The sequence below is a fragment of the Echiichthys vipera genome, assembly GCF_963691815.1.
Source record: "Echiichthys vipera genome assembly, chromosome: 21".
In the NCBI taxonomy this organism is placed as follows: Eukaryota; Metazoa; Chordata; class Actinopteri; order Perciformes; family Trachinidae; genus Echiichthys; species Echiichthys vipera.
In genome coordinates this window covers 12,748,814-12,819,504 of record NC_139846.1, presented here as the reverse complement: position 1 = coordinate 12,819,504, position 70,691 = coordinate 12,748,814, and the positions used below count along the sequence as shown (strand labels likewise).

The following is a 70,691-nucleotide window of genomic DNA, read 5'->3' as shown; positions in this document are numbered from 1 at the left end:
GCCTTTGAATCTTAAAGTCCAATTATCTTATGACAGTTGGTTTGGTAAGTTCAACCTGCCATGTTACTTTGTCAACCTAATACGCTTGTTAAGAATTATCACTTGAAAAGGAATTCAATGAAGTGTCTGTGTGTGTGTGTGTGTGTGTGTGTGTGTGTGTATGTGTGTGTGTGTCTGTTCTTTGCATATCTTGAGAATCTTTTTTGTAGTTTTGTTACCTGACCCTAACTAAGTAGTTTTGTTCAATTGACAGCAACTGTTCCACAACGTGCACCCCATGCATCAAAAAAGGGCTTTCTGGCAGAAACTGCTGCATTCTAACGTCTTGAAATATAATTGGGAATGCAGTTTTGTGTATGTGAACATATTTCTTTAGGACAAAGGGTCCCACATTACATTACCGATGAGTGCATAGATAAGATAAATATAATACAATTGAGAATAATTTAACTATTAATACATTTAAAAAGATGATTAATAAAATACAAAATCAGTAATAAAAAAGTTAAAAATATGAAATACTGAATCCAAATTCGTCAAACACTCAAAAATATACCAAAAAATACAACATACAACACGTATTTATTATATTTGATAAAAGGTAGAAACAGCTAAAAGTGATGAAAAACATGTTGAAATAGATGGGTGAAATATCTCAAAGTAGTGGTTAAACAGTTGAACTGAAAAAAGTAATGGATAAACACAATGGATAAATGGTTGAGACGATGAGCTAAAAGTGATGGATGAAAGGTAAAAACATCAAGCTCCGGTTAGTGTGAAAATGTAAACCTGACCAAGCAGACCTAAACACTCACAGTTGGATTGTATGGAAACCTTGATTAATCCGATTAAATAAAATTAGGATTGCGCCGCAAGGTAGCTCACCTGGTAGAGCGTGTATCCCGTATACTGAAGGATGAGTCTCTATTGGAGCAGCCAGGTTTCAATACCAACCCGCAGCCCTTTGCTGCATGCGGCCCTCTCTATCTTCCCCTTCCTGTCTCTTTACACCTGTCCTATTGAATAAAGGTAAAAATCCCCAAAAATAAATCTAAAAAATGAATGTTTTCCCCGCTGTTTCATTTTCATGAAAATTGGTTGTTGATTTCCAATAACTCTACATCAACAGTTGCAGCAGCTTACGTTTTTTCCTTTTTTCGCTCCACTGCCCCACAACCTTGCAATTGGATTGAATGTGTTGAATTTCCAGAGGTGTCATTGTGTCTGACCTCGAGAAAAAAACTTCTGTCCGTGATTTAGAGCTTAAGTCAGAGAGAGATGGAAGAAAAGAGAAAGAGAAACAGATTAAGTGGTGTTTTTCTGCTACAGCAGTTCTCAGCCATGCAATATTAACATCCATGGGGTTTCAGTCCAGCCAAATAACAGCTGATTGGGTGTCTAATGGTTTAGAAGAAGCAGCCATGACATCCCAGGTTCACTTTAGCCCCAGACCATTAATGCGTGTCATCTTACTCACTTGAAATGTACTGTATCTGTTCCTCTTTGCCATCACAGTCCAGTGAAGAAGAAATATAAGTCACCTTGTAAAAAGTAAACCGTTTCTCCTTGAATTTTTAAAAGTTTAAAGCACTTTGCAATCCATTAACAGCTACATATCCCCCCATTCATTAAACCTCTTAAAAGGGTAATTATGACGACAGAAGCACTGAAGATTAATAAGCTGTTGTCAGTGTTCCCAAGTGTTGCCAGAATTTTTTTTGGCATTATACGTTTCTGCAATCCACTAAAACTGTTATTGCACTTGTGTTAATGTGTTTTTTTTGCAGCGTTTAAGTATGCAACGTACCTGGCTTTCAAGTGACCTCAATGTAAAACAATACACACATTAAGATTACATGTTCAGAGCTTCTGATGTCAGGTGATGTAGTATAACAAGCCTCAAAATCCACTTAGGGAGGAGGGCGGGTGGTTACATCAAACACACATCCAACTTTAACCTGGGATACTGCAGTTTGTTAACCTGACTCTCACCAGTTGAATTTCGTTCCTCGACTGGGAAGTGATTTCAGGAGGCTGGGCCTTATCAAAAATCCTTGCATATGATTGGATAAACCACTTGTCTGTCATCTTTATTGACGTGCTACTTCGACCACTCGCATCAGAACTAACCTGTGACGCAGATGAGAGCGACGCAGAGAAGAGCCAAACAGAACAGGCGACATGGTTTTCACCAACAAAAGCCTTCAGAGCCGTTCTCTGGTGTTTTTTTATAGAAGAAATATTCTCCAGATTGGACAACACGGATGAAACAGCAGCATCCATGTTGACGTCTGCTTCCTTGATGCAAGCCGCCACAGTTGTTTCTCTGCTACGTCACATCTATAAAACCCCGCCCGGTGGTCCTGATTGGCCTGATCATTTTTGCGGACCCTGAAATCACTGTACTATGGAGCGAATGCAGATGGTTGAGTGGAGCTAGGTGGAGTCAAGATGGAAGGGAGGCGGAGCGAAAGTCATCTAGCGAGAGTCAGGTTAGCAGGTCGTGTCCCCTCCCATACCAGCCTTATTTATTTTAGTTGAATCAAACATGAGGGTGTTTCCTCATTTGCTCATTTGCGGTTTGTTTGTGCAGGTGGAAATGCAGCCTTCGTACTTAGATACACATCAGAAGTGGACCAAACAAACTCTGGTGCGGTTCGTTTGTGGTGAGAATGTGATCGGACCTGGGTCCGCACTAACTGCAGAAAGCACTGCACATTTTTGGACCAACCCAGCTCCTGTAGGCAGCTACATGTTTATATAATGAGTAAAAAGTACTTCTCCTCCTGTCACCAACACAACAGCATGAGTCACCAAGGACAAACCTGGAGTAGGAATGTAATAACCAAGGACCAATGCCAAAATCAACCCCCGCAGTTGTCTCTACATTGTGACATCACTTGGTGGTTGGTGCGTTGTCTGTGAGTGAGTGAGTGAAGTGCTTTTTCCCCCCTTTTTTTGTCCCAAACCTTTATTGAGCCGAAGTGCAGGTACATTTTGGTTCACTTCAGCACGTCATCAACTGATTCAGTCCAGATTAAATGAATGGGTGTGAAAGCGAACCATACCAGCTGGGGGGAATCATTTTCGCATCAGGGAAGTGGACTAGAAACAGATCAAAAAATGTTTTTATCGCAGCCAACACCACAAGCGTTCTTGAATTTAATGTGTGTGTTTAGCCCACTGCCACAGCAGCTACAACCCAAACAGCCTGTAGTGTGGTGAAGTTGAGCACAAATAAAGTAGAAAAACGGCATCAAATGAAGTACTCTAATAGTATCGGTATCACAGGGAAGTGGTATAGTATTTTAAACGATACCCAGTCCTAATACATACGTATTATTAAAGCAATGTAATAGAGATGTATTGATGTATTGATTCAAGTCTAATGAATTTTTAGAGGCTGCAGCTTCTGGTTTTAGATAGTATTGGGTTGTATTATCTATCTGTCTGTCTGTTCTTTCAGACTCTGTTTTAACATTCCTTTAGTTTATTTGCAACTCCACTGGTTCACATCATCCTGTTCCTTATTTTCATGCGTGTTGACTTGAGAACCATCAAAGTTGTTGCACAGCGATTTAGAGAATAATTATGTTGGCAGTGTGCATGATCCACCATGTGAAGCAGAGTCCCCCCTCCTGCATCCGACTGAGACTGGCCTGAAAAATGTCCCCATAAGTCCACAGAGGGGAGTGGGGAATCACAAAGTAGATCCGAGCAGGGTGAGGTGGCTCAGACACGTTCAGCTATAAATCCAGAAAAACAATCTGTCAAGCTACGTTATAGCTGCCAGTGGCTAATTTCTGTGAGAAATACTTCTGTGGAATATCACACTTAAAAATGAAGGTCAAATGGGATTGGACAGAGATGTGCTGATTCTGAGCTCAGTTCATCCACAGAAATATATGATTGAAAAGCCAGTGCATTCCAGTTCCTGTTAAAGTTCCCATGGACAAATCAGCCCTTTCCAATCTCATTCAAAGCCACAGCCGAGGTTAAACACAATTCCATTGAATTCCATTTTAATGAAAGTTAACAAACTCTGAAGGCCACCACTCACCGTTCAGTTAGTACCTTCTGTTATATAAACACAGTTTTTTAATTTGAAGGACGAGGTTGGTCAACATTCAGAACATTAATATCCACAACTTTATTGAACTAATATTTGCTACATAAGATTATGTAATATAGTGGAGTAATTACGTTCTGAGCAGAGAATGAATGTGTGTTGTAATTCCAAGTTTCTCTGGATCCTTCTCTGTGAAAAAACGTTGGTATTTCACATCTTGGGGAATGGTCTGTGAGAGCTGTGTGAAGACAATCCCAGGCCACTTTTACCCCAGTATTTTGATGACAACTTCTTTAAAGCCTGATACAGCTTTTTTTTTAAATTCAGATTTGTCTGTGCCATGTTTGCCCAAAAGCTATCATGCTGTATAGAAGACTTGAAATTAGCAAGTGAGACCATAAACTCATTAGTAACATGATCACTGAGGTATAAATCAAGTGAGAATAGGGACATTTTCTCATTGACTTCTACACAATCTTAGGTTTGAGACGGTTTCCTGTTGGCTTCACTTTTCAGGGAAGGTTGGTTGCCACTCCCGGAGGCTGCCACTTGAGAACACCAAATGCGTATTTATCCGTGGTTGAAAATCGACCCCTACAAATGCTCTAATTACTGTTTTTTGAGCAACTTTAGCGAAAACCAGTTATTGAGTTTAAAAAGTTAATGTATCTATGTCAAGTTCTGTGTGATGTATGCCTTTTCCTAGTTTATTGTCAGTTTCTAGGTTATTCTCTCTCTTGTGCTCTGTCTTCCTGTCTGTGATTGTCTCCCTTCTCCTGATTTGTGCCGCCTGGCCAGCTGTGTCTTGTCTGTAATTAGTCTGTCTTTATGTACCCTGGTACCCTGGTACCCTGGTCCCCTGTCGTTCTGTGCGGGATCATTGTGGTTTTGCTGTCAGTTTTTGTGTAAGTTTTGCCTGTTTCAACATACCTGTTTTGTTTTGAGACTAAACCTTTCCTTATTTCATCAGTCGCTTTTGTGGTTGCTTTTTGCCGTGACAATCTATTTGGGATTTTTGACGTCACAAGGGACCAATGGGTTTGGGGCTAAGAGCCCCAGCCAAGGGAGGGGAAGTCAGAAAGTTCTGTTGTCATCTCATGAAATTTGTTGACTGTAAGAAAAAAAAAAATATATACTGTATATTACCACACACACATCACATAATCAAATATTCACCCATGTTTTTTGAATACTTTTCCCCCCAGCCCCCCAGCTCTCACCTTCCTGGACAGGATGTTCACTGTAGGAAACCGAGGACAAGACAGTCACGGTCGAGTTTTATTTCTGGCTACAATCAAAGTCGGGCAGCTGGTGCCCTGCGGAGTGATGTCGTGTCAGGAGGACTGCCCATTCTCTATGTCTCACTCTTAAAGCCAACAATTAATGTAAAAGCTCTGTGCATCTTCTCTCTGTCAACTTGTGAATGTGACATTTGGTCCTGGATATAATGGTGTTGAAAAGCAGCCAGAAATCCATCTGACAGGGTAAATTCATCAACGGCAGATGCTGAGTCAGCGCTCTCAGGTACCTCCTGCGTACTGATTCGACAGCTTGAGATAATACGTTTTATAAAGATTTGTGTTGGTAGTATCCCCTCAACTGCTTTTAATGCTCTATGAAGGATACGGTTTGAGAGAAACAATAAATATACATTAAAAGGAAAAACAAGTTTGCTCACACTGTAACTGATCATCAGAGCGTTCAATTATTCTATGATGTAGTGTTTCAATTTACTCCCACTCTCTCTCAGCAGCCTTCATTGTAGGAATCTGCTTTATCGACAACCTCCAATGAAGAATGTCGACTTGTTACCGGTTTTACCTCAAAGAAGAGTTTCAATAATTCAGAGTTACAGTTTGTTTTAGTCATAAATGCACCATGTCTTCTGGCTGTGTTACATTGTGGTCTGATACTGCCTTTCTGTGCCTTTTGAGTCTGAGGGACTGACAGCAGTAGTACCTGATTGTTGATATTTATGATAGCTTTTTTGGTTACATGTTACATACAAAAGCTCACTGCTACCACTAGTCACACTTCAAAAACGAGCCATAAGAACAATCAGTAAAGCTGGTTATTATGATCACAGCAACCTCCTGTTTTTACATTCCCCTACTTTAAAGTTCAGTGATCTGGTTAACTATCAAATGACACGAATGATGTTTAAAGCAAGAAACAGACGGTTACCAGATAATATTCAAACACTTTTTTTTGAGGGGGGGGGGGTTATAATGTGAGGGAAAAGTTCAATTTTAAGAAGCCAGCAGTTCGCATGACTTTAAAAAGTCAATGCATTTCATTGAATGGAGTGAAACTTCAGTGAAACTGTGGAGTGGAATCAGCACGGAGCTAAAGCAACATCCAAACATGGTCCAGTTTAAAAGAAGGTACAGAGGGATGATTTTCAGAAGGTATAAAGATGAAGAAGGGCTTTAAAAACCAAAAACAAACAAACTTTTGCACAAATTGCTTTGTGTAGGAATATGGGCTATAGATGTATATTTGCGGTTATAAATCCATATGTAGATGTGCTTCTATGGATGTTTATATGTAGGCCTATAAATTACATTATGTTACTTTATACATATTATGTTATTTATAAAATGTTATATTATTTATTATTGTATGGTGAGATTTACAAATTGTACATATAATGGATAAAAGATACAGATTACAGCAATCACTGAATTGTTTAAATAAGTGAAAACTTCTTCCCACTCCTTTTCAGATTATTGTATTGTATATACAGTATGTTGTTTCAGTTTTTTTGTTGTTTTTTTCTCTCTTATTTGTTAAACTAATTTAATTTTGTATACTATTGTATTCTTTTTTTCTGATACGTCTGAAATAAAATTCAAAATTCAATGATGAGAAAATATTGATAAACTAACCACACACAAAATTAGTATAAAAATGACTTTTACAGAACAATGTGGATTTCGCCTTCAAATCGATGTTTACATGAAATACTTGTGTCATTGGTTGTGTTGCCTGTGGAGTGGTCGGCTTTTCCAATAAGAAATGAGGGAGCAGTTCCAGGTAATTAGACAGGAAAGTGTATTGTTTGTGTGACATGATGTGACATTCCCAAAACGAGACTTCACTGATCAACAGAAGCTGGATTTCTAATAATCAGCATTCAAGTCCCAACATTTTAGCTTGGAGCAGGCAAAATCCACCTCAGACGTGTATTTCCTTGCTTTAGAAAGTTATCAAATTTTCATGTAATCTTAACTTGAACTGACCAAATGTGTGTATGCATTGTCTTTTTGGGAGGTTTCTCCCCTTGGTGCTTAGGGACGATTCTGTGGTCCTTTGGGTGAGTGTGTACAGAAAGCACAGCCCAAGGTAAATGAACAAAATGGTGTAGTTTGTTGTATTAAATGAAATCATTGTTGAAGCTGGCTGAAGCTGCCAGCTGATGTATGTACAGAACGAACCCAAGATGGAATACCAACCTCCATCAAAGTCAGACATTTTCTACTGTACAATCTCTGTCTGTACACCTTTACGCCTGTGCTTCTGACAGACATCACTCACTCAGTGCGTTTGCACGCACATCAGTAACCCAAAAATGGTCCCCGGTTAAGGGAATAATCGAATAAATAAAGTTCCCCACGTATACATGAAAGGGGGTTGAATGGGAAAGGTACAGTAGGTGGTGCTCCGCCAACACACAGCTGGTCAGAGTAAGGCTTTTTCTCCCGGTTCACCTTTGTCAAAATCACAAGCGGGGGGGGGGGGGGGGGGGGGGACTGCCCACCTTTGGACAGAAATGGATCTTCTTGGCAGTGGCTTTACCTGCCATGCCGAAGTCCTCCCTCTGTATTAAGGTAACGCTCTGTTGTTGCTGTTGTTTTCGGCGCCGTTGCTTGTTAATCTATTCGATTTCTGGGTCAAAAGCCACTACCACGGAGTGGAGAGGAGGAGTTATAACCAACGGAGCATGCGCAGACATAAAACCCGATAATACTCCGGTAATGCTGTTTACATGCATGAATACCCCGGTTACTAAAGGAGTTATAGGTCTATTCACTGGGGTATGAGAACTGGGGGCATCCCTATGTTCCCCGGGTCCTATGTCCCCCACTCAAAGGGGTTAGGGGGTAGTGTTAGGGTCCGATGTTCACCTGTCACATACAAAGCGGGGAACATAGGACCCAGGGAACATAGGTATGCTCCCTGAGAACTCCAATTTTACCCGGGTTACGGTGTTTACATGACGTTTGAAAAACCAGAGTAGGCCCTTACCCTGAATATAATCATGTAAACACAGTGACAGAGACAGGATTATGTTATAAGTATTCTATTTATATCAGATTATTTGATTAAATCACTCCTTCTGGGTAGCTTAAGTTAAGCGAGATAAATATTGAATCATATGGGTATTTTTAGAGCAGAAGCACCTTTTTTTTTTTTTTTTTAACCCTGTGAATTTTCATCAGATGTGATCACCATTTACACCTTGTAAAAACAAGAATCAATGATGAGTGCCAACATATACGGCAGCACAGAGGCCAGAGAGCTGTGAAGCCAGTAAGTGCACATCTTCTTGTCTGAGCACAATTGAAGTGACAGGCAGCTCAAGCAATCTTCAGAACCCTCTGGTTAACCTGAAGGGGCTTACTGATGGTGATGATGGGTGAAGAGCAGCCGGGTCCACGACTGTCTATGTGCACAATGAGAAATGTCTTTAATGCAAGTATCTCCATATTCTTTGCCGAACTGGATCCTACTGGACACCTGTTGGCAGGAGGTTGTGGAAGGAATTTATTCCAGTCTTCTCTGTGCAGAGCGAAGGTGTGCATGACTTTTCTATGAGTTGATAAATAGCAGTTTCATTTAAAGCGGGCATCAAAGGTTTGCAAGTTAATATTCTGCCCAGCTCTATATGCTCGCCCGTGTACTGTGAGGCATCAGCAGAAACTAAATCAAGGATGGAGAAGAAGAGATAGTTTCGTAAAATAATAATAAAAAAATGTCCACAAAATGTATTACATGGTAAATTTATTCACATGGCAGCATAAATATGCATCGATATTCTCTGAGGTCGGTCACGGCAAAGAGAAGTCTGTGACGCTTTTTATTCAGACTTCTATGGTGATGGTGCCTTTTGATGGTGCCTGACGGACGGACACTTCTGAAATTCAATTAAATGAATCCGGCTTGCAGAGGAGTTTTTGGGAAGTAAAAAGTTCTGTTGGATTGGAAGCAATAGGCTGCGCCTGAAAAGCATTTTAATGGAGTTTTATAATTGAAACTCTTAGTTTACTTTACAAACATGCTCTGAACTGTTCATAAAAGCATACAAATCTCCAAAACTAAACAGCTGGTGCCCTAATCAAGAAATGGATTTTCTCTTAAATATTGATTGTCTCTGTAGGAGTTAGACAGATGAGGCGAGGCGTGCTGCTCTCAGGCACTGTTGGAGTAATTTAGAGGTGAGTTTATTTACTGGATCAGATGAACCCTTTAATCCAGTCCCTCTAATTAAACTTGCTGTCGAGGTCTCAGTCAACAACCATGCGGACACTGATTCGATATGCCTGACCAACGTTAATATGGGGAAACCTTTGCATTATGTGAACATATTTGTTCATACAATTAGTTAACTCTACTTGTAAATGCAGACATCTAAATGAGCACACGACGCAATGTTGTTTTTTAAAAATCAACAAATGTAAAAAATGCTTTTCTATGTAATATATCATAGTTTACTGAATGCTTTGGGAATTTTTTTGTGGTGTTGGTCAGACACTGTGCTCTTTTCATGTCGCCAGGTCTCTGTTCTGACTACAAAGGCGCTGTGGTTGGTAATCCATAGCCTCATGTCGTCCGTTTTATTGATCGCTGGGGATAGAGATGCTGGGTACAGCAGGTTTATGCGGGGCTGTTACTACCCAAGCCTGGATCCTCTGGCTCCCAGCTTGCATCACCCTGCTTGTCCCTCCTCTCTGCCAGCTGTTGGTCTCTGTGCGCTCTGCTGATCAAGTATTTTCCTCCTCGATGAAGGGTTGCAGATTTATTTCACGTCTAACTGTACACGATATTGAAAAATCTCATTGTAGAATTCTCTATTAGAGGGTGAAATGCCGTCCCCCACTTTTTCAGAGCCTGGGGTCAGTAATTATTTTAAAACTAAAATATTTAAGAATTTTAATTAGCCTTAAAATAATACTGGAATATATTAAATTGAGTGGAAGAAACATTTTCATGAGACAGCTCGGAGTAAACTAATTACTTCTTGTTATGATGCAGAGAAGAAGCAATGAGTTTACTTCAGTGTGCTGCTAATGGCAAATAAAAAAAACAGTTGTTAATTTAGTAAGCTAATGTGATTTTCGAACACTGTCTTTAAACACACTGACATTGTAAGCCTCCCCTAAAGCAGAGAAACTAGACATGTTGCTAATGTATGACACTTTGATTGTATTCTGCAAAGGTATTGAGTGTAAATAGATAATTTTGTTAATTAACGAGCTGCCACGTGTGAATGGCATCGGTTCTCAGGATCAAAACATTGACTGACAGCACTGAAGCTAGAGGCAAACACGGCAGGGTTCATTTTCAGTTCAGATGGTAGAAAGTTGTTTCTGTAAATGTATTCACTGAGCCTTTAGCACGCAGCAGCTGTCTGTTGGTCCCAGATGCTTGCAATCGAAATTGTGACTAGTTTTTGTTTGTTTCCCCAGACAGTTGTGATGGCTCGCTGCTCCGAACAGTGATGTAATTACACCAGACAATCCCATCAGCATATAGATTGAGCCATCTCTGCGCAAAAAAAGAGAAGCACTTGATTGTAAAATGATGGAATGTCCTCTGATATGACAGAACATATCGTGTTACTCATGCTGCATGCTGAAGAGGTATGGTCGCAAACTGTGAAAAGTCCTGTGCTCAAATTTGAAGCTGCGCAGCAATGCATCCACAGCTCGAATGCTCCTTCATACTTTCTGTTTAGAGACTGGGCGCAATCGCTCAAAATCTGAGTCCACCACAGAGATCTGCTTCTGGAGGGTGTGCCTTATCTGTGAAGGACATTCACAGGACATTTAACTTAAGAAGAAAGATACAAAAACAAGAGTTAAGCCACGTTCAGACCGGGTGCAATAGATGCAAGAAAAGCCAGTGACGCGCTGCTTGATCATATTTGGACCACCCCATACACGCGAGGATAATGCTGACCCGCCTATATAAACATTTTTCACCCACTGTTTCCTTTCTCTCATCGACCGTGTCTGAGATAACAGCCACTGCTGCATTGGACCTGTTATGGAAGTAGTAGTAGTGCATCTGCCTGTGGGGGAATCAAAACACTCACACCCTCTCCTCACCCCCTACTCCCTTCTGATTGGCTGATGCACCACAGCATCACGCAATTCTGTTGAAAAGTTCAATATTTTCAACTCTCACATTATCAATTGATTTTCGCATGTATTGCGTTGCGAGTAAAGCGGCGGCAGTCTTGAAATCGCCAATGTAGATTGACTTTGTCGCGCTGCTTCTACCACTTCTGGTTTGACGGAGGCATGAGAGTCAAAATACTAGCAGCTCTGTGAAGCTTGGACAGAACAGTGTTTTCACCTAAATGCTAACCATAGTATTCTTACATACCCACAATGACTAACATCATGATGCTGAGGGTTGCGTTCCAGGACCCATATTGCCATACTATTTAGTTTGCCAGAAAACAAATGTAGTAGGTCAAATGCAGTATGTCAAAAGTACCAGGATGTCCCTCTGCACCCGGTCACATTTTGTAGTCTGCCAGCCAGCTTTTCTGGCTATCCTGATCCACAATCCTCTGCGCAACAGAAGATATGTCATATCGACTGAGCCGCCGAGAGAGCTCAAACAGATAACAGCGCTAGAAACTGCAACATATATATGATTAAGAGGGTCAAAGTTCAAGGCGCAGTGTTATAATGAAGTAGCTACGTAGTTTTTAAGGCCAGCTGCAGTATGTCGGCTACTGAAATTATGGGGGTAAAAGTGTGTCGTTTGGAACGCAACATTACTGTTTACTATGGTTACCATCTTTCTTCAGCTTGATGGCATTCTAGCATTTGCTAATTATTAGTAAACAAAAACTTGCCTGCAGCTGAGGCTGATGGGAATGCCATTAGTTTGGCTGGTATTTGGTCACAAAGGAAAACTTAATTTTGATGTGCTGGTGGTGCAGGATAACAGCTAAAGGATCAACAGTAGGCAAGTTGTTGTAGTAGTAGTAGTTGTTGAGATATTGGGCAATTAAGCTTACAAATAAATATGATTACTATAAGAAACAGTAATTTGTGATTTGTTACATTCTGAATGTGTCTTTTCACATATTTTTGCATTTCTGCATTGATTTCTTAACATCACTGTGAAACAAGTCAAAGGACCAATTTTAGGTGGACTTTACCAAAACTGACTGATTGAGATGTTCTCAAAATGCCAATACCTTTGTCTCAGCTCAACTACAGGGGTGAGGGCAGACATTCAGGCCGTATCCAGACTTACTGTTTAAATCCTTTAGCCCGTCGCAAGTTATTTTTTCTCTCATCTCAGCTCTCTGCTGGCCTGCTACTTCACGATGTCTCTGTTGACTTCCTGCAGTTTAAATGTTCCTCACCAGCGGAGCTGACCCACAGCAAACAGGAGTCACATTTCATATCAGTACTTGAGAGAATATCTGACTTTACTGTGAGGTATTCACTTTACCCTTAGCAACTTCCTGACTTTGAAACCCAGACACAGAAACATGCTGCACTGCCAGTTTTTCACTGTAAAGCATTATAAGGATATGTAATTTTGTGAAGTTTTTATATTTGGCAGGTCATTAATAAAATAAAATGTAGCTCGCACAGATGTGATATAACTGGTCATTGGACTATAATGTTACCATTATAACTGTCATCGCTCTGACAAATGAAAGCTGTTGGACAAAGACTTTCAGCCCAATGACTGTTATTGTGCAGCACCAAGGTTTAGAAATGGACCAATTTAGTTTTGATGGCCAAGGAAGATCTTCAGGTCTCCTTGCAGAGTTTGTTCTCTACAGATCCTGCTAACATGAGCACATATGAAACGGTTGCTAAATTATACCTAAAAGGGAAGGGCAACATGGAGCAGAAGAGAGGTCTTTATAGTGATGTGGATATTTCACATGTGACCAAACATTTAATATTTAGCTGACATTGTAAATTTTGCATCATCTTAATTTAACATGTTAGCATTACATTTGCCACGATTTGCACTAAATGCAAAGAAGGTCATAATTCAAAGTATTGGACAACCTGATAAAAGTTATAAACTCGTACAAAATAATCCTTCTCTATCATCACTTATGGCTCCTGAAGCATATCTATATCTGCAGAGACTCTGCCCTTATTCCGCTGTATTTCTGGGTGTCAACCTCTATGAAAACACAGTGACCAGGTGCCAGATCATAACAAGACACACACACACACAGACACACACACACACACACACAAACACACACGCAATCTGTAATCTTTAATTATATAATAAGAGGGATAAACGTTATGGTCCTGCATCATTAGCAATAACGGCCTGCATGCTTCACATTATCACCCCTTACATATCTGATCACATATGAAAATATTACCTCTACCTACCTACCTTGCTTAGCTGCAATAATTCATGAGCATCAGTAATATTTTCTTACGCGCCACATCACTTTTTTTTCTCCAGACGTTGTGAAACTAGATGTCCTCATTACGTTGGAAGGCCATAACCATTTTACACTGTGGCAACACAATGATTACGAACATTGGGGTGAAGGTGAGGTCTCAGTGTAACATAGCTTTCAGTCGGGCTAATTTCCCTTCTGGGAGGAGTGAGTGAGGAGCTCTGTCGAACACAGTTGTACCTGGAAGAGATGATGAGTTTTAGCTGGAGGAGGATACAGCCTGACTGTCACTTCGCTCCCACTTTTCAAATCATTCAGCCAAGTGACAGGTACTCTCCTGTTATCAGGAGAGTGGGGAGGCATGTAAAAGCACCTTTTACTGATTGCAGATCAATCTCATTCTGTCTAACCACTGGGTCACTTAGTACTGATGTCAGACGTACCTCAGTGATAAAAATCAAATCATAGCAAGCATTCCCTCTTGCATCTGAAGTCTGATGACTCCATGATTACCAAGAACACTCGGAGAGTGATTTAAACGATCCGAGTGTTGTCCTTGAGGAGGTGCTGCAGTCATTCCGCCATTCAGCCTCAGAATGCTTATCAAGTCACTGCAGATTGTGTTTGTGTGCGTTGTAACTTAAATCGTCATTCCCATCTATTCAGATCCTTTACGTGAGTAAAAAATAGCAGTTCCATTCTGTAAAATGCTTCATTGCAAATTAAAGTCTTGCACTATGTATGTAAAGGAATACTTCACCCCCAACATGATCATTTGTGTATTAACTCACCCTGCGTTTTTCTGAATTCTTGAACGTTTTTCTTGAATGCCTCCATGGCTTAGAGCATATGCAGATGTGACCCCCCAAATGGAACAACTCCGCCGAATTAAACTAAGTAACTATTAAAATAAGTTGTTTAAATTTCATAATTTACAGTCAAAATGACTTTGCTACTGGGGCGTTTGACATCGTGGTTACAAGAATAAACGCATGGGTTCATCTTTTAGGTTAGGTATGGATTGTGGTTAGGCATTGTAGGTTTATACAATACCATCAGGCAGATGTATGTAAAAACGTACAACATTTAATTCTTAAATGTTTCATAGCAGAGGTATAAGTAAGTAAGTAACATGAAATTGATTTAAATACATTTACCCAAGTACAATACATGATTGGACTAACTTTCCACTGCTGGTTTTGGTTTTTGTGTTTGGAGCCTGAAGAGACATACATAAATGAGAATGTATAGCTAGAATATAAAGAATGACAGCTGAGTGGCCGTACCACAGCTGGCAGGCTGCTTCTCCGCACAGAGAAAATCAAGTTGGCTGTCAATGTGATTGCTTTCACCACACTGTACCTCCATTATGCACCGTGCTTATCGTGTTTTCACCTTTCGCTTCTTCCAGCAACTTGTAGCAATGTTTCTTCACTGCAAACAGCAGAGACGCCAAGCCAAAGTGCAAACCACATGAGGAGCCTTTAAGCAAAGAGAGCTTATCCTAAGCCTCCAGACCCCGCTGAACGCCGGATATTGAGGTTTGGCACTCAGGCATAAACGCTTGCCTCCATTACTGACATGCAAAAACTCACCACAGAGCCAACTGCCTTGAGCCATGTGTATGGAAGTGTATCTCTTCTGTAAACCAATAAAAAGCTGAGCTATGAAGTCTATATAAAGCAGGGGAAAAATGTGTTGATATAACGTATTTGTATTCCAGAAATGTTAGCAAATGTGTTACTTTATGCATCACGAGGCCGTTCTTTTGGCTGTGAGCATCACGGACAGCCTGGCCACTGGAGCAATTGCTTTAATTGCGTGAGGGCACAGGAAGTGGCTCTGCAGTTTGCGCTGACTGCAGCGGCTCAGATAAAACCATATTGATTCAGCAATTTGCAAAAACTGTGTGTAGTGTTCCTTTGATCTTTGGATTGATGACATTTAAAAAAAAGCTTGAGGGCCGTGAGCCCCCCACATGATTCTTCTTTATCATTTTTCATCAATAAGCTTTTAGATTTCCAGCAAGCACAAGTGCCTGGGGTACAAATTCGACAAAGAGCCAGACATACGGGGGCGTGAATGACAGCAGTAGTCATCTTTACAATATTTCCAATCTGTCGTAACATGGAGAAGCATCAGGCTACAGACATCTTGGAAGGGAACTTGTTAAAAGCAGGATCTTGATGTCTTTCCATCTGTATTGGTTTGATTCTCAAGTTGTGTTGCTATTGCTTCCTTCTTTTGTGTCTCCGCTGCGTCGCTAAACAACTAATGAAAGACACCCCATTCAAACTCAATACCATGTATGTGATTATTTCCCATTGTTTACAGTTAACAAAGGGATGTTTCAAGGTTGAGCTTTAGTGTCATTAAACAATACAGGATTCCAGATTGAAAGGCTGTTGTAGCAGTTGTATATTTAAATGACAATGAAATTAAAAGTAGCACTAAAAGAAGAAATGACGACATTTGTAATGTAAAATCTGTTCATATTTTTCTAATGTAAAATTCATTCATGTTGGCCAAAAAAAAAAACGCAGGTGCGGAAACTCACATCCAATTTCCTCGTCCTCTATTCACTCTGACCTGGCTCAGTTGGCGGGCGTCCTGCCTGCATCGTTTGAATCACAAGCTGACAATGGCACTCACACACACAAAACACAGCAAAATAATACACACTACACACATTAATGCTCCCACCTTCACCTTGGGTCAAAGCTCTTTTTTTAATAATGGAGGCAGAAAAGGAAGTTGCCCGGTGCCTCAAATGATAAACAGCAACCACAGTGTTAGATGAGTGACAAAACATTGTGAAGACATAATAACGGGTTATGATGAGAGACATATGGCAACCCCAGTTTCACTATGTTGATTGTCCTGATATAAATGAAAGAAATGTGAATCCGCGGTGAGAGTAACACCCTAAACACATTTATTAGTGTTTTATAATACACTACACTACACAGCCCCCTTCACACATTAACATGGGCGACTTGCTCAGATAGTTACCGGCAGGAAAAGATGACATAAAAAAAGAAAAGGGCATTTAATATTTGATATGAAGTTCACTGATAATCACCAAAACAGAAAAAGATGGAATTGTGATTATCATGCAGAGTATTTACATAAATCCAGCTGCCTCTACTTTCTACACTCTTTAAAAAAATGGTTCTTTATTTAACCCCTTTGTTGGGTCTCATGTGGTCCAAATATAACACCCCAAAGGTTAAATATTAAACAAGATTACAACATTTGGGATCTTTATGAGCATTAAAAAGTTATTTAATGTCACACAAAGAGTTAATAATTATTATGACAATACTTTATACTTTATTTCATGCTTTATTTGTCTGACAAAAACATGTTATTGTTTGTTATACGAATCTTTGATGGAAAGTTGATAGCAGCAAACAAATCATTTCTATGCAAAGATATAATGGAATGATGAACTCTCCCTCTGTGTGTGTAATCAGTATTTCATTTAAAAGAAGAATTTACTTTTATTTATCCCGCAAGGGAAATTTAATTTTTTCACTCTGTTATTATTCATGTTACAAACACACAGGCCCAAAATACACACATGCACAAACAGGACCTACATACATGCATTTAATGGAGAGATGTTAGAACGAGGGGGCTGCCAATAGCTCAGTGCCCCGAGCAGTTGGGGGTTTGGTGCCTTGCACAACATAACCTCGGCAGTGCCCAGGAGATGAACTGGCACCTCTCCAGCCACCAGTTCACATAGACTCAAACTGGCGACCCTCTGTTTCCCAGCCGAATCACCTATGGACTGAGCTACTGCCTCCCATTTATTGGGGAACAGTCTGTGAGAGCTGTGCGGGGCCATCTGTATCTGTAATCCGTTTCACGATATCGAAGGGGATCTTTAATGTTGTGTCAAGCAGCTAGCAACTAGTAGCTTCTTCTGCGTTGAACCCGGTGAAGATGCATAGCTTATGCTGTGACTACATGTTGCAGTGCCACAGACTGCAACAACAACTGTGATCGATCCGCTCGGTAGCGTCTCATTTCCACGTCCATGCCTCTCAGTGACCAGATATTCACCCTCAGTCGCCTCAGTCGGTCCAATCGTCGTACACACCACCTCCTCCAACGTCTTCTCTCTTTTCTGCATTGCAGGGATTTCAGTAAAAGTAATTCATATTGAAAATGTATCAGCTCCAACTCCAACGTGATCCACTCAGTCTCATCGTTTGAAGTAATCAAAGAAACTCTACACAGTGGCATAGAGTTGCTACATACAGAGGATGTGAAGGGTTTTTGTGTTGTTTAAATCACCTTGGACAGAGTCTGCTTAAGACACGGAGATGTTTAAAGTTTAAGAGAAATGTTAATCATCCATTGCCTCTTCAGTGCGGACACATCCTGACACCCGTCACTACAGATTAATTCAGTAGCAAAACTCTTGACCTTATTAATAGAGAAATCCTTTGTGGAGATTTTTTCCCAATGCAATAGTCTAATACACCACCCTCCTGGAAGTAAATGTCAAATCTCTCTCAAATGCAGCCAAAATAAACTCTAGACTTCTTTCTTATTTAATGACTTAAGAAAATGTCTCTTTTAACATAAAAGGCTGCTGTTTGTTATCCACATGAAAGGAAAGAAAAATGTCAGTTCATGATGTCAAATACACAGGCTTCTTACAAGAACCCACAAATCAAGATATACCATGTTTACTGTATATAAGTTACCATTTCTAATTATATTTGATTCAAGCAGGAATGTGTCAAAACCATTGTTTCCACATGTGTACATTGTGCGACTTGTGCATTATTTAGCATGTCTGTTGTTATGTTTTTCATTCTGCACACTACAGCATGCTCTCCAACTGCAACAATCTTGTTTCTAGCAGCTAGAGTGCACATGGGAATAATATATAACATAGAGGCAGCATGATAGCATTCATATAAGGCTTGGATTATGAAGCCAGGCCACACAACAAAAGCAACCTGTCATATAATCATCACATAAAAAAATAAATAAAAAAATGAAACATATTCTGCTAGTACAAAGCATATTTTCCATCAATATTAATGGGCGGGCTTATGCCGAGAAACGCTCGCAGGGTGAACTCGGCTTGTCACAGAAGCTGAGGATGAAGCTGTCCTGCGAGGCCTGGTCAGCTGGCACTGGCAGTCGATCTGCGGTGACAGCGTGAGCATGGGACTGCGGTCGGAGACGATGGAGGTGATGGATGTCTGATGCTGCAGTCCGTTATCCAGGATGGATGCAGGGGTGTAGTTCAGGAGGAGATGGGGTGCCAAGGTTCTACAAGGGAATTCACATCATTTTGCATCCTTCCCTTTGACCCAATAAAGCCAACTTGATCTCTGTCACCGCCTTTCTCAACTTTTCTGTGCATATAAGTTGCGTAAATCAAAACACACAAGTGGTGTCTTTCTGTCTCTGTCATGATGTTTTGTTGATGACTGATTTGGATTTGCATGAGAGCTTTATTTGTGATTACACCTTTCTCATCTTTATGCATTAGCAATTACAAGAGGTGCAATTTTGGTAATAGACTTTTTAAAGCCAGCGGCTGTTTAGTAGATGCCTCCCTCTCTACATATTTCTTACTCCTTGCTTCACAAATCAGGCTGCTTTTTACCGCACATTATGGTAAAGAGCTTCTTTACACCCAGAAGTCCCAGCTCTCTGCCTCTGACTGTCATCGTTCTCCATATTTCTAACGTCATATCTCCAAACTGTTACTTAAACTGAAAGATTTTTCAAGAACAGCATGCATTCCAGTCTGGAGTTAAGGTTTTTTGCAGTATAGGCTACAAATATGTCACCATTGCACAAATTATTGTAAGAGAATATGAACATTCACAATGGCACTGAGGCTCATCAGCTTTAAGTAAGACTGTGGAACTTTGTTATAGTTTCATGCGTCAGAAGAGACATTAGTGTACTGATCATTGGAGACACCAAGGTCATGTTCTTATAGTATATTTACTTCAGCCTTGTCATACAATATCGGTAAAACTTTTTTATCCTTAGCTGAGATGGAAATGTTGGTGCATATATAAAAGCAAAATGCAAAGAAGTTCAACGGAAGATTAGCAGATTAATGAAGCATGTGACTTAAATGTCCACGAAAAAAAGGTGTGGAGACTGTAACCTTCCTTCAATTAATACATTAACTAAACATAAAAACTCTCTATTCCTATCATGTTCTCTACATTTTTCCTTCTTTTAGATATAGCTGCAGTATGTAACACCAGCATTGGAAGCAGAGTGAGACCTCTTGCAGCTCTCCCTCTCTCTCTCCCTCTCCCTGAGCCAATAGGAAGTTTTCACTCAGAGCACTTAAAGTTGTTATTTGTTAGAATTGAGATGCGTTATTTCTAACGTCTGCTTTGGCAGAACTACAGGCGCGCCTCTGGGACCTCCTCTCGCAGAGTTCCTTGGGAGGCTGAACAGTGTTGAATACAGTAGATCGGCAGCTCTCACCACCACAATGCGCCGTGATGCCTTCATGTGCTCCATATGTCTGTTGATCCGCCATTGTGAGTCATGTTCCTGCGCTGGTCAGACACATAAGAGCGAAACTTGAACGTACTGTTTTATTGCACTTTTACTTGTCAGAAGTTGGAAGTTCCCATTTTCCAAGTACGAGTGAATGCAGCATAATCAGCAGTGATGAGCTCCACCTGGGCAGACCAACTACTGACTGATGTAATTGAATAAAGCCAGTGTCGCCACAGACATGGATATTGTAATACTCAGCAAAAAGGCAAATAGAAGTGCTTTCACAAGTGGGTCAAATGATCAATCACCATTGTTTTAACTCACTCTTTGGAAAGTAACTTAACAGATAATTAAATAGATGAAAATCTTACAGAGTACATCTTTAAATAACAATTATGAAAGATTATTATGGATTTTTGCAACAAACCCCAGGTTTAAGCATCTATAGTAATCTTTCTGCTCGTAGTCGCCCTCCTCGTGGCCCAATTGTTGAAAAACGTGTGCTAAAGTGCCCTCTAGCAGCAAAAACGTGTGCTGCCCTCTAGGAGCCAAAACATGTACTAAAGTGCCCTCTAGAGACCAAAATGTGTGCTAAAGTGTCCTCTAGCAGCCAAAATGTGTGCTACAGTGCCCTCTAGGAGCCAAAACATGTGCTAAAATTTCCTGCAGCCAAAACATGCGCTAATGTGTCGTCTAGAACCAAAACATGTGCTAAAGTGCCCTCTAGAAGCCAAAACGTGTGCTAAAGTGCTCTCTAGAACCAAAACATGTGCTAAAGTGCTCTCTAGAAGCCAAAACGTGTGCTAAAGTGCTCTCTAGAAGCCAAAACGTGTGCTAAAGTGCCCTCTAGAACCAAAACGTGTGCTAAAGTGCTCTCTAGCAGCCAAAACGTGTGCTAACGTGCCCTCTAGGAGCCAAAACATGTGCTAAAATTTCCTGCAGCCAAAACATGCGCTAAAGTGTCGTCTAGAACCAAAACGTGTGCTAAAGTGCTCTCTAGAAGCCAAAACGTGTGCTAAAGTGCCCTCTAGAACCAAAATGTGTGCTAAAGTGCTCTCTAGAAGCCAAAACGTGTGCTAGAGTGCCCTCTAGAAGCCAAAACGTGTGCTAAAGTGCCCTCTAGAAGCCAAAACGTGTGCTAAAGTGCCCTCTAGAAGCCAAAACGTGTGCTAAAGTGCTCTCTTCAGTGGCTAGGACAGGCTATATGCCCCCCCCCCCCTTTTTTTTTGCACGTCTCTTTTCCTAGTCTTTTTCTACAATGGTATTAAGTCACTTGGGGGGAGAATTAGCGCCACCTACTGCTTATCTCAATAAACTAACTTAGCTCATACATTTTCTTTTGCAGATCTTTTTTCAATGCATTTCGTTTGAAACCTGACTTTCTGACATCACAGATGAGTCAGGAGTCACACAACAATTAGCCTAATAAGTGTCCTTTTTTACTGACTGCCTCCCCCTTTAACCACATTAGCCCGTCACCAGCCGCATGGCAGCCTTGTTAACAAACGGCCCCCTGGGACACGCGCTCTGACTGGAGGTAAATGGGCGGGGGGCGGCTGCAGCCCAACTCATCCAGCTCTCCTGACGGAGGAGCGCACAGAGAAAAGCGCAGTCCGATGGAGCGGCAGCCGCGATTTATTTCACCTCACACCTCTGAACACGCACACACACTGTCTCGCTTTCTTCACACACTTGTACATATCTGCGAAGGAGTTATTAAGGAGTATTTAATTAGAAAAGACAATTAAAGACAGGATGGATGCCTCACAGCTGTTCTTTCTGCTGCTTTTCTACGGATATCTGCCAAAAGTAAGTAGGCTTTCCTTTACTTTAGCACATATTTTTCTTTATTTGACTATACAACGAAAAGTGTCTTCTGTGGTTTGTGTTGGAGAGTGAGATCACTGAAGCCAAATCAATGTAGTTTTTATTGACATTAAAGCCATTTCTACTGAGAGCGCGCTAAACCTTACAGCAACATTAAGAGCTCGTTTAGCTCTATTTATTTATGAACGGCAATATTTGTGCTTTTGTAGACACTGATAGGCCTATGCTACAATGTAAAAAAAAGTGTTTAGCTTTATTATGTGGCATTTTAGTTTTTGTTTGAGGATGTTCTCATGGGGTACATAATTCAGAAACATACGACATTGTTCTATTACATGTTTGTTTTATTCACCTCGTCCTTAAATACTAGATCTGTATCTCAATTTGGCCATACCTTTAGTCAATATTGATATTAAAGAGTTTCCTGCAGGATTGTTTTGCTCTGTGAATGACAACCATGAATATCTCCATTTGGATGACAGTTTGATAATTAGTTGATCAGGAGCCTTACTGGAAGCATGCTGTAAATACACACTGTTAATTAACCTGTAGGTGAATACATCTAAGCTCAAATAAACTACTAAAATCTTATAAACATCAGGGTATTCTTCCGCCCCGCTCCCATCAGATACATGTAAAGGAATTTAACTGAGCTAAATGCACCTTTTTAAGTATATATTTGTACTCTTTCTGGGTTTAGATTATGGAAGGAGAAGCATTTGAGCGTTGCCATATGGTGATAAGTCACCTTCCAGTGCAGAAGTGCTTTGCTGCAGAGGATTTGGTGTGTTCCTGAGATCATTTTGGGACTTATAACCAATCTCTGAGGGAACGTTTCTCAGGGTGAAATCCATCTTGCATTATAAGGAATTCTGCTGATCTGCTTCTAAGTTGTCTTTGGATTTATGTCCTCTCATTAGGTTTGTTAAAACCAAGTGTCATCGGAAGTTACGTCTTACTCCCCAGAAATGTTTTATCCCCATTAAGAAATGTCAGAACTGCTCAGCTGCTGTTCCTCTCACTGCACACAACTCCTGACAGGGATTTAACATGTGCATCTTATACGCTGACATGTATCAGCGTGATCTCAGGGATGGCCATGATTTTTGTTATAAAAAATTGAAGCGAAGTGATTCGTTTGCTTAAAGTTTCTGATGATGGTACTAGTTGTGTCTTTGGGTGGATTTTAGTCATTTGATGCTCAGCATGCAGGCAGAAGAGACTATGAACATGATCCAAGTGACTGTGAAAACATCTTCCTTCTCAATCCTGAAAACTCACACGTCAGGCCTGCAATGAGGCTTTTAAAGATCAACCAGATGTCATATGTTGACGTATGCTAGTGGCTCACTTAGGCACCAGCGTGGAAACTGTTCCCGTGTGCTACTTTCCTGTGCTCTCCTGACATGTTTCATCAATATATTTAGTGAGGAAATGAGATGTCGAGGGTGGTGCAGAAAATCCCATAAGCGGTTAAAAAGTGAAGGTTAGTGGCTGAATGTCACCTTTATCTGTTTAACACAATGCAGATGGGAGAAGAGGAGTATGGAGGGTGGGTGAGAATTGATTCCCCTTCCTGCCTCTTTCCAAACATGAAACCACCAACATAGATTATGTTTAAAGGGATAGATTATAGATTAAATAAGGAATTTTAAGGAATGGACGGTTTTAGAAATATTATTATTGGCTTTTTTGGCCAAGCGCTGGATGAGAAGATCAATACCACTTTCATGTCTGTAGCCTACGTTACGCTACATATGAAGCTAGCTGGATGATTAGCTTAGTTATTAGCTTAGTATCAGCAAAGACGGGAAGCATACATCCAACCTGGCTCACTCTAAAATTCAATAAAAACTGAGGAGAACTGATCAGGCAAATAGCAGCACTGTTATTTTGTAAATCAGTTGTTGGAAAGCATTTGGCTACTAGCTACTGCAAAAGCACAACGCTGTACAGAACTGCCAAGAATGAATGGAGGTAGACAATATATTAATTGTCAATCCTTTGTAAATACAGGAAGGCCTGTTACTTTGTTTTATTTATTAAATGCACATGGAAAAATATGGTTGTTTCAGAGTTTATTCTTGCAGTAACATCCTATAGCCAAGTAGGCTATGCTAACCTAGCTAACGTCATTAGCAAAACACAATTGCCATTGCTATTTGTAATGTGAGGAACTTTGTGTTATTTTTGCAAAATATAATTTGAATCCTTATGATTATTAAAAAGCATTTAATTTTGATGCTTTAACGACCCCTGCCCTGCTCTGCCTTCTTTGTGTGCTTGTTAGCTTGTTTGGTGGCAGGGGATTTAGTGTCACCTGGGAAAAAACAGTATTCCCAGTCAATAAAGCCCCAGGCTGCGGTGCACTCTCTGTCTGCCTCCCTGCAGCTGCAGGCTTCTCTATGCTGTCTTAAGTTTATCCTAACGTCTTGTTTTGCACCCAGATGCACACATCTGTCATTCATGCACACGTACACCACTGACTGTACTGACACATTCATTTATCTAATTTAGTTCTGTTTGGTTTAATAAAATATGTTTAAGTTTTCTGGCGTGTCTCCTGTTTGCTGGGGCCTAATAATTGGGATATAACCCATGCTAACACTATCTTTCAGTCAGCAACCTGGCAGTTACTCTGTGTGAATATAGTAAGTTATTTACAACTGTCTTCATGAGATGTAGTTTGTGGCATACAACCTCAATTTAGTAACTTTTAAATCTTCACGTGGTAAATTATTCTTACGTTTTGAACTTAATGCTGTGCCACTAGCTGTTAAAAACGACAGCGAGAGACCAGCACATCCCTCCCTGTCTGTTTGGATACAGATTGAACAAACAAGATACACCATGTTAGCATTTTAGGTGCTGGTATGAATATTTTTCTAACTTTGGACGGAGCCTGGCTAGATATTTCCCACTGTTTCCAGTCCTTATGCTACGCACTTCCAGATACTTGCTGAGTCAGCACATCTGACATAATCAGTTGATGACCACACAGGTATCGAAACCAAACATCACTGTATGATACAATTTGTCCAACTAAAACAGGGCACAGTGCCTATACTCTGCAGGATATATAGTGTGCTTGGTGATGGCACCAATAGCAGCTAACTTTAAACATGATCCACAATGATGAAGATAAGGAAAAATAGAAATGTATGGTAAAAGTAGCATATTGTCAATATCTTAGAGACCGCCCCCAAGATGTCATGTCTGAGCTCGTGTTTTATTAAGAGGAGTCAGCTCCCCTTTAGTTTGCATCCTGCTGTGTGTTTCCTGTCTTTATGTTTGTTTGGCTGGAACAGTGTTTAATCTTAAAATCACGTCCAACGCACACACCTACAGTATAGCTTCCTGGCTTATGAACCCCAAGTGAACCAACGTGAGTCTGAAGAGGTACGCACATGACGTAGATGTTGCTCTCCAGTGAAGTGTAGGATGGGCATAAACACATCACTCTGCATTGCACGGCCACACACAGACACGAGGTCCTCCCATCATTTTCCTGTCAGCTCTCCTCGTTTTTTATTTGATCGTTAACTTGTACCCAAACAAAGCGAGACTGGCGGCCATTTAAAATGACAACAATCACTAAAAACTTGAAGCAACAAGCCAGGAAGCCCTCGTGATGAGCTCCGTGATAACAAATGATCAAAGCTGGCGGGTATGTATGTGATGTTTTGCCCATGGAGACACTGTGTGTGTCCCTAAGTCTTTGCAGACTCCACTTATCATCTGGCTTGTTAGTGGGGTTGTAGGATTGACATTTTGATTGATTGCCAACTCTAGCAATATTTATGGCTGTCCAAAGTGGAGATATTTGAGGTGAGTTTTTAGCATTTCTAACTGGCATCCACTTAATATTTGTCATCAACATTTTGATGTCCAGCATAAATCACTAGGACAGGACCGCCTACTCATCTCTTGTATCTTCATACATGAGGAAATGTGACCACTGCCATAAATCACCTACTCTGAAGTCGGATTATTATTTTGTTATCATTGGTCTCATTCTGTGTTTGTTCTGGCTCTATGCACTATACACCGGCTTATATATTCCAATAAACTATCTCCATGCAATGAGGAGAGCTTGATCCCAGCCTACAGTACAAGTCCATGCACACATTCCTGCATCATGTCTGTTCACTCCCTCATGAAGGACCCGTTTTTTCTACTGTTTATGCAGCATTAGCAGTCTTCTGGGAATCGTTAGGTTTGTTGCCACTGGTTTGCATTTCCCAAAAGCCAGGAGGTAAGAAAACTTCGCCCCATTTTCATATCAAATTAAACTGCAAATCTGGGTTGTTAGCCTAATTTAATGAATTCTTTATTTAATGTTGCACTAGAAACACATAAAGCCTCACGATTAGGTTTTTTTTGGGACTTTTTGACTCATGAGAAAAGAAAGAAAAGCACATAATATTAATGATGGCTTATATATATTCAAGTGTCCCAGTAATCTATGACAGTGTAATAGGATGCACAATTGGTAACCTGACACTAAAACAAATGAATAGAATTGAGCCACCATTCATTTATTTCTTATTTTTTATATTTGTCTCATTATTTTTTAATAATTTTAATTAACGTTTTGAAATAATTAGTAACAAATTTATGTCCAATATTCTCTCTCCTTTTTAGCTCTGTGTTCTGGTCTCTTCACAGCTCCAGCTGCTAACTCTGCCGTTAGCTGGTTGGTGCCTGGCGTCAGCGCACAGTGGGTTAATGAGAACAGTGAGACAAAACAGTAAAGTTGTGGGCTGAAAACAATGAACTGAAAGATGCTTGAGCACTGCTGTTTTAATATGGTGCTTGGTTAACCGAAGGTCGTATCTAAATACTGTAAAACTCAGCATTCTGTTTAGGTAATTTGAAGAGTCAGGGAGTACAACACTTATTCTGTTATGGCCCATAAGCAGCATAGGCTGTAGGTTTGCTTTGAACCTGGTTTACCTCTTGCTACTTTGTACTCTGAATTGGACTGAATCTGGTATAGTTGGAATAATCATTTATTAGTTAATTTGTCTACTTTGAGCAGAATAGTAGGGTGATTATATATCCAGAATATGTCCATGTGATTTAAAGATCTTAAATCCAGACCTTGACACAGAGCCCCACATAACACAACCTTAAAGGAGCCGTACTCAAAATACTGGGAAATGGGGGCTGGGATTGCTTCCATGCAGATCTCGCATACCAGTCCACAACTGGTCACATACTGATGTTTTATCAGGGCACATACATGCACTCATGCATGGCCAGACCGTCTGTTATTAGAGCCTGAGCACGAGAGTGCCAGAGGCCGAAACGGTGCCTGGCACTGAAAAGTGCGAGGAAAACTATTGTTTTTGATGAAATTATTATTATTATTCTACTGCGCCATCACATTTTTGAGGGGCTCAGGATGCACGTAGACTCACAGAAATTGGGACACAGGTCAGAAGTGGCGAAAATTGCAAATTTCAAAAGTCATTGGGGTCGGGTGTGGCCAATGGGCTCCAGAGCGCCCCCAAACACATGGCATGGTTGGGAAAAAGTTATTTTGAAGTTCACGAAATTCGTTGGGATCATTGCTCTTATCTTGAAGAACAAATTGATATATATATATATATATATATATATATATATATATATATATATATATTTTTTTTTTATTGCCTAACAGAAAGTTGTCTATCTTGGAATTTGTTCATTAATTTTAATTTTACATACCACATGTTTGAGGCCTTTATGATGCACAAAAATGCACAAAACCTTGGACACATCTTCAAACCAATTATGCTTTTGTTTTGATGTTATGTTTTGACTTGGGTGTGGCACGTCCGGTCTACAGCGCCCCCTAATTACTTTGAGCACTTGAACGCATTTTTAGTGCACTTGTCAGTTTTCATACTCTAAAGCGCACAAAACTTGGCCTGGTTGCGTGAATATATGGTTGGTTCCTAGAGTTATTGTTTTTTAAACAGATAAACTGGAACACACACACACAGAGGGAGAGGGAGTTCCTTCCCTGCTCAGGACCAAATCTTTACAAAGCATTGTTTGCTGCTTTATTACTGTTCTGAATGTCGAGGACAGTGCCTTTAAAAAGGACATAATAATGCTGGACCTCTCCTCCTTGCTTCCTTCCCTCCTTTCTTAACAAATGTTTTACCTGATTCTAATGGTTTACTTGGTCAAGACCTTGACGAGCTTCAGCTGCTTGATAACGAGCAGATCATTAAAATCAGGTGTGTTGGAGTAGGGAGAAACCTAAAACATGCAGCGCAGTAGCTCTTCGTGTTTAATGATATTTAATGCATGATAGTTTCACAGTCCAATGCATGAAACAAAATTTGGATTTTACATACAAATTAGTATACATTTGACATATTGTGATATATGTGCAGATCAAAAAAAATTCTTAATATCGAACATAAAACAGATTTTTAAGTGGCTTTTCGTTACATTTCCAATATGTAGTGTACTGTACTGTACTTGATATTAGGATTAAAGTGCTGAAGCCCCTGAACACTCACACAGTTGTTTTCAGTTAATTAAAGTTAATTAGACCTCTTCTCAGGACTGTATGGTTGTGTCTAATGTGATTGACTGACATCTTCCCTAGTCTCCTGTTAGCTCTGTTTCACCTGTTAAGGCGGGACAAAGTACACCTTTATCATTCTTAGTGGTAGACGGACATTTATGACCTCATCAATTCCCATCAAATTCTCATCAAAGCCCGCCCACCTTCAACCCAAGCAGAGGTCGAATCAGACAGAATAACTGAAAACTTAAAGCTTTTTAATGGCACACAAATAAAACTCACAGGTTGTCGAAGATGATATTCTCTGTTTTAGGTTCACTGGGATGTATTACCTTGTGGACTCAAAATCCTGTCTTGAAGGCTCCATTGTTGTGTTGCCTGAGAGTCAATTCCACGCTAATCAAAAATACGGCCCCCAAAGGCTCTGGCCAACATGAGATTTCCTGGCCAGTGTTGCTGCTCTACTTCAGGATGGTTTTCTGCTGTAATCGGCTGCAAGCGAAGACTCCTTTGAGCAAAGTTATGTTGATTGTGATTGTGTCGGGACAACCTCATCCATGAGGAAACAGAGTGAGTGAGGAGTGACAACATAGTTTTAACGTATGCATTGCTTTTTTTTTTTTCAAGTTTTCCATGAATGTTGGTTTTCATGGTTTACAGGTTACTGTTGCCCTTGATGCAATATAGTTGTAATACTTACATGTTAAGTTGCTGTAGTTAATGCAGTCTCTGGGTTAACGTAGCTATAGCAACACAGCTTCACTTTATTTTAGGAAATCAGTCATCTTTACCTTGAGCCAAATCTTTAAAGCTCCTATGAGTAGGATTTAAAGGCCCCCTCCAGCAGGCATGTCTCTTGAAATAACTTTCCCATACAACAAAACTGCCTGCTCCATCCATTACCTTTCGAGGGAAACTTATTTTGTCCCGGATAACGTTTGTCTTGGACACACCACAAATATGTTGCTACTCAAAGTCTGGGAACGTCAGTGTGTTGAGGAGGTCACACATAGTCAGAGGAAACCGCTGCTCGTGTGAAAACAAAAAGTCAGTGTTGACTTGCTTACTTAACATACTTAATGTAAATTACGTAACAAAAAGACTCATATCGCTCCTGAGCAATGTTAGGGAAAAAGGGAAAAGGGAAGCTCTACCCGCCGTACCCCGACACTACAAACCTGACTAAACCCAAAGGGGAGACGCCACTTTACCTACAAGGGGAACTACTCACACAGGTTGATTAACACTTACCTTCACATGCAAATAATCAGTCTAAAGACAAAAGAACAAACAAACAAACCAAGTTCCCTTCAACCCCACACAGCCAGAAAACTGTGCTGCAAAACAAGCCTAAACTCAAAACTAAAGTACATCTCCCAGAGCGCCACAAACACCATAAAAGGCTACTTACAGGACATGTACATAAACGAAGCTCTGCTAATAATTCATGTCGGATGTGGTTTTACACAGAGAAGTTCAGAGAGTTAGAAATATATATTTAAAAAATCAAATATGCAAATAATGTTAATTTCCAAAGTTTAACTCCTGGACACAAAAGTCCTCTGTCCATGGCCATTTTCTGCCTCCCAACATCTGCCCTTTGACCACCAGCCCCAGCCATATCATATTTATTTTATTCCCTGCAAAAACCTCCCCCCTGCAGTCTCAGTGACCTTCCCGACCCACCTCCTCACATATTCCCTCTCTCCCTCATCAGCCTTGCATAGTCCTGACCTTCCCCGCCTACCTGCTTCCCATTCTTCCTAATCAGCCCGGTTGTACAATTCCCCTTATACTGGGAGTTCGTCAAAGTTGCTACGCCACATAAATACCTAAACCTGCACCAGTACCTGGGCATCTGCCCTACAGTCTGTTTCTTCAATAAATCACTAATCATCTTTATTTTTGCCCGGACTGTCTGCATTTGGGTCCTTCCCGTGTTGCCTGTTTTCATCACAATTATGTTTTTGTTTTTTTACAAAGAAAAACGTATGAAATCATAAAAAGTCCTGTAGTCACATTATGTGCTCTGTGGCTTTAACTATTGGGGGAAAAAGTGAAAGTGAAAACTTTCCGCATCAATTATCTTCTGCATCTTTGATGACTTTGCTTTGAGGAAATTATGTTTAACCTGGATTCTCTCTCTCTCTTTTTTTTGAACAAATAAAATCAAGTTTTAAGTTTAATAAAATAGAAATAAGAATGAAAAAAACCTGCACATACACACTCTCCATCCCAGTGGACTGTGTAACAGTTAGAATTGAGAGTCTGAAGTGGTGCTACATCATCTGCTCCTTGCACAAAGCTGATTTTGTGTTGATGTGTTTGTGTATTCCTGCACCTGCACACATAGATATCACAAAGCACAGCAGGCATGGTAGGCAGAGAACTTACACCTTGTTATAAATGAACACAGCGTAGTTTAGGGTTTATTCTGTCAAATCACACTAAATGCACTACTATGCAAGGACATGATACACATTAGGAACATAGCCGTTGCTCTCAAGTTATGCCTTTTTTTCTTAATGAGTCTGTTGTGTTTTCTTTCCTGAGGTCATACAGACTGCAGTGTGAGGTTTACTGGGAGCTCAAACCTGGATCAAACAGACCATGAAAGAGACACAAAGACCTCTTCTGTCTAAGGACCAATCAGCAGGGCATGAGTTTTACAGATGTTTATTTATATTTTATAGTATGTATTATATATATATTTTCTTATGTTACGCACTTTTTGGTCGCATCAATTTTCCCACCGTGACCTTTACTACCTTGCGTTTTGTACGTGTCGCATTATAGATTTGATATCAGGGTGAAGCTCTTCCCTGAGAGTTCATGAATACGCTCTGTCTTCATCTCCACTGACCTTCTCAAGCTCCTCGCTGCTCGTCTTACACATTTTTATGGAACAACCGGCTCTTCGCCAGTGGCTGTCAGCTCGCATTTTTCAGCCTTTGTTGACACAGATGAACAATCGCAGTAGATTACTTAGTTGCTCCCCTCTCCACTTCCTAATCCATTTGCATGATAGCATCTATTTGCCAGGCAAGAGGGGATTTCAGACATAGAGAACATTTCTGTGTATTATTAGCCCTGGGTTCATTATAATAGGAAAACATGGCATGAAAAGCCCGAGCTGCAGGAATGCGATAAAGAGAAATGTTGACTAAAATATTTACCAGCACTTATTCTCAGGTATGTTACCTGTCTGCTGTGTACTTGAATATGAATTATTTTTTTCAGTGCCTAATTACAAGTCGATGTAAGCATGTTTAATTCTTGACAGCTACATGTGCTTTGTGCCTCTTCCCCAGGTGTTATCGGTGCAGATGTGCGACGTGGTGAATGAGATCGAGCTGGAGAAAGAACGATGTGAGAACAGCACCTTTTGGAACATCACGTCAGGTCATTCTAAAACACATTTCCCTTTATCTGTTTGGAGTGTGCAGGAGGCTGTTTAGAGGAAATGGGACACAGCATGAGTAAATAAATAGTAAGGTACAGTAATACAGTGTGGGGGTTTATAGATGAAGCACTATTATAGCAGGGTTACCAGAGTTGTGTAATGCAGACTTTACCTCGGATGACTCTTAACAAACCATATTGTAGTCAGACTGGAAGGATGGTATTTTTACTTTTTGTCCCTAATAAGACCTTTTCTCAGGACTCGGTGTGTGTGTGTGTGTGTGTGTGTGTGTGTGTGTGTGTGTGTGTGTGTGTGTGTGTGCGTGTGTGTCTGCGTGTGTGTGTGTGTGCGTGTGTGTATGTGTGTATGTGTGGCTTTTCTTGATTGACGTCTCCCAAAGCCCACAAATACACTTCATAGGAATCAAATCAAATGATAGGAAAAAAGACGCTCCGACTACACAGCTTGCTTGAGGATCATCTCTTTTTTTGAGTTTTCTTCAGTGTCAAAGTGATCGAATGATAGTTGTCTGTACATGCATGGGTTCATTGCAAACAGGAACAGCTAATAGCCAATTCTGCATAGTTTTAAGGGTGCTAATGTGCCAAAATGTAAACCTATAGACAAGGCAGCATTATACTTTTATATAACCCAAAGCATTGTGGAAATAGTTTCAAAACTAAGAGCAATGTTATCCTGCAAATTAAGAGAAAAGGAATATTAATTGAGCGTTGTCGCCTCCCTAGGGAGGTGTTCCAGGCACGTCCAGCTGGGAGGAGGCCTCGGGGAAGACCCAGGACTAGGTGGAGAGATTATATCTCCACACTGGCCTGGGAACGCCTCAGGATCCCCCAGTTAGAGCTGGTTAATGTGGCCCGGGAAAGGGAAGTTTGGGGTCCCCTGCTAAAGCTGCTGCCCCCGCAACCCGACCCCGGATAAGCGGATGAAGATGAGATGAGATGAGAATCATTCTTTACCTCAGAGTAGACAGGGGGATTCAAGATTTTGGACACTTTGGAGCATTGCACTACTTTGCATTGTGGGATTGACTCTACTTTTTAAATCTCAACCCGCATTCTGAACGGATGTCTAATCAGCCAGAATGATTTTTAACACCTGTGTGAGTGTGCAGGGCCATTAAAGCCAGCGCGGGAGGGACTCTTTCATGAAAGACATAACATTATAAAGTAAAAGCATGAAAATAACCTTGAATAAGGGTTATGATGGGATCATATGGTTATGAAAATACTTCCTGATAACAAGTGATAGCTGAACTCCCCCTGTGTCTGTGGGAGTACGTGGATATAAAATGTATATGCAGAGCTCCACCTCTACTCTGACTGAACCTCGGCCATCTGTATTAACATGATATCTCTATTTGGTCTCATTTAAATAAAACTCACCTCACGTACTGCATAGTGCTTTAAGTAAATATACACTGCGTGGATGGAAACAGCTCTGCTCCTTATCTCTGCAATGACCCTCATTTCTCTACTTCCCTATCTGCTTCCTCAACAGGAAGGTAGTGCAGGCGGCTCACACAGGTCACATCCCTAATAAATGAATTAGTGTGTGCATTTGTGAGAAACCATACGTTCACAGCCTGTGGTTATGCAACATATTAAATATAGAGATTGTCCAGCAATTCCTTGGCCTCCTTGAAACAAAACAGGCGTAAAAAAAAGAATATTTCTTGACAGTTTGTGTATTCTGGTGTCCAATGTTAATGTAGCACTACACACACACACAGATCATTGTACGGGCCTGAAGATGTTCAGACGAAAGTTGTTTACACTCTGACAGTAAGTGTTGCAAAAACTGCTCTTCCATTGTTTTGTTTTTTCCATCTCAGGAAACAATCTGTCTGAGGAAGGGTTCATCTTTTGTGTTTTTGTTATTTCAAACTCTGCAGGGTGCTATGATTTTCAAATATAGCAAACGTGTTTTTATATGAAGAAATAAAAAAACTGTACTTCTAATGAGCGACGTGCTTGTCCGTGCCTGAAAGAATGTGTCACAGCTTGCTCGGCTCCTCCCCTACTCTGCTGCTCAGCCACACCCCTGATCAGTCTACAGCTTTCACCAGCCGCTCTCACCTGCTCACCATCTCCAATCAAGACCGTATATATGCAGCCTCACTCCACTCACTCCACTTGCCAGATTGTCTTCGCTCTCATGCCTGATTTTCCAGCACTTGTTCCCGGATTGCTTACCTCTCACGTCCGCCTCTTGTCTAAGCCCCGGTAAATCCACCAGCTTTCTGTCCCCGACCACGAGTATTGCCTGCCTGTTTTCTGTTGCTCGTCTCTCTGGGACTGGTTGGTGCCTGGCCTGTTTCTGCTCTCCCCTGGTCAGCTGTGTACCTGCTTTTACCTGCTGAATAAAGACTGTTTCAAAATGAATACCTGGTTCATCTGTGCTGCAATTGGGCTCACTTCACTCCACACCTGTTACAGAATGTCTATGAAGAAGAATCTAGTTGCTTTGCATTAAGTTGAGGTCTGGAAAACTTTATGCAGATTATGGGCATGCAGCAAGACCTTGTGAAACACCTTTTAAACCAACCTTTGATGTATTAAAATGAAGACAGATTTATTCTGCGTAAAATGTTTTTAGAAATACATTTCGGTGAACCATTGTTGTAATATCAGAGACATCTCTCCAAACCAGCCGCATTGTTGGTCTGTTTTTGAAATCCAGGAGCAGTTTGCCATTGGTCATTGACGAGAAACTAATAACTGCTACTGACAAGCCCATCAAGTGTGCAATACTGGGAAGAGAGGTGACACCTCGTGTGCAAAATCACCACTGTGGGCACCTGCCATCAGGAGAGGCCGTGTCAGAGGAGACAAAACAACTAGCCAAATGCTAGTGGAATCCAAATTAAGTTAAATTGAGAATGAAGTGAACTCAATAAAGAACCAAAATCAGATCAAAGAGAAAACGTTTCCTGAGCTATTAAATGAGCCTTTAATTTGGAGTTTGACATCTTAGGTTGTTTCTAGTCCTGCATTGCCAGACCATACTCCAGCGCTGAAGTAATGGTCTGGCTACACAGTTACAGAGTTAACGTTCTGGTATGGGGGTCAAACGCTCTGTGGATGGAAAACCTGCGATGGTTTGTGTTCCTATGTTTATGTTAAAATGTTGTGCAATATCTAAAGAACACGATTTGATTTGAAGAATAAAGATGGATGAAATCCGACTTTTGTACCAGGCAACATATTTATAATATTTCTACTCTGTATGAAAACATGCTGCTTGTGTCCTGTTAAGCACATGATTTAATTTGGTCATTGTGTCGTGCATGTGTGTGTTTGTCTGTCACAACATGAGTGATGTCATGTTAATGGCGATGTCTCCTCCTGGCAGGCTGCCAAGGCATGTGGGATATCATCGCCTGTTGGCCTTCAGCCAGAGTCGGAGAGGTGGTTACAATAACCTGCCCCACTTACTTCAGTTACTTCAGCGACGAGCACAAAGGTAAACACATCTTCTTTCACTTACTATGAATACGTGTGTAAAGAATATATATATTATGTATTTATTTATTTATTTATCAAAACTGGATGCATTTTCTTTCATAAAGTCACTAAGTTCAGCTCAACAGCAAAATGATAATGTTCTTAATTTTTATATCTGTAATTGAATCATTCTAAATTGGTGGAGTAATTTATTTTTGCACAAATAAGCCCAAAGGTACCAAAACCGGGCGTTGTGCTGTCTTTTTGCCATTAGCTCAGGGCTGGTCAACAACACATTAATATATTTTGTTTTCAAAGCAGTCAAGCCTTTGGGTAGATACTGAGGATTTAATGTGTTGCTTGCATGCAAATGGACATTTTAAATTCATCAAACTGGTGTTTTTTTCCATCACCTCCTGTGGACATCAGACATTTATTAGAAACCCAGCAGAAAGCCTAAGGCGGACAATATTAAATCACAAACCTTAAAAAGCAGCATTACATCGTTGGTATTAACAAGAATAATTTGTAAAAAAAAAAAAAAGGATCATCACTTTTTTATGACTGCGCTCCTCTTCTTTAAAAGTGAACAGCAGCACCTTACGGTCAAAGCTCTGGAAAAAAAAAATCTATCCATCATTGCGTTGACCCTACGACCTGGTGTGGAGAAAAAATATTTTCAGATAGTTATTGGGAGCTCTCCAGCAACCTCAAACCCGGGATAACAGTTAATCCAGGTTGCTGTAAACAGTATGTAGCGTTTACATGAGCCAGATTTATCAATGCACATGTAAACTCAGCCACAGATTACAGTCAGGGTCTAAGAAAACACGGAGGAATCCAGAGAGAGAGGGGAGGAGGAGAGACGATCCACTAACCCAAGATAAGAGGGAGACACATTAGAAAAATGTTGTTTTCTCTGATCACCTTTTGTCTCTCTACCATGAGTCTGGAGGACCTTCCTCTTCAGTTCTGCTTCAATATATTAACAAGGTTTAGTTTCCTTTCCTGACCCATTTTTAGATTACCAAAATCCTTTTAATCTTGTTAAAGGTCTGACTCAAAAGCTAAAGTAGACCTCAAATGTATCTTTTTGCAATCTTTTCTTGCTTGTCTTTTGTATTTTGCCATTTTACCCCCCTTTCTTTCAAAGCCTTGTGTCGTCCTTGTGCACAGTGCAGAAGGTTTTCAAAGCAGACGGGAACAAGGACTTATCTTTTCTGCTCCGTGTTACACAACAGCCTCCATTCTTGAGTCTGGAGCCTTCGAGAAGGAAATAAAAATAAAAATGACACTTACGTGGATGGATCCGTCACAGCAGTGAAGTCTTTTGTATGATGTTTTTGACTTTTATGCACATATTGTGAGAAGAAAGGTTGCTAGGTTACTGATAAATTAACATTGCATTCTGGTCAATACTATAACAAGTGATCTCTTTCTTCTGCATTCCAACATCAGTTTAGGGGAGAGAAAGAGGCAGATAATATAGAAGAAAATTAGAAACGGCCATGAACACCAACATTTCTATACACTTCTGTTTCATTTCCTTCACCAACCACATTTTAGAAAATAGTTTTAACTGTCCTAAGTGAAACACTGTTTCCAGGTAAAAAAGGATCTGCCCTTGTTTCCTTTTCATGATTGCATTCATTCACTTTGCATTTGAATGCCTTGTTAAGAAACCATTTCTATGGACTCCGACAAATGGCAGCATAATGTGTGAACTCAGGGCATTACCACTCACCATCCAGGGCATGGATACTCAATCAATGGGCTGTTCAAACAGTGTCTCAACACAGTATACAGGATGCCATCTAAAGGCACCGTTATGCAAAATCAGTCATCAGTCATTTAATCCAAAACAAAACCTGCAAAGCTGAGCTGCTGTTGGTGGAAGTCATTGCAATACACAATTAGCCTACTTGGATAAATCTTGCTGGTTTTAAATACTTATGGCCCATATGATCTGCAACAAACAATTGTTTTTATTATCGATTAATCTGTTGATTATTTTCCCGATTAATCGCTCGGTTGTTTGGTTCAGAAAATTGTGAAACAGGTCGATAAGTGTTTCCCGAAGCCTAAAATGACGTCCTCAAATGTCTGGTTTTGTCCCAATATCAAAGATATTCAGTTTACTTTCATTAAGAAGCTGGAATCGGAGAAAAAAGACTCAAAATGATTTATTTATTTAGTATTAAAAAGCTGATGATTCATTTAATAGTTGGCAACTTATCAAATCAAAGTAATTGTTGCAGCTCTAGACCTACAGAATAATGCATAGATAGGAAATAAGCGCCCTTTTTCTTAAGATTGTTGCTGGAGGACCCAATGACACTGGTTGCCGCGGCGGATAACGTCACATCTGGGCTGAGCAGACTAGCTGAATAAAATCCTGCACGTAGTTTCATCAGTGTTGCCTGGCTCACTTTTATCATCAAGACTAAACCCAGAATGTAAAGTTCTCCCCACCACTCACAGTCGCTGTCTTTCTCAGCTCAGCTGCCTGTTCCATCAGCAGACACTAACCTCTGGGGAAACATGTTGTGCACTACCATACAGCACCTCCACATCAGTTTCATAGAAAGAGGAACACTGTGTATTTATTGACGGTATGGAAAATCATACCTTCAGGATTTCTACATACCGTGGTACACCATATACCTTGATACCTCCAAAGCCAAAGCCTTTAGAGGTGCTCGTAGGCAGATTTTGTCACCTTTGGACAGAGCCAATAACGTCATCCTTATGTTCCTAAGCATAAGCCTATGCCTTCACTGATTTAATTCAGCATTTTGTTAGGGTAAGAGTCAGGGTTAGGGTTAGGGTCTACATAGGCCTCTGTGTCGTGGAATTCGGTACTGATTGTGGATAAAACAACAGACTGGGGAGCATAGGACCCTTTTTGGGAAAAGCGGGGAACACAAAAAAGGGATCGATGTTACCACTCACATACAAAGCGGGGAACATAGGACCGGGGGATCATAGGTACGCTCCTGAGCCAGGCTAGTTGGCTCCCCCAGTCTTTGTGCTAAGCTAAGTTAGCCAGCTGCTCGCTGTAGTTTCTTATTTAGTGTCCAAATATGAGAGGAGTTTTGATCTTCTCATTTAAGTTTCCAGAAATCCAGAAACTAAATAAGAGTTGTTTTTTTTTTTACAAAAAGTCAAACCTCACCTTCAAGCATGATATTAAAAACTGAAATTTCCTCCCGTTTGTTTTGTTCGTTTGAATAAATTCCAAAATCAAGCTTCAGTTCTTGTTCACAAATGTAGCAAAAGTCCCACACGTCTTCATCATCCTCTCCTGTTTGTCATCTCACCACTCGTGTTTTGACGAATTCCTGTATTTTTTAGCTGTTTATAAAGACCTATATTTTCCACATCCCCATGACACGTCTGCCTTTTTATGCCCCTATTTGACCTCCAGACCCGTCATGCCCTCCATCATCAGACACCCGGCTGTTTTTCACTCAGTGTCCAATTCCAAGCGGTGCCCATATTTACGACCTTGCGGCTGCTACACTCTGAAACAGACCTCCATCATATCTCGTCTTTTATTCTCAAGCTTCTGCTGTCTCTTCTTAGAGAGCACTTTTCAAATATCTGCTGATGGGAATCCATTTCTTCTTTTCAACACCCCTCGGCTATTTCTCTCCAGCTTTTTTCCCTGCTTCTCTTGTGCCTCTGCCTCTATGAACCAGCGAGTCAATGCTCATTCTTTCTCCCCGGCTGAGAGATGTGCTATAATCCAACTATTCAGACTGAAGATGGGGCTGATGGGGCTTTCACGGCTCCACTACTGTGAAATATACATTGTACTGACCATACACAGACCCTCCAATGTCATGACTAAGACTGGAGTTATCTTGCAGTTGCTGAAAGTTTACAGTTTAAAAGGCACATTTGCAGAAAGATCAAAGCCTCATATAAGTGTCATAGCTTTTTTGCATTTACACCTCCCCTATCATCCACTGATTCTCACAATTTTGCACTTTTTTCCACCTCAAGATACAATAAAATGACTCATTTATACTAATTACTATTTTCCCCTGAATCTTGGTTTCTACCATTTCCATTTTCTGCTAGTTTCACCTTGATCCCACAGAAAAAACAATGAAAACATGCTGTTAACACACACATATACACATAAACTTGCTTTAATCACCTTTTTATTTGGTCAACTAATCCAAAGACTGGAAACAGAAGAAACGTGCTAAACTATATGCTAAGTCAAGGTGCTAACAAGTTTCATATTTAGTGAACATGAGTTTTAATTTAAATGTTAAACCATTCTTTTACATTTCTTTAAAAGGGATGATAGGTGTAAATCTGGATTAACGTATACTTTAATCTCAAGCAAAGTTTGTAAGGTTTTCACTGATACTTTTTGTCCCTTTTTATCCCAGAACCTCTCGAAACTGTAAATGCTGCTGCCACATAGCTTTTCATATTTTTTGTGGGTGTGAAAAAAGCAAATTAAATATGGCCCATCTCCCCTGAACCATTTGTGTCGTTGCACTAGTACAGGCATTAGTGGCTTGGAGAGTCAAACAGAAAATTAGAGACACAGGGAAATGTGACACTCCACAGATGGAGGATGCACTTTAAACCCCACATGTATTGATGGCAGCATGGGGGCGTTTAAAGCTCATGGCTAAAATCTGAAAAGAAATGTGTAATACTTTGAATTGACTTTGGAGAGAATTTAGAATAAGGGGAAAATAAATCCTCCATTTCTCTCTTAAAGGTTTTGCATTGTTTTTTGTATTATGCTTAATTTTGTTTTTAGAAAACGTCTCTGTGAAAGTAATTTATGTAAGACATGTATCTGTAAAGTCATTTGTAGAGCAGAAGCAATTTGGACGTCAATAAGAACACGTTGTTTGTTAGATGGAGATGTATTTTCATCTAATTGGGAGCAATGAAAGCTCCAGAGCAGTTTTTCCTGGTGCTCTTGTTGTTAAAGTAATTTGTCGTCTGTTTCCTCTTAAGAATAAATACATAAATTAGCTTTCATAGTCCTGAGACCTTTTTTCCCCACTGAAGTAGAGCTGAATAGATGGATGACAACATTCAACATACACACAAATATATCTATACACCCAGGAGACTGTGTTTAATTTGCTTGTTTGGTATGATATTGTGTTCTCATGATCAAACAATTCATTTACATTTAAAGTGCAATTGTGATTCCCAAAGACACCTGCTCAAAACTTTCAAAATTACTAGCAGTTGTTTACTAAATTCACATGCTTATATCACATACAATTATGGTTTAAGCAAATAATATGGGTGAGTTGACATAATAAATTAGGCACGGGAAAATATGTATTTCATTACATTTTATTTGCAACGACGCTCCTGGCTAAGATTCTGTTTAATATAATAACGTATAACAAAAGTTTGTTGTTAGTTAGATCGAAGTCAGAGCTATTGTGTCCTCATATATAATTAAATCACGTGCATTTCCTTAAATTTCAGTTTGTTTTTTGGTTTTTGTTCCTCTTTAATGCGTACATCATGTTGTCACCACAAAGGAAGTTTTAGGTTTTATTTCCAGGGAACATCTTTTAAAAATATAATCAGATAAAGGGGGAAATTGTCAATAGGGGGATTATCAAAGTTGTCACATAAAGAACGAGCAGGTCCTAGGGCGAAGTCAGATATGAAGTGCACATGATTTCAACTCATTTTGTCGGACTAGGCGAAGCCTTCAAGCTGAGGCAAATGTCACTCTGGAATGAAAATCTTCACTTTCATTCACACTGAAAGTAAATATTCATGACCTTTTCCTCGCAGTGGGTCACAGCTCTTCTTGCAAATGCATGTCTGGGCTGTCTCTCAGATTAACAACACGATGGACTTTTTCCTCCTCCTTTGTAAATGCTTTAACTTTTACCTTTCACGCTTGTACGTTCAGCGCATACACAAAAATTCTAAGATGCAGTAAAACATAGTCATTCGTCTTCTAATTTCAGCTTGAACTGAAATGGTATTGCATGTATTTATTACAGACTTTAAACTATACAAAGTCCAATTTCAATATATCGTAAAGCTGAAGTTGGTTCCTTTCTATGAAAAATGTTATTTTTCATAAATGCTGAATTTGTCACTACAATATATCCTGACAATGAGACAGATGATCCGTGAAAAAGTCATGTAGCTCTGCATCGAGTGGCTTCTCCCTGTCAAGACATATTTTTCATACTAGAAAGTTACCTACTTCATCTTTAAGAATGATCAACTATTCATTATTTCTGTGCTATTTTACAGATTAAGTGGATGTTTTTTTTTAGCGTTAACAAATCAATCTTTCATTTTGAGAGCAGACTGCGGCTGTATTTACAATCATAGTCTAGGTTTGATACGAGAGCCTTTGTTACAACATTTATGCTAGAAGCGACAAAGACTAAAAAGAGGACACGTACGTAAACATTTTTAAGGCATTGTCAAGGAGATTGTTGGCTGGTATCAGGCAATTGAGTGCTGTGTGAATTTCTGAAAACTTACTGCGAAAGTTCACTAAATCTCAACAGTATAAAGTGGGACTCAGTGCAGGTTTGATGGTATAAACTCATCTGAAGGCTGTGCTGCTAACAAGGATGACATGCATGCAAATTCAGCAGGTTTTACCTTCAAATTCAAGGCAAGTTTAATGAGAAGGGAACAGCTTGACATAAACTCCTCTGAGGAGACAAACAGGGACTGAAACTGCGGCTCAGATAAATCATAAATCTCTCTAAATCTACAACCTCAAAAGCGAAAGTCAAACTCATTCATACTCCGAGTTTAGATCCCTCGATTTCTGTTTCTCTCTCTTTTAAACTCACTTCCTGATTCTTAGTCTACACACACACACACACACACACACACACACACACACACACACACACACACACACAGACACAGACACAGACACAGACACAGACACACACACACACACACACACACACACACACACACACACACACACACACACACACACACACACACACACACACACACACACACACAGGCTCTGATGACAGGTTGATGTCTGCTGAGCTTTCTCCTTTCTGACATTTCCAGGTTAAGAGGACACTCGTAAAGTCTGACTGATATGACCTGAGGGAGCAGCATGAAATATTTGTCTGTGTCCGTCTGTCTGTCTGCCCACTTAGTCATCTGTGAAGACCACACTATTTGACTTTACCATTAGAGCATCTTCAAGTATAGTCCTATCTCAGCATCTATTTGGTTGATTGTTGCGAAATGTTATACAGACGTACGTTGTCCTCAGGTGACGTATCTACTGACTTTGGGGATTCTGACTTTTCCCCTAATGCAGCCATGAGGTCGACATTTGCGGTTAGTAGTGAAACAACTACACTGTTGGATGGATTGCCATTCATTTCTCCTACTGTAATGTCCAACTATTGACCATGGTTGGCCCTTAATCAAATACAACAATTTACGTAATAACTTATATCACTGGCAATGCAAGTTATATGTATTTGCATGATAAATGAATGTGTTGCTCTTTCAAATTGTCATTATTGTCCGCTGTTAATGTGAAAATGCTTTTGTCATTTTCACATTAACAGCGGACAATAATGACAATCTGAACATGTTTTAATAACAACACATTTATCATGTAAGTCCTCCTGCAAATGTGCGGCTGTTGAGAGAAAACAATAAGGAAGAGGGAACAAGAAAAAGGAGCCGAGAGGCAATTGCCAAACAAATTGTGAGGATTATAATCATATTGAGTATATGCAAAACAGAGCTTTGCCTGGATGGGTCTTTAACACAGAGACTCCATCTCTGTCACTACAGAAATAATGGCCAAGAGCTTATTTGAAATTGTCTGTGTTGGTATTAGAGCTAAGGGCAGGGGTTGGCAGAGGTGCTGGTGTCGATGAAGGACCCAATTTGGAAAATGCCGTCCCCTGTCCAAACAGGATGACTGTAATGACTGTAACTTTTAATATCACACAAGTCAAAACCATAGGCTAATTTGTCCGATACTTTGGTTAATGACCAAATACCTACAAAACTAAGGACATTCACATCAAATTGAGTTGTGTTTGGAACTAAAATACATTTTAGCATGCTAGCTAGGTAAGTAAGTAACCAACTAAACAACTAGCTCCAAGCTTCTCTGAACCTCACCCTCAGAACTATTACTGTAGCATGGCTGTACTTTTTAAAAAAACAAACCTTTTTGCTTTACTACTGAAAAAAAACTCATGGTATCCAAACCTTGAGTTTCCTAGTCAATATTTATGATGACAGTAAATTAGCTGACTCATAATTGGACACTATTGCAATCATCAGAAAACATATTTAGGTAAAACTGTGTGTGGGATATGAGATATCTGCAGGAAGAAAGAGACAAACACTTTATAAACAAAAATAAATATCCAGCAGAGTTTCAGCACGCCAATGTCGTACAGGTGAGAACTCTATTACCTAAATTGTATCTATTACAGTAAGAAACCAATTTTGAAAGCATGCAGTCATTACTCAAGATAGAAAATCAATCATCCCCCCTGGCCCGACTCATGAGCAATTCTGTATCTCTGAGCTCTACTGGATATGTTTCACTCAATTTAATGACCAGCAAAAAACAAGCTCGAGTCAAAAAATGTTCTTTGTGTTACCTCCACCGCTTGTCATAAAAGAAAAAAACGGATTTACAACAGGAATGACCTGAGTTTTATTTGTTGTAAATGACAGCTGATGATGCTTCCTGCGTGGAAAGAAATGCTGTCTTAGGTGACCATGACCGAGCTTGATGTGGTCACTCTATTCTCTGCAAATGGCTCGGCGCTGTGGCTAATACGGCGCTCAACTTACGTTATTTTCTGTCACACACAAGGACATGTTGTGTCAGCCGCTTGCATCAGGACCTGCATCATTCAGGACATCATCGTGACAAACATGATGATTCACAGATTAAACTTTGAGTGGTGATAATGGGACTCTCAGATGCGGCAGTCTGTGAGCTTCTTCTTCTTCTCTGGCATTTGTGGATCCAATGTTATGGGCTCCTCTTTTTTAGAAAAACTCATCTTAAACTGATTATTTCAGCTGTGTAGCAGAACAAACAGCACGTTTATGTGCTGACAACATCGCTCTGTTACTGTTTAAAAAGGAGTCATTTGTACCAATTTTCTGAATTTATTTCTAAGGAAATTTGAGGAAAATGTTTGTACTGCAGTTTTAGTAGAGTATTTATTATTTTCTAAACATTTAGATTATGTTTTTAATGTGTTTAGAACAAAATAAAAGCTTATTAACTTCCTTACACAATGTGAGATTAAAATGTTGCTGTGATCATGTTAGGGATTAAATATAAAATGCACTGTATGTTTTGCGCTTGATTAAATGAGATTAAAAGCTCCACATCCTGTGGCACACTTAAAGATCAAGTGCAGAGTATTTATTATTTCCTAAACATTGAGATCATGTTTTTAAGTGTTTAGTGTTTAGAATAACAAAATAAATCTTAACTTCCTTGCACCAATGTGAGATTAAAATTTTGCTGTTATCATGTTGGTGAGTAAATATAAAATACTTAAATACCATGCTCGAAATATCCCACTCAATAAATATCTATATATGTTATTTTTCACAGTAATTGCCAAAGCAATCCGAATGTTTATTTACGTCATGTTTACGTCAAATATCGAAACATGGGCCTGAATAATTCGATATGGGTTGAGCTCTAATCTTACAGAGCTGAAAAGAAGGCCGGCAGGACAAAGTGTGCTGCTACAGAGAGAAAGATGCAGCTCTGCACATGAAAACAAAGAAAAAACCTCGTGAAGGAAGAGGCTTTTACAATCTGTATATGTGTGAAGCTTTCAAAGGTGTTACAATCTCTGAAATGCTGTAGCCTTGACTCCAAATGAAGTCATTCAGCTTTCAGGTGCTTTCTCATGTTTCTGTCATTCTGCAATGCAGCAATGAATCTGTTGAAAAGACTGAAGCTTACACACTAGACTGCAAATGAATGGGCCTTTAAAGATGACTTCAAATCTACTTTAGTCACTGCTTCCATTCAGGATCTCTGTGTGTGTGCGCACCAAACGTACACATCCATGAAAGTGGTTAATAGAGGAAAGGATTGAGGAGAAAATGAAAGAGAAGATGACTGGGAGTTCACAAACATCATCCCAGCATGACACTGAAACACAGCCACAGCAGCAACCATACAAAACACAACATTTAGAGCGCACAACCTTTCACTGACTGAGCAGCGCTTTTACACACCAGCCTCCTGCTGCTTCCATCCACGTCGCTCGACAATTGGCCCTAACTGGCTGCATTTACAGAGCAACTTGGCAGTCGGTCACATTGTGGTTGAGGTCTCATTTGAGTTAAGCTGTTTACATGAATCCATAATACGCCACAAATTAATAAATCCTTCCCATAAGTAAACCAAATAAAAGAATGTTTCTGATGCTCCCCTTTCAAAATGTCCATCTGTAATTTCTGTTAAGTACAAAAAGTATTTCTTTGTGAGAGACATAGCAGGTTATTTCTAAAGCAGGGGGAAGAAATTATAACCTTGGTGTTCCCAGTAATGTCAGTAATCATCTTTCTTTGAGTTCTTTGCTTTACCAAAAGTGTTACACACACACACACACACACACACACACACACACACACACACACACACACACACACACACACACACACACACACACACACACACACACACACACACACACACACACGCACACACACACACACACACATATATACACACACACACACACACACACACACGCACACGCACACGCACTCACACAGGGAGGATGAGTGACTTAATTCTCTGCTCAAGTTGCCATTTCTCCACGATATCTTTACTTAGAAAATAGCATAGACTGTTTATAAAATGGACGTAGCCTCTCTGTCGACGTCGTTCTCTCAACTTGATTCAATTGTATTGTATGGGAGTCCCCATCTTGTGTGACTCCGATTCATTTCCTCTTACCAAAGAAGGGCATTGACGTGACGTTGTGGGGAGGGAGATATGTCCATCTGGCTGACGTAAACAGTAAAAGTGACCTTTACCTCCAATAAAATAAAAACTTGCCTGGTTGTAAATAAAAAAAGTGCTATTTAAATACAGTTTTTATTATTTTTATATTTAATCTGAATATTGTTGGAGTTCCGATCATATTTTGTACAATTCAACATTGTCTACTCCTGTAAAAAAATATTTTTTTTTATTCGTATGTGTAAGAGCAAATGTGTTTTAAAAGAAACATAATACAGCCTGGATTAGGTTTCTAAATAAACATAATGAAGATTAATATAATATGGCAAGCAGCAAAATATTGAGACTGAGTAAAATGTCACTTACAGTGTTTTTCATTTGTTTTTCACCAAAATATCTGATCATATAGAAACCCCATCATGCTTTCACACTGTATGGTAATGTTTAGGCTCTCATGGCACTAAATTTCAACCACTCACACTCACTACCACCTACTACCGCAGATTGTGCTGAGGTGAGGTCGGGGAAACCTAGTCTCTTATGTGACATGATGGGGATGCAATTTATGAAAAAGCATTTTTAAGAAAATTGCTGTAAACGTTTGCTTTTTCCTCAGAATTTAAGCCCTTATGTCTTGTATTGAGAAAACATATTGTTAGTTTAAAGGAAACATAGTTTGCTCCTTATGACTCTTGCTTGGTAAATAAATGTGCTTCATTCAAAACCTGTGCACACAATCCAGGCAGTGATTTCTATTGTGGTACACAGAGTTCACTGTACACTCACTTACCAGAGTTAGAAATGTTAAAACATCATGGTCCTCACGACATGCATACAGTTCTTTGAGTGGAGCATCTTAATCTTTGTGGTAGGACGAGTGACAATAACAAAATCAATATCTGTAACAGCCTAGTGCCTTTCTGCAGACACGTACAAGTCGATAATGGCTAACAATACCAGAAGAGAGTTTGTAGAGTTTAAAATCCTGTAGTTTCCGACCCAAGAAGCCTGTATAGGAGATGAGTGACAATGTTACAGTATGTCTCACAGCAGTAAATGGAGCCTTGGAAAAGTAACTCAGTAAGCAGGTAGAATAGATATCTACTGTCTGGGTGGCTGTGACCTCTAATGTCATCTCCGTCTCAAGGTAACCTCTCAAAGACCTGCACAGCAGACGGCTGGACGGAGATGCATCCCGTTGACATCGCCATGAACTGTGGATACAATCTCAACAGCACCACCGATGATGTGAGTACAACACAGCGGCCTAATGAAAGGCAGCAGTACCGATACACGATGGTCCCATTGTGTATGAACTCAGCAGCACAGTGGGAAACCATCTGAAGAACCAGTGGGCAGAATAATTGAATTAGAACATCTTTTCTTGTCTCTGTGGTGGGTGTTATTGGGTCCATCAGTTATATAGCTGTTTTGGATTGTTGGTGTCACGACTCCAGCGTTTGCCTGGACTGGGTTGAATAAAATGCACACAACTAAATATGGGCTGCAGCATCACACATGCAGAAATGAATGTGTTTTGCTCCTATTGCTTATTGCTTTATCGCCAAGAGTTAGATGAAACGATACCTTTGCCCTTCTGTGTGGAGTTTGTATGTTCTCCCCGTGTCTGCGCGGGTTCTCTCCGGGTAGTCCAAAGATGTGCTTGTCAGTCTCTGTCTGTCTCTATGTGCCCTGCAATAGACTAGCATCCGATTCACGGCCTTCCCGCCTTACAGCCAATGCCAGCTGGGATCGGCTCCAGCCCCCCTTGACCGCGTCAGGGACAAGCGGTTGCAGATTATGGATACCTTTGCACAAAGAACCAACTTCTATTTAGACCATGCTGTCCTACCCATTGGCAATCTATCTGATTGATTCTGTTGTTAATTCATTGTGAATACAATTAAAAGCTTTACAAATTTCCACCTTGTCATTTATGGGACCAGAGAATTATTCCTCATTGATTTGATAATCCAAAATGTAGCTGAGTTAACCAGCACTCATGTAAGAGGAATTAAGATAACATGCATTTTCAGCTTTCCTGACCATAGTAGCTCATCTATTTCGCCTCTGCCAAAACAAAATCCAGTCCCAAGCAGCCTTGGTATTTCTGGCTATTGCCCATGATGAATTCCTCTAGTTCATGTGAGGAGTTGTCTGTCCTTAAGCCTGTCCAAATCACACATATCTAAACTGTGCAGGGACAACTGAGTATCAAAGTTCCTGAAATTCCTGACATGATATGTGGCTTTGTTCTTGGGAATTTCACATTCCTTATACAGGTAATAGGATGAGATTACTGCACATTTCTTTGAAACTATCAAATATTGTTTTGTTTTTTCCCAATCAAGGGTAAGATCATTCATAATTAACAGTCCTGTAGCTGTATAGGAAGAAAATACATCTATTCAGTTATCAATTGTGCAGGGGAGGGATAGAGGGGGTCTATATGTCTCTATCACTGTCACCTGTTTGTCATAGAAAGTGAAGCACAAATAACCAGAGATGTGGATCACTCAGGAGAGCACTTCCCCTAACACATATACAAAACAGAGCAACATTAGCATTAATTTGGATTCATGTTTCTGGCAACCTGATGAATGAACATCCAATATTCACTCTCTACACACTCAAACACCTGAGGGAAATATCTACCTATTTAGCAGCTAAATGCTTCACTGAGTCACTAACTATATCTGTCAGAGCTGAAAGACCGAGGAGACACAGGTGATAGTTATCGTCTTTTGGTACCGTCTGCAATTGATCCATTGCGCGCCGCACAAGGATCAACCCAGTGTAATTGTAAAGTATTGATTAAACCCACAGACGAGAGTGGTATAGAACTCAAGAAAGTGAAAATGTTGCACTTTTATGTAACATTTCATGACCTTAAAAGCTAAAATATTCTGACTGTTTAAAGGTATTTACTCATAAGTCAACATCCTTCATTGTTTACTGAAGCAGGCACATATTTGAAGAACAACATACACTTCCTGCCTCTGTTATCTGCATTATTATGAATCATTAGAGGTTATTTATGTTGCCTTCAGGGCTAGGGAGGGAATAAATACATCAAATGTTGCACGTATTTAGTTTAGTTTTAATGCAGAGGGAGCTAATCTTGTCTGTGCGGATGGAGGTGGAAAAGGGAAAAAAGTGGATGTTGCACTGCAGGGTGGTAAAAGCTTTCTTGGTGGGCGCTCTGAGTCGCAGAGGCTGCCTCATTAGTATGCCACATATGAAGTCAGGAGGGACCAGGCTGGAGGAGTACACTAAAAGGAATTTGGTGTCCGTTCTTTCTGCATACTTGATCTCTAAGTGTGCCACAGGATGTGGAGCTCCTAATCTCATTTTCATCAAGCGCAAAACATACAGTGCCTTGACAGCAACATTGAAATGTTACTCTGAAAGGCTCCACGTGTGCTTTAATGCTAACCCAGTATTATTATTACAGTATATCAGACACACTTACATCAGCAGACCCAGTTGTATTGATTATTTTTAGGTGAGCGATGGACACAAGATTCTGGCTCAATAAATCTATTTAAACACTAAAAGGTCACTGGAGTCACTTTCAGAAGACTATCAGAATTGTTTTATTATATTCATAGAATTCATAGAGATAAAGAAAGAAGAGGGGCTGTTCTTTGCTCCGGTGTTTGCTTGTTATCTCTTTTTTGTAATATAAGACCGTGTCCACTAGCAGCCCCTTATCACACAGTGCATGTGTATGAGTTGTTGTCAAAGGCCAGTAAAATACAGTGTTACACGTGAAATACATAGATGAAAAGTATGAAAAATACTTTTGTGAGCTTTTTCTAGACAAAACAAGCCCACCTCAACAATTTAGAAGTTGTTTTGGAGCTCTTGATCAAATGATCTTCATGTGGAGTTTGTGGAAAATAACTCACTTAAGTAAAAGTACGTGTCATTTTCAGCAATATGTACTTAAAGTATCAAAGTAAAAGTACTCATATTGCTGTGAGTGAATGATTTTAGGCGTTCAAAGTTATTATATTGTTAATACTGATGAATCCAAATGTTAGGACCATGTTGTAGTTGGTCGAGGTAAAGAGCATTTAAATTATTTTACATGAGTTGTATCTTTGACCTCTTCATTTGTTTTTTAATATGCAAATTATTAACAGCTGTCAAATAAATGTAGTAGAGTGAAAAGTACCTCTGAAATGTAATGCAGTACAAGCAACACAGCATACCGTAGAAACACTCCTGTAAAATACAGACACTTTAAAATGATACAACACTTGAATAAATGTACTGACCCTCAAGTTAGGAACCACAACTGAACATAGCAGTACAGGACTTCTTCAAAGGACTAATGAAAACAAATCATTTTATTTCAAATATAAAAAAATCTAAATTCTTTTAACCTTTTTGCGTCAGTTTCCTTCACTACGATTTTTTTTTCTTTTTCTTCAGGGCAAGTTTTTCTGGCAAGTGAAGATCGGCTACACCATTGGTCACACTGTTTCCCTCATATCTCTGACCACAGCTATTGTGATTCTCTGCATCTTCAGGTACGTAGACATACAGTAGGAGATTTGAATGTTTCAACCAGAGCTCAGCTGTTTCCCCATCATCATTCTTAATTTATGTCGATGGTAACCCAAGATTTGCAAAACTCTTGCGAGATAGTTGAGGTTAGGCAAAGACTTTGAATGTTTAAGTTTAAAAAGATTGTAAGCACCAGCTCGGGTTAATTTACAACTTGAGCCTTTGGTGAATTGTTGGCATCATTAAAGTATGCCAAATGAGTTATTAGCAGTTCTTGTTGGCGATTTTCTCATGGATGTACAGACAACTATTCCTGGATTACTTTGACATTGAAGAAAACTGAAAAACGTGAACGTTCTCAGGCGAGTTCTGGAGTTGAAAGAGTGTCTTTTCTCTATGATTTGTAAGTGGATTCATAGACAACTGTCCTCAGAAAGTGAAAGTGTCATTGAATCTAAAAACATGTGTATCATGCCTGTGTGTTTAGATTTGACTGAGTTATGACTCTGAGAAAGAGTGTGTTTTTTGGAGATAAATGCAACACACAGGGGTCTAATTGTATTAAGTAGCGCCCACCGGCAGTTTGAAGAGAAAGCACTATTGACTTTTATGATAATTCCTGATACATAAACCTGTTTCCTTGCCTCTTGTGGCCAGTTGTTAAAACACAGATAAAAGAATAGAATAAAGAAGAAAAAGGACCCCTGTCTGTGTCGAGAACATTACTGTGAGCAATTTACCATAACGCACGCTGACATTGACATTATGCCCTCTGGCCATATGAACAATAAGACAGTTTAATACATTTCAGTGTCACATAACACTCTGTGATCAGTGCAGCTCCAAGGCTTATGTTAAACTATGAAAGGCAAGAAAAAAAAAGATACAAACCCACTCAAACCTGATGATCTTGATCCTTGGACAGCACACAGTTGCAGCGGTTGGGAGATTAAAGTAAAGGGAGTAGTAAAGAGAATGACGTTTGATATTTGTCAAACAGGGGTTTATGGTAAACTCCTCAAAGACAGTTGCAGTTTTGGTGTCAGAAATGACTGAGATCACAGCATTAAAAAGCAAATACTTAACCATAAAGGACAAATACAGTAAAAGTCAATATACGTGTATGCCTTATATAACAAAGCTAATTATCTGTATTGTTTGTAATTTCTCTACCTAAGTTGTATGAGAGTCAAACTGTTAAGACTCAAGAATGTTACAAGGAAAGTAAATGGTAAATGGACTTTTACTTATATAGCGCCTTTCTAGTCATCTGACTACTCAAGGCGCTTCACAGTGTCTGTCACATTCACCCATTCACACAGACATTCACACTGATGGCAGTGGACATCTACATACCATCTAATCTGATCTAACCATTCACACCACATTTACACACCCAAGGACACTTCGACATGTGGACCGGGGGGAGATGGGGATCGAACCACCAATCTCTCGAACAGAGGACGACCCACTCTTCCACCAAGCCACAGCCACCCCAGTAAAAAAGGTCTTCACATATGCGGATATTTATTTTGTAACTGAAAAACTAGCTTTAAAATAATTCTTCTTCTTCAGAGTCCTTCTGTGATGCAACAAGTATTTTCTTTCTTCCATTCAACCATCAATTTTCTACTAGATCTCTAGCTCCATGGGAGGGAGGGAGACAGGAGATTGCCCTGGTGTTAGCAATTCTCATGTGTTCCCTATAAACGTAGTTCGTCCCTGTTACGACACCGTAAGTTACCGATTGGAGCTTCTTTTCATGTTTTTCACACGTGTCCACACGAGAGTTTTGTTTGCCAAAGGGGAGCCAAGGTCAGAGCTTTACAAAAAAAGTATGAAAGTGGGAGATCAAGGCAATCAACAGGTTTGAGACATAAGGAGAGCTATGACAGGGCAGTGGGAGGTGATGGTGGCTGAGGTGGTAACGGTGAGGAGTATTCATGAGTGTTTGAGAATAACACCTGTTAATGAAAGACATCACTGATTACAGGTAGGGAGCAACTTTATGACAGTCTGTTTACCACAAACTCTTGCAACATAAGCTTTACTTCAGAGCAGTTTTTCCCAAACATGTTTTTCCGGTGGACCAATTTTTTAAAATGACCAACAACACGTCACGACCTGAGTCACAACAAACCATATCTCATTTGTGCACAAAAGAACATTTCTGAACATTGTTTTTAACTGACATTTCCTTATATTATCTTGAATAACAAACAGCCATTTGGAAGAGGTATAGAATTGATAAATGACAACTTAATTTCCTGCATTTGTTAGTGAAAACTTTATAAATGAGTTAGTTATGCATTTAAGCACCTTGAATTAATCAATAAGCTAATAATAATTTCCTTTATCCTACTTACACATTTATACAATGATGTGTAATTTATGGTTATGTTGTACCGTATTGACTTTTACTATTATTATTAATTATTATTATCATTTGCTTTGTTTATACTGTGTGTAATTTGTGTGTGTATTTTGATTTTTGTTAATTCAAAGCACTTTGTAAACTGCTGTTTTTAAAGGTGCTATACAAATAAAGTTATTATAATTATTATTATATTTAGGTTAGCATTTATATTTCCTCTCACCAGTACAACAATATAGCCTGCACATAAATTAGACTAAATAAGTGCATTCTCCATTTTTTCCCACTCATCAGTGGAGTAATATACACAGTATTGGGACAGTAATGATTTTTATCACCGATTGCAATTCAAAAAAGGCTCACAATAAATGAATCGTTTACCTCACTGCATATTTATCAACCACAACAACATCAGAAAAATTTGACTATTTGAATGAAATTTATTTGACGACCCAAAATCAAATCTGAGGATGATTGCTTTAGAGAGCAGAAGTCCTGAATTCACTTCCTGTTTAGCCTTTGTTTCTCTGTAAACTCAGTGCAAGTTCTCATTAAGCATCTCTTTCATTGTTCTTTCTGATTCTTGTTTTTTTCTCTTCCTGTGGTTTACTTTACATCTTAGACTTTAGGCCAAATCCACTACAGCAGTTGCTTTTAGAATCATGCATTTGTTTTCATGGTTTTAACAAAGCTACACGATTACTTTGTGAGCATGCAAGCTGTGGGTGGATGAGGATCTGTGAATATTGCGGTCTTAACAAGGTGCAAAACAAATTTATTTCCCTCCATACTGTCCTTAATATCATATTTAGTGACAAACATTTTTAAACAAGTGGTGTGTTTACCTCTGCGCCAGCAACCATGACCGGAGGCATTATGTTTTCAGTTGTCCAGCCGTCCCATTCTCGTGAATGCGATATCTCAGGAACGCCTCGAGGGAATGTCTTCACATTTGGTGGGCCTGTTTTCTTGTGGTGATTACATGCAGGTGCTTTTAGGATACTTCAGGTGTGCTGTGCTTATTCCTTCTTGTGAAGTGCTCATTGCATGGGAGGAATAAAAAAATATGAATGCAAGTGTCCTTCGAAAACAACCCAAGGAACACCGGAGGGTTTGTGCAAAATTTAAATGCCTTTATTTTATATTGCAGGTGCGCAATGACCCTGATGAGGGCCTTTGTTGGCCGCAACATGTTGGTCATTTTAAACACATATTGGCATGTAAAATAATGAAAACATTTCATTTTTCATAAACCCTTCGGGGTGCCTTGGATTGTTTTTCAAGGATACTTGAATTTAATATCTTTTTTAAATCAAATTTCACCCATGTAGTGAGCCCTTCCTAAAATAAATGACAACATGTGATGTTTCATAACTTTCATTCTAGTCAGGTTTCTCAAAAATGCTCCAAAAACATTGGACAGAAACAGAACTTTGACTTTGCAGTAGCAGCTGAACAATACAGGCATTTGCAGTTTGCATATTGTCATTTTAAACAGCTGTGAGGGACGGTTAACAAGCGTTACTGGCAGTGAGATAAAACTTTAATGATTCCTGCAGGGACTTTTAAGTGATTGGGCATGTGCTGCATCACAGCTGAACATTTATCCCACCCTGAGAACAAGCATAAACAAATGATCCGAGCTAATGGGAGCCATGACACAAGTGCAGACGGTTGTGCCTGCCTCTCTCCCTAATTATTTAATCATCTCAAGTATGACGATTCTCAAGGATTCCAAGTCATTTTGAAATCCACCTCTCTTATCTTTATTGGCGTTGAGTGAAGGACCATGTAAAACGTTCATTGTGCTTTAAAGCAGATCCACTCACACGGTGATAAAAGGAGCTAATGAGCTCAATCACGAGTGGAGAGTATCAATTGTTTTCATTTTAAGCTATTAAGATCAAGGAGATCGGGTAATTAGCGTGAAGGCCGTCTTTATCGAATTGTGTGTGTTGCCTCTTTGTCTCGATCTGTGTTCTTGTATTCTCTCTCTCTCTCCTTGTCCCTAGGAAGCTCCACTGCACAAGGAACTACATCCACATGCATCTGTTTGTGTCATTCATCCTTAAAGCCATCGCTGTGTTCATCAAGGATGTCGTCCTTTACGAGGTCGGGGAGGTGGACAACTGCTCCACAGGCTCTGTGAGTTAATCGCCCAAGATGCTGCTGTTGTTTGCTGTGGGTGTTTTTGAACAGCTCAGGGATTCTTGTCGTTGTCCTTGGACCCTAAAGAAGTAAAACTGTGTGAGAAGCTCAGCAGGTGAACACGACACCCGTGGGCTAATTATCCACATTAATCCACCACTAATGAGAGATCAGCTCACAGGGGGATGAAAAGATGGATATGTGGATGTTTCATATGAGAGAAGGAGGGGGCATCTGTCCAATGACCACTTTCATTATTGCAAGGACAAAATCAAGTCAAGGTATAAACTTGGTTTATGTTTTACTGTACACGTGAGCTTCAAACTGGAGAACAAGAGTTTATCCTCTTTGACTATAAATCACTGCATCAAGTGAGGTATTTTATTGCTTAGGGATATGAATTTAATTATTGTATGATTCCGTTTTATTGCTCTGCTGCATCATAAGGACTCTGTTGTTGCATTATTAGTAGCAAAACTGGACTTTTGAGGCCAATCACTTGATAACCAACCTTGAGAACTCAGGGGCCACTAAAGTCCCTGGCGTACTGTGCTTTAAGAGTTTGAGAGTACGCAGCACTTTATATCTACAGCCATAACAAGGGCCTAATGTATTACCTTGAAGATGTCTTGAACAGAGTCCCTGTATCGAAATCTACTTTTAAGATTCTACCTTTTTTTTGTTTTGGACTCATCAGAGAAAACCGGCACGTAAAGTAAAAAAAATAGAGGATCCAGCAGCTTGTTTTTTGCCCCGAGGCCCAGGTAAATCTGGTCATGTAATCATATTCACATATTGATACTCAAGCTGTGAGTTCTTGAAATCAAAAACAGGACAAGTACTGTTTTTGTAAATACGACTCAACCTGACTGGCATCCCAAGAAGGGTTGCCTGTCATGCAGCAACATGTATAATTAAAATATACTATCAATACTATAATACTATATAAGACAAAACTGCAGTAGGTGTAGATGTTAATCCCAAGGAGCACGGCTGCTCTTAAATAATGCCAGGCTTTCAAGTTATTTATGCTTGGACTTATATTAAACCACAATGTTTGGATGTCTTCATGTCAGCTTTCCACCGCCACCAACTCCCCATCGCATACCACAGACCCGCGGAGGCCACAGTTAGGCCTGTGGACATGAGGTTTATGTTACGTGATGTTGCCACGCGATGAGAGGAGCCTCTAAGTGTATTCATTAGTGAGCTCTCCGGCTGGCTCTATTGTGTTGACAGGAGCCAGCTGCTGTCATGGCTTAGCTGAAAAAGACATTATAGAGACACGTCTGGTGCTACAGCGCTCATCATAACACCGACATTACATCCATTAGCCTACAACTGTTAGCTCAGTTACTGTCGCTTTCTTTCTTTCTTTCTCTCTCTGTGTGTGTGTGTGTGTGTGTGTGTGTGTGTGTGTGTGTGTGTGTGTGTGTGTGTGTGTGTGTGTGTGTGTGTGTGTGTGTGTGTGTGTGTGTGTGTGTGTGTGTGTGTGTGTGTGTGTGTGTGTGCGTGTGTGCGCGTGCGCGTGTGTGTGTGCTCGCTCTCTCTCCATGCTTGGTTCATTACCCTTCTACAGTTGGATGTTTGCTATAGTGACCCATTAGATTAATTCATGATATGATCACTGGAGAGAGGGCCATAATAAATGCATTATTTAGGGTACCTGTGTGTTTGTCACAATGTGGGTGTGTGTGGCATCATTCCTCCACATGCTACTGCTTTTTAAATGAAGCTCGTTCTGATTTGCACGCATTAGAACCAGCAGAAAGGTTCAGACAGCCCACCTGAGTACATTTATTTCCCCCCAAGTTGCCATGTGGGAATCAATTTATATAGACTACCAAATCCCTGTCAGCTCCACTGCCAGCTGCTTTAATGAGCTCTCTGAAACTCTACCTCCATGCAAAAGAAGTGCACATACCAGAGAACTTATCCTCAAAAAGTTATGCACAAAAATGTATATGATTTCCAACGAAACGGCAGGCAGAAAGTGGGCCGCGATGCTTAGGTTTTGTCAGAGGGCTCTGCGTTTGGCGTCGGCCAGGTTCAGGAATACACACAAATGACAGTGCATAGATTTTTGCAGTAACAAAAATGTTAAATACACACAAAATAAATGTGAAACAGACACAAAGTGAATACATTAAATACACATGAAACAAATATACGGAATACACACAATTACTGCGCATTACCTCTGGTAGTTATATGTAAGAAAAGTGAATAAGAACAGCCTGTACTAGAGAACAAATGGGAATGCAAATGTGTTATTTATGCGTGTACATTTCCACCAGTAGCTCATGTGTATTTGATTCAACAATGCATGTAATGGCGTTGAAAGATATTTATATATTTATATTTATGCAATGTCATATTTATATATTTATACATCTCTTCACGATGTGCTTCAGCCCATTACTTATCACAATTACATCTCACGTCTTGATACACCTACTGAAATACTCAATGCACTCACTCTCACATCATTTATGAATGGGTATAGTACAGATTTCTCTTATTTACATTATGCCCACCCTGTAGGATCTCTGGGATCCCTAAACAGCTCGTGGCTCATGGAGTGTGTATTGGCATTGAACCTGTCAAAGAGCTCCACGCACACATCAGCTCAGCCCAGCCACCATTAGCACAATGAACCTTTTATGCGCATCCTTGTGTATTCAATAGCAAACTGAATTTTGAATGAATTCATCCAACCTGATGGAAGTTTTGTGCTTTTGTGCTGTTAGCCAACCAGAACAGAGCTGATTGTGTTATCCTGCATGATTCAGCTCCTCTCTTGTCCTTTTTATTTGCTGAAATATCTGCTGGCACATTTATGCACTTTGCTGTGGTTTAAGATATAATATGGTACATATACATGGTATTTATATATATATATCATCTGGTAATATGTATACAGTTTATAAATACATATTACCAGATATTACAGGTTGCATGTACTTGGGTAACGATCAGCACACAATATACTGTATGTTGCACACAGTACACAGTTTGGTTAAGGGACTGAAATGCATTTCAAATTAAAATGATGAAATTAATGATTAAAAGTCACAACTTTACAAAGGTTCAAAAGTAGTAACTAATGGCTTTACACAGATTATCATGGATTAATGTTCCCTGCCATCATTTCTATTTCACTGACGGCTCAGAGATGGACTTTAGCACATCAGCGAACTGGTGCTCTACGCTTAGTTTTCTATAACTATAACTAATATAAATAAATGCATTTGTGTGTGCGAAAATTGACACTACAGAGAATGAAACTGCATGACTGTAATATCTTCCCTGTTCAATATGTATCAACTTAGAAGATCATTGTGAGATGTATGCTTTTGTGTCTTGTTCAGGTTGGCTGCAAAATAGTGATTGTGTTCTTCCAGTACTGTATAATGGCCAGTTTTTTCTGGCTGCTGGTGGAGGGCCTTTATCTTCACGCACTGTTGGCTGTCTCTTTCTTCTCTGAGAGGAAGTACTTCTGGGCTTACATTTTAATTGGCTGGGGTGAGAACGCCTTCCTTCTTTGCTCTTATAAATCTCTGGCGTCATGGGGGAAGACCTTAGCTGAAGACAAAGTATAAGTTGAGACCTGTGCCGCTGGGATGCAGCAATAACTTTGTTTTGTACACTTTTATGTCCCTAGGAGGTCCGACAATTTTCATCACAGCTTGGAGTATCACTAAAGCCTACTTTAACGATGTGGGGTAAGAAAAACTTGAGTTTAAAATCGACGTCGGACTTTGTTTTCATCTTGTACATGAATATTGTTTCATTCTTCACCAGGTGCTGGGATATAATCGAAAAAACTGATGTGTTCTGGTGGATCATCAAAACCCCTATTTTGGCTTCAATCCTGGCAAGTTTACAAGCCTTGAGCACATTTTTATCACTCAAATTCCATTTCATCAAAATGTATGCACCTTGAGTTGTTGACACTCTCTAGTCAGACGTTTCCAAAGTAAAACGAATTGCCACTGAGAGAGAAAACACCTTTGTCAGTTATCATCAGTTCCACTCAGACCTAACCCGTCAGTGTAATTTATCTGACTAATTAATCTGAGTGCTTTACACCACTGACGGTTTGATACGACTTCAAAGTTCTCATTTTACTTTGCAGAGTTGGCAGAATAATCACCATCAATATAATCTACATCATGTCAGCATCTTCATATTCTGAACACAGCATCAGTCTCTTATATTTATATTTATGCAGTTGGTGTGCCCTGGAAAAGGTCTGGTATTTAAATGTCTTCTGTGTCAACGGATTAGTTTGACATATTTGGAAATACGCTTTCCAAGACCAGAAGATCAATACTATTCTCATATCTGTGCATTAAATAAGGAGCTAGGGCCAGAACACAATAAGCTTAGCTTAGTAGGAAGACTAGCAGCAGCAGGAAATGCTTTGGCTGCTGTTTGCAGCTCTTTTCTATTTGTGTAAACAAGCGAGACATAATCTGTTGCCTTATCTTTAAAGTAATATTGGTAGGTGTATTGAACTTTGGTGAAAACCAAGCCTGCTGTCTCCCGATGCATTCAAGCTTAATTCTAGGTTAAGCTAACTGCCATCTGACAAGCTCCTTAAGCAATAATGAGTGATTTATTTTGTTTGTTTGTTTTACTTCAGGACAGAACCAGTCAATACAGCATTTCATGTGTTTTTGCCAAGATAAGCTAACTCGATGCTGGATGTAGCTTCATATTGGGCGCAACTACTATTTAAAAAATCTCTGACATTGACTTTGAACTACATGTTAAACCACTTTGGCATTTGGCAGTGAGAGTGTGTGTTTGTAAAGCCATTTTCTCATTTAAACTGTCTGGAGAAGGAGGTCATTGTCCAAAGATGTCTCAAATAGGCTACAACTCCTCCGGGTAATGTCTAGATAATTTCAGTTTTCAGTCGGTGTTCAGTGCACGCGTGTGTTACTGTGACAGACACTTTCAAAGGTGTGAAAAGGAGCGTTAAGATGAGTTCAACAGTCAGGAAGCTACAGTAAGGTGAGAAGAAAGATTACTTACACTAAATAAACTGCATCACGAGCCAACATTTTTGCATGCTTCATTAAATGATTTACTTTACGGTTCTTTGAATTCCGAATGATTTTCTGGGAAATTTCCTAAAAGAACTATTATACTCGGCAACAATTATACAGCCAACAGAACCAATTTTTGAGTTTAATTAATTGTGCACAATTAGCTTTTAATTTCTAGAGTAATTTCTGTGAAAGAGCGGCTCCACTGCACCTGAAATTAATGTTCCCTCATGATCCCTTTATCAGTGAAGCTTTGCTCCCTCTAGAGTCTAGACTGTATATAACTATGGACCATAGGCAACGGACCAAACCAAAAGTGCAACCAAAACATCCTGATCGCCCCCTGGTGGCTGGCTGCAGTATAAGTCATAAGTTCCACCCCCTCCATATTAGCGATGGGACATGGGCAAAATCTAATCGAGTACACCTCAAATACATTTTCTGTCAATGTAGGTATTTTTTTTCACTCTGATGTTTGTTCATGTGTTTGTTTTTCTTGTCGGTTTGGTTTTAGTTATTGGTTGGGCCGTTATATGGACGTCACTTCCATGGCGTGACGCTACTGCCAGATCACCACTGCGCAGACTGTTGCAAAATTACAACATGTGTGCCCACATCCGGGATATTTTGGCTTGACTTTGTACAGCGGGAGGAAGTGGAGCTTCTTTATACACAGGCTGTGGAATGCCTAACAGAGCTGCTATAGCATTGCTCTATAGACTGTTAGTCTTTTTCCATGTACCTGACCTTCTGTACAATGACTAAAAGTCTCTAGGTTATGCTGAAACTTGATTTGAATTAATGAATTGTGTTATTTGAACATTTTATCCATTTAATTATAATCAATATAAAATTACTTGTGTTGTTTCCAGGAACCAGCCCATGAATTAACGCCTACATATCAGTGTCTTGTTTGGAAGTCATATAAAACAAAACACACACCAGCATTTTAAGAAGACTTAATAGGAAGCCGAAAACCTGCATGCATTTTTTGAAAAAAATAACCTCCTCCTCTACTGATGTCCTGCCCTGCCGATCTTTGCTCTGCAGCAGACACAGCAGGTTTGGTTGTGTACTTTCACATTAGGATCAGCAGCCTGGATGTTAGACCCCTCTGCGGCTTTCTCTCTGCAGCAGCTCTGACTGATGTTTGTGGGTGCATCGTGTGTTGCCAGTTCAGAGGTCCAACACAAATGAACAAATTAGAAATACTCATTCTCCCATAGGGCGGCTACACAATCCAATCAGAGCAAGATTAAATTCAGCATCAAGCTTTTGTTAAGAGATGCATTTCCCAAACATTCCTCCATATCCATTAGGTAAAATACTGAAAACCGAAACAAGTGACTTTCAAACACGTTTTTTTCCATGCAGGAATTTCATATTGGAAAAAAAAAGATGATTCTGTTTGATATTTTATTAACCAGCAGCACTATGTGAATCCCTCTGGGATTCTATAATACCCCCTGTCCTCATGTCTCCACAGATGAACTTTATTTTATTCATCTGCATCATACGAATACTTCGTCAGAAAATCAACTGCCCAGATATTGGAAGAAATGAGTCCAACCAGTACTCGTGAGTATTGTTATGTTCTTAATTTGTATTTCTAATTAGCACAGATAGAATTTAATGATTGATCTCAATTCAGCTGTTGGGATGACTCTACAAAACTTAAACCGTTTCTGTCTTGGGCTGAATTCAGTCTATATTCTGTGAAAGAGTTGCATTTATAAAAGTAAACAACGATTATCTTGAATAAACAGAAAGCAGAGAGCAAAAACACATGTGCTGTAAGTTTTTCTATGGCTCCTGTTTAACCCAAAGCAACGCACAGATGACCAGACCTTTTTCAACCTCAAAAAGGAAATGCATCCCCTGCCTTTACCATGTGGTACTCAGCACAGTAGCCTTCCCCTGTCAGGTGCTTTGCACAGAGATATAAAGCTTTGGTGTTTAAGTGTTTTTGCGAGTGATGGAGAGCATCTCATAAGCCCAGCCATAATGCATGAGCTGTTTTCCCACTGACACTTTTAATGGTGTTTTTTTCACCCCATCTCTGGTCCTCAGAGCTGAAATGTAAAATGAAAAGTACCCTGGAGTTGCATTTCATTATTGGCACATATACAGACAGGTTGAAAATTGGTTTCACCGGAGGGAGACATTTATTTATTTTTTTGCTTCATCGTTGCAGGAGACTGGCGAAATCAACGCTGCTTTTGATTCCTCTCTTTGGGATCAATTTCATCGTGTTTGCATTCATCCCAGAGCAAGTGAAGACTGAGCTGCGGCTGATTTTTGACTTGATTCTGGGCTCCTTTCAGGTATGATATTAACTTTTTAGGAAGAAGGGATTATAAAAACACCTCTGCACAGTCATTTATTTTTACATTCTTATTTGATGCCTTTCATGAAGGTCATCCAACAGTGAAAAACATTTTTCCTGTTTCTTTTTAAAGATTATCTTTTGGCAGTTTTTCAAGCCTTTATTAGATAGAACAGGCAGGAAATGGGGTGAGAGCGAGAGGGGGAGACATGCAGCAAAGGGCCACAGATCGGAGTTGAACCCGCTGCTGCTGCCTCGAGGACCTTCAGCCTCTTTGCATGGGGCAACTGCTCTAACCACTCAGCCACCGGCCGCCCCTTTCCCATATTTCTAAATTGAAATTCATTCAAGGCCGAAAGTAATGATTTGGCGTCTTCCCAGCCCTGACCGAATGTTTCTATTGAAGAAACCCTCGCTGAAAATGGTGGCAGGTCTCCAGGGGCTTTGCTGGCTGACTCAGTAGCAGTGTTACCGTTTTTAAATCCCCGGTGCCATTTCAGTTCATCACATAATGAGGAATAATAGAGAATACAGCCAGACGGCACAGCTGCATTACAGGCCGTTTGGAAACCAAGGAAACCTTTCCAGCACATTCCTCCCATCATTCTTCGTATTATTACTGTAAACTAACTATTGTCAACTATGCATTGTTTTATCATTTATCCTTCTCATGAATGCCACATGTTATGCTTCAATTGGTAAATAGTTGTAAAGATAAGATAAACAGAAATTAATATTTCTCCATGATACACAATCTAAATGCTTTCTTATCTGTGTTTTCTTTCCATTTAGGGTTTTGTGGTCGCAGTTCTTTACTGCTTCCTGAACGGAGAGGTAGGCACCCCCCTCACAGTGATGTAAACACTGCTTGTACAAACAGTTTAAAGATTACGATGCAGCGATAGCCCAGAGTGTTAATTCTCAGAAGATGCAATTTATCTGCAGTTTTTTTCTGTGGCTCCCTCTGTGCACCTATATTCACACAGCCCTGAAAGGTGGATGGAGCTGTGAGTATGAGTCATCAGTGCTGATCGCCCCCCCTTGGACCTCCTCGCAGCATATTTTCTGCACTGTGCCTGCAGGGTGGGAGGGCTTTCAGTGGTATCTGCAGAGACTCTTGTTATGTTCCCAGTGCTGGGCCAGATTAAATCACAGTGTTGGGCTGGATGGCAAGCTTTTGACATTATGCTGTCTGAATTTTAATTCGGTGCAGTTTTCAGGTGTCTTTTGTTAAATTTAAAGCCTTGGCGGTGTAACATTTTTAAATTACTGGAGCCACAAGAATTGTATACGGTCTTGTATTCCCTGTCCATTGTTTATCACATACTGTAACAAGTCACAACAAAACACAAGAAATATTGACAAAAGACAGAAATTGCAGTCATTTTCACATACATGAAAACAACAAAAGGCAGCTAAAGGCATAACAATTACAGTGGGAAATAATCAAAACCCAAGAAAGGCTTATCCATTACATCTACAAATAAATACTATAAAGAATAACAATATTTACCATGGCAAAAGTGCAATCAGTTGCTTCCTATAATAGCTAAAACTAATACCGTGTAATACTACAGTCCTGCAATTAGTTCAACCCATATAAATAAAGTTATAATGTTCAGTGTTAAATATTGGTAAAGTCTTGTACTGTTTTGTAACCCTGTAAAAAGGGAAAGTAAGCCTTGTTTGGAGCTGTTTCTGTCAGTTATTTTACATAATCTCACTGCTGTTGACCAAGTTGAGACATTTGCTGAGTAGTGTTTCTTAGAATACAGTCTTTAAAGTGTAATTCCGGCGCAAAATCATCCAATGGTCTTTTCCGGCCCTTATATACATCTAATAAGCCATCAAGACAGTTATTGTTTTCGTATATAAACTATTAAAGGAGATATCCGGGAGAGTCGCTAACAGCCGGACGTGGTTAACACTGATAAGAGAGCAGCGCGGTGAAGGCATTAAATTGTCTTTAACCACTAATACTGCCCAAAATACCACCAAACCTCTGCAACAGCATGAGAAGAGTATTTACTCATAAAACAAAGCACCAACAACGTGGTATGTGAATCCGGAGTTTATTAAAAGAGTTTTGAAAAACTTACCAACTGGCCCCGGTACCAGCTCCTCTCATAGTATAAAGTCCATTCAAGTCAAATATCAAATTCAATCCAAAAGGCAGGAGCCCATTGGCGCTTTGTTTTATGTGTAAGGACTCTTCTCATGCTACTGCAGAGGTTTGGTGTTATTTTGAGCAGAAACGTTGGTTAAAAAAGTTGTTTTACTGTACTACCCCGGGCTAACCAATGTTAGCCACATCCGGTTGTTAGCGACTCTTCCGTATTTCTCAGTTAATAGTTGTTACACAAAAAAAAACTGTCTCGATGGCTTATTTGATGTATGTAAGTGCCGAAAGGGACCATGCGAGCCCATAGCCTCTTCGAAACCTATCTCCGTCCCCACTCCTAAAGGCATCTTCCTTTAGCAACCTTTGCTGTCTGAGTTAATCTACGCTACAGCAGACTTCCCTGGAGCAGAGGACTGACAGCAACCCAGAGGGTACAGTAGCTGAAAGTATTAAAGAGCCAGCAGCAGATAATGTCTGTTGCATCCAGATGTCCCATGCTAATGACTTTTTTTATTTTTAAATATTATGTTTTGGGGCTTTTATGCCTTTATTTGACAGGACAGCCATAGAGTAAATGGTGAAAGGTAGTGTAGCTGATCTTAATCTGAGATTCCAGCACACACTCAAGCAAGAAGGTGAGAAGCTCTCACAGTACTAGACAAACTGTTAAGTGCAATTGAGAAGGAAATGAAGATGGCTGTCACGAACCACAGTCTCTCTTGGTAACCTCGCTGCCCGGTGCATGAGATTGGAACTCAAGCCTCCTCCAAGAGAGAGAAGAGATGATCCTCGAAAGACACAACGAAGGTTTTTTCCTCATCTATGGTTAAGCTTTCAGAGTGTGCTACAGCTTAAGTTTCACCAGTAGCTGCCACCTGCCACAAGAACAGTCCTACAATATATAGCCTCAGAGAAGGATTAAAGAATTTAAAAGTGATGTTGCACATGTTCCTGCCTCTGTAGCTGCATCAGAACTGTTGACCAGTATCCATTTCACTGCTATTTGTGCTTGAAGCTTGAGTTTTATGTTGATATGATTGAAGTAGCTGAGAACAGAGAAACACTTGTGCGTCCTGATGTGGCCTTGAAAGGCGATGCTTACATTGTGGTTTGCACAACAAAGAGGCTATTTTAAACCCGCAAAACACTCAGGGAAGACAATACAACAAAAATAGAACCTGTCTGGTTCAAGCCTTTCACTCTGCTACCTGGTAGAGTTTGCAACCATCACTGGCATCTCAAAGTTCCCAGGAAGTTTCTCTGGTCAAAGTGTCCTCATAGACCATCCAGATGAGGGATGTCGTCGCATCACACTCACTCTGGGCAATATGTCTAGTCATGAAGTGGCATTGAAACGTGGATTGCCGATCGCTCATCTGTTTTTCTGTCGATGTGGTGAATACAGTTCATGTGACGCAGAAGTCTAAACCCAGCACAACTGTCTCCGTCTTCCAGAGATTGTGTCAAAAAATGATAAAGAGAAAAGAGTTTTTTCTCCTGCTGTAAGTTTGATGTTGGCTGTGCAAAGAGCACAAAGCACACTTTTCAGTGACAGATGAAATAACCGTCAGAGAGCATTTCAGACTCTTAGGAAACCTAACTTAACTGGATGACGATGTAAGTGGGAAGATCTATTGAAAAGAAACTCACTATTTGTTTGATTGACGCAGATTTAGGAATATAGGTGGACACAAATTCAAGATCGACTAATTTGTCTCCATATCCCCTCACCTTAAGGTTATCACAAAGTACTGAGAGATAGGCAGTAGTTCAGCGCTGGCATCAGATCCTTTAGGTTCTGCGGAGTAAGAAAAAAGCTGCCCAGTTGGGTTTTTATCAATTTTGAGGGGATGCCACAAAGAATTTGTGAGGTGTCATGTTATTTTTTTTACAAGGAAAGCCATACTACTACCTAAGGTATAAAACGCATATTATGACAACAGGGAAGTTGACCAAGTACTCTCTCTGGGGTCAGAAATCTCAGCCACTCTGGTAATCAGCCAAGCTGGTTCATCAACCACTGAGCCAGAAATACACTCCAGAGCATTACCCACACAAATAATATATACAGCAGTAAAGTTCATTGAGTTGTTGTGATTGGTCTTTGGTCCAGGCTTTGGATTGCCCATCACTTCCAGAAAGGCTCTCATTCATACTTTGCTCTCATTCTCATCACAAGTTAAATCCTCCATCTCCTGGTCACACGGTTCCTACAATGAACAGTCAGGTCCTGTAGAAAGAAGCCTCCCTCCCTTGCAACATTCCCGTTCCTGGGGCTCATCCCCTCTCATTTTACTGCACCTATTTTTTAACCTGGGGCTTATCTGCAGCATCCTTTAATTGTGTGTCATCTGTGTTAAATTGATAATAATGTGAACGCTACTAAATTCTTTTTATTTAACTTCTATATGTGCACAGTGAATGATAACAAAACTTGAATTATAGTGTGACAAATATAAACATTAACAAATGATTGTTCGGATCCATTGTAGGTCCAAGGAGAGATCAAGAGGAAGTGGCGGAGGTGGCACCTGCAGAGATACATGGGCTCGGACACCAAATACCAACATCCGTCTATTGGCAGCAGCAACAACTTCAGCACCCAGATCACCATGTTAACACGATGCAGCCCAAAAACACGCCGGGGTTCATCCTCCTGTCAGGACGACCTGTCTAGCATATGACTCCCACAAACAGGGATAAAGAAAAACATGCTGTACAAAATACTCTCATGCCAAACATTACCACATGTGCTGGAGGATGTGTTGCTTGAATGTAATGTGTGAGAAGGAAAGTGGTGAAAACACAAAAAAAACTAAGAAAATAGTGTGACAGCTTCTAGGCAGCTTTTAATCGCCACACTTCTTGAAAAATAGGGGCATCGCTTCACAAGCACAGCTTTTGCACATTTGAATGAGAACCATTCACTTTTTTGTATTTCATGAGTGCACTGCATATGTACAGGTGAATATGTGAGTCATATCATTATGGATCATCTGGTCAATCGTTATTAAGTTCCCTGTGTGCTCAGACACCAGGCAGTGCAAAATGTCTCGTATTAATGCGGTTAGTGAAGGAATTCCCCCGCAATCTGTTGTAATTATGCGCTGATTAAAAATCACTTTTTGGATTCCTGCAGCTTCAAATTAGCACGACGGGTGCAAAGACAGCCATTAGAAGAAAAGGAGCTGTTGCGTTTTCTTTTTAAACAGGAAATCACATTATTTATATTGTTACACTGTGCAGCCACATCACAGGCAAAGAAAAGAACCAGAAATGCATTTGTGTTTGAATGAAAAGAAGTTTAAAAGCATATTTTTAGACGACCAAAAAGAACAAGATTTGTTGTTTTCCTCACTGTGTCGGAATACAAAAAAAGGAAAAGGGGCTTTTTTTGCCCCATAAATGCCACACGGATGAGGCTTCAGACCGGGTGACCATGTGATGCTGATTCACAATGATGGGTTTGGAGTATAAATGCCCTTCTCTGCACTATCACTCTCACGAGAGACTGATTGCCCTTTGCCTTCCCTTTTATCAGCCCTGTATCTTGTTTTGTATGACTCTAAGCGTGGGAGCCATTTTTTTATTTTTATTTGAGGCACTGTGGCAGTTTTGCGCCAATCACTGATGAGTGCCTGGTTCCACTGTTTTAAAGCGACTCTTTCAATCAAATCTTCACTGGCTGTCATAAGCAGTTTAGTCCTTGAATGTTTACATTTACACTTGGGAGGAGTCATTTAACATTGTACAGGCAAGTATACAGTGTACAGAAAATAAATTACTATGAGTTGTTGTGACATACTGATTGCATTGTTGCTACGATATCAGTAATGTCACTGTTATCGTTGTTTTGTTATTGCAACATGTGGGATTTAAAGCCTCGCCAGGAACATTAAATTCTCTTGTACAAGCTTGTGTATGTAACAGTCTGTGGCTCAATGCTAAACATGCATTGAACTTGTGCTTTGGTAGAGAAATTGTCTATTATATAAAAAATATATATCCTGAATCCTCCACTGACTTGTCAGGTTTAAACTTGTTTACTGAAGGAGCATGTCAGAGTATTCAAGCCAGTATGTAAAGCAAAGCAAGGTGACAAGGATGACTGCTCCTACTATTCATATTACATGGTTAGAAAAAAAAAACAGAACGTCAACCTGCTGCTGATGTTACGGGTCGGACCGCCACAGAGAACCACGTGAAATTAATGAGCATATCCGAATACACACACATCAGTTCCAGCAGTTGGTTAGCTTAGCTTAGCTTAGCATGAAGACTTAAAGCAGGGGGACACCGTTAGCCAAGCTCTGTTTGAAAGTAACAAAATCAACATATCAGCACATCAAAAGCTCACAAATTATGGCAAGTTATAGCTCTGGCAACCAGCGGAGACTTCAGCAAGCTAACTATCTAAGCTAACTAAAATGGAAACAACATATTTGTGCTTAATTTTTGTACGGATTTAACAAAATATAACATGTAAGAAAGTGAGCCTTAAAGGTGCTGGTAAGTAGAATTTAAAAAACAAAATTACCTTTGGACAGCTGTTTCCAGTGTCTGTGCTAAGCTAAGCTACGGCTACATTTAGTACAATTTTGCATCAAATTTTTGGGAAGCAAGCAAATTAGCGTATTTCCCAAAATGTCAAACTATTCCCTCAGAAACTCATTAAACCACATTGTTTTAATCCTGTCAAATGTTGCCAGTAAAGTTCAACGTGATTGTGTGAATGTTTGTATCTCTCATGATGGTGAATAAATAGATACGGAACAAATGATCCTAGTATACGGTGTTTTCAAGTTCAGTCACAGGTGTTAGGTATTCTCTTTTAGTGTTTAGGTGGTTGTTTTGTATCAGTGAGATTATATTAAAAGTGATATTTAATCAACAATCATTCTAATGTACCTTTAAATGAAGTATTCATCATATGTAATATAAATTTGTTTATTTGAAAACTGGATATTGTGTTGTGTGTATTTAAGATGAGATGATTTGTTAGTGCAGTGTATACCATTGTGAAGCTACAAATGTACCATAATCATTTGTGTACATACAAGGCCACTTCTTAGTTTTAAATGATATGTTTTGTACATTATTAGAAGTATTAATTTCATTGTATGTGAAGGCTGTTATCTTGGCAGGAAATTGAACTTTCCGTAAAGTTTTAACATTGTTCCACTCAAACTGTATTAAACTGATTCTTTAGAACAAGATGGCAAAAGTTCCCTTTTCTCTTCCTATGTAAAAACTCCTGCTGCTTTAAGTGTCTGTACATCTTGTCAAGAGGAAATTATCATTGCCTTGCCTTGCCTATTGTTGCCTAATTGAAGCTAATTTTCATAAGTGCTCTCTGCTTCTCGACAAGGGCATGGCCTAAAGTTGATTAATTTTTATTTTACTCACTTAAGCTTCAGGCTAAAGTTCTTAAAGTAAATATGCTAATCCCTTTAGTTAGCAAAATAAATAACACTAAGGTCTTTTTTCATTTAAAATGCTGATATTTCACAGCCAAAGCTTCTTCTTCCAGCTTTCTGAACATTACTTGATCTAATGCCTGCGTCCTCGCAAACACCTTGGTGTTCGAGTTGATATGAGTGTGAATTATCATGATAACCTGTTCATTCAGCATTTACATAGATTTAATCTGAAACCAATGATAGAAAGTACATTTATTTACATACGTTGGTAATTCATTTTAGTATATTCATGTTGTGCTACTTTATTTATTC

The 70,691-nt window shown here is 39.8% G+C and overlaps 1 protein-coding gene across 1 annotated transcript; it reads left to right on the top strand.

Annotated features, from left to right (window-relative positions):
• Positions 1-21,959: 21,959 nt before the first annotated feature.
• On the top strand, positions 21,960-67,643 carry vipr1b (vasoactive intestinal peptide receptor 1b; the record flags this gene model as incomplete). Its single annotated transcript, XM_083935741.1, has 13 exons — positions 21,960-22,013; positions 31,872-31,962; positions 35,336-35,446; positions 47,565-47,665; positions 50,858-50,955; positions 55,319-55,451; positions 58,826-58,979; positions 59,119-59,179; positions 59,259-59,331; positions 61,998-62,089; positions 62,706-62,835; positions 63,630-63,671; positions 67,452-67,643. 13 exons carry the CDS (start codon positions 21,960-21,962, stop codon positions 67,641-67,643), a joined length of 1,332 nt encoding a protein of 443 aa, XP_083791867.1.
• Between the last annotated feature and the right edge of the window lie 3,048 nt (positions 67,644-70,691).